This window comes from Humulus lupulus, chromosome 6, assembly GCF_963169125.1.
Source record: "Humulus lupulus chromosome 6, drHumLupu1.1, whole genome shotgun sequence".
Lineage (NCBI taxonomy): Eukaryota > Viridiplantae > Streptophyta > Magnoliopsida > Rosales > Cannabaceae > Humulus > Humulus lupulus.
This window is the reverse complement of record NC_084798.1, coordinates 44,527,729-44,599,817: the sequence shown is the minus strand read 5'-3', so window position 1 is coordinate 44,599,817 and position 72,089 is coordinate 44,527,729. Positions and strand designations below refer to the sequence as shown.

Genomic DNA, 72,089 nt, shown 5'->3' with positions numbered 1-72,089 from the left:
GCTCTAAATACCCCTTGACTCACTCCGAGTCAAGAATAAATCCCACTGTGACTTTCCCACTAGCTTACCTCCTAGGATCATCTCGTGCTGAGTAACCTTAGCATAACCAAATAATAATAAAGCACCACACACATATCACATATATGCCAAATATGCCCGAAATGGCAAAAATATGAAAATCACCCAATTAATCAGAAATAGGTTCACATGCATATTTAATACACCTAACACATGCATATTATCATTTAATAGCATAATATATCAATTATGGCCCTCCCGGCCTCCTAATCAAGGTCCTAAACCTTATTAGGAAATTTGGGGCATTACAGAAAGATTCTGCATCGAGCGTCATCTGACACCTTCTGGATATCCATTTGTATCTCGAATTTATTCACGTGAGATACTGAGTCTTCTAATCTAGTGAAGTTGGGGAAGACCGACATCTTAAATTTGCTTGGGGTCTCGGCCATTACTATTCTTTGTACAAACGAAGTGCCTCTTATCTGGTCGTATTCAATGTGGGATGTTCGGCTCCCCATTAGCTGCTAGACGGCCTGATTCAACGCATCGAGCTGGGCCTGTACAACGTCTGGTATTATTGGGGTGATCGGTGCTGGAGGGGCATACTCATCGTGTCTTTCTCGTCTGCCATTGAGAACATCCCTTAAATCCTCATCCCTTTGCATTTGTTTGCTCGCGCCTAGTCGATCAAAAATGTTAGGCTGCCTAGGCTGCTCCCCAGCACTCTGGCTCGTCAGTCGGTTCTCTCTTGGTGGGGGTTTCTGTTCTCCACCCCTCTCTCCTTGCCTTCGACCAACATTTCCTCTGCCGGAATCCGCCTCATTATAGTCATGGCCATCCCTAAAGTGTGACCGACTATGATGTGACCTGCTGATCACACTGTTTCCCCCTCCTCTAGTTGGTATGTCTCGACCGTCAGGTGGAGGCCTGCGTTGGTCGGTAGGTCCCTAAACATTATTATGTCGTGGGGGGCCCCTGACCGCAAAGCCTGATTCAACATGCCTTCTGCCAGTAGAAGGATGTTGTCCCCTACTCGGTGGGTTTGGCTCCTCAACAGTCTGGCATCTAGGGCTTCGAGGAGGCTGCCCAGCCCTATTTTGCCTTTATTGCTGGGGATTATCTTGACCAACGCAAGAAGGTGGTTGCTGCTCAGGCGCTTGAAATGACATATCCTGTTAAGCAGCAAGGGGTTGCTCCAGCCTCTGAGGGTTTGCCGGTTGAGGCGGAGTATGGTGATTTTGTGGATGATCTGAATGAGGACCTTGCTGTGGTGGCACACTAGGTGGTTGATCTGGTTGGGAGGCTGGTGCAGGTTGTCCCCGGGCCAACTGAATGGCTGCCTCCAGAGCGGCAATGGCCTCTCTTTGCCTGCGATCCATGTTATCCTGCTGCTCATTCAACTCTTGGCGTTGCCTATCAATCTCTCTCTACTGCAATGCCATCGTTTCAGTCACATTTTCCTGATTAGCCCTCAGATTGGCTAACTCCTCCTGCAACACAATCAGTGTCGTCCTCAAGGTCTAAGAATCCATTGCCTCCTCCTCCAAATCCACTTGTGGCTCATCTTCAGCCACATTTTGTGGAGGAGGCTGGGTTGGTGCGACACCAGAGGTTTGTCCAGTCTTTCTAGCTGTTTTCGCCATTTGATCTTCTTGGAGGTCTTGAGTTCAACTCTTAATGAAAGCACCAAAATGTTGACCCTCGAATTGGTCAACGACACGGAGTCAAGTAAAACGATAGAAATGAGATGAAATCAAGACAAAAAGATAAATGACACAAAAGATTTATAGTGGTTTGGCCCCAGCAAATGGTAATAACCTACATCCACTTAGTGTTCTTATTGATGTAGAATCCCAAGAATTGTGATCAATGAACTAGGGTTCACGAGTTTCACAAGCTTCAGGATGAATACAAGTATGGCGGATAAAAACACTCTATTTCTCTCTCAGAATTCTGAAGTTTAAAAAGTCCAAAAGAAAAATCCCCTCTCTTGAGCCCTTTGATTTTTATTTATAGGCTCAAGGAGTTCTACATGGGCTGATGGGCCTTAATTATATTTAATACAGGCATATCTAAATAATAACGGAAATCACAATTATTACATAAATGCAAAATTACATATCTGAACGAAATATATGAAATGTTGTGACCAGACTGGTCACCCATAATATATGATGTCTGATGAGTGAATTCTCTTCTGGTCGATGGTCAAACAGATCATACTCACTTAAACGGTCACGTGTATCGCACGTGTATGTTAATTTTGCCACGTCATTAGGTAGTCCTTTTTTGGGTAAACAATATAGCATAGAATACCCAATACAATAAAATATCACCTAATTTAATATTTTTTTATAACCTACTATTTAATCTTATTATAATAAAATATTAAACAACTATGAAACTTCTTTATGTCAAATTAACTTTTTTATTATCAAAATTAAACTAAATTAGCATATACATTAATCTATGAAAAAAAAGTCATCAACATAAACAATCAACATTTCCTTATAAAAAACATATACACATAAACACATTCACATTAATTTATATACACATACATATATATAAAAATAAACATATACATACATAACCCAAAAAAAAAAGTAAAGCTAAATAAATGAACAATACCCAATGAACAATCTAAGCAATACCCAATGATAAATTCCTCTGTTATCTGAAAAAAGAAATGAACAAAACAAACATAAAAAACTTATGTTTACCAAAAACTAAATAACCACAAAAACATACACATATACTAACAAAAAATACATTTTAAACCATAAAATACAAAGAAAATAGGATTAGATTACCAAAACAAGGCAAAAATGGCAGAAAAAGGCTCAGATGGACGAAGAACTCTCGGATTTTCCTAGTTTTTCCAAAAAAATTCGCAGAAAATGAAGAAGAAGGCTCTGCCTGGGGGGGTTATATTATTGATCCTACAACGACGACACTCGTTGCTATAGGTAATAAGAACATCGTCACTGATATCAAACGCACCATTTCACTCAAACGGTGAGAAGTCGTCGATGTAGGACAGTGAATAGTACATGAATACTCTCGTGTGCTATTTTGTACCCTACAGCAAGGCAGTGAAATTTGACTTAAATTTTTTGGCGGTTCACGTTCCCACGTTTTATTTTTGGTCCTATTGCAACGACATGTCGTTGCTGTAGAGTACATAATAACTGACCAGTGGATTAAATTGGACTCTATAGCGACGACATGTCGTCGCTATAGGAAGTGAAAAATAAGGAATCGACTCTTGGCGGTTAAGTTCCCTCCCTATCCTACTGCAACGACATGTCGTCGCTCTAGAATAACATATTTCCCTCCTTTTTTTTTTCCACGATGACTCTACAGCGACGACAAGCCGTCGCTATAGGGGGTGCAAATAGGCAACCAACTCTGGGCGATTGAGTACCCTGAGCATCCTACAGTGACGACACGTAGTCGCTATAGACAAACATATTTCCCTCTTTTTTTCGATGAAGACCCTATAGAGACGACATGTCGTCGTCACTTCCCGTCTCGTATTCCCTCCAAATTCCTGGTACCCTACAATGACGACGTGTCGTCGCTGTAGGGTATCAAGATTTTGGAGGGGTTGGCGTGTGTTGTTGACGACCCTACAACGACAACATGTCATCACTGTTGCTTGATTTTTTAATAAATTAAGAAAAATATAATTTTTTGTGGATTTCACCTACATACAGCGACGACTTTGAAGTCGTTGCAATAGACGTCGTCGATGTAGAATATTTTTCTTGTAGTAGTAACTGGTTACAGCTAGGTCTAAAAAAACAAAATAGCTATGAAAAAAATGAACCAGTTGCGATGGCAACCAGTTACTTAGTCAGACATGGAAACAAGTAGGATCACAAACAAAAAAGCTAAACCGGTCATAATCGTAACTGGTTACAGATTCATATCTAAAAAAAAAAAGAACCAATCATCATAGTGCCTAGTTACTGTTAGGGTTTTATGCTCTAATTAAAACCCAATTTCTTTGTAATCTCATTTATTATCAATAAAAGAATAGAAATCATTTTTTGACTTGGTCAATTACTTTGCTCACATGTTTTATTTTCATGATTATTTGTTTAATATAAACTTCTATTAAATCCCGAGCATATAGCTAATCGTATTTATAGTGACGTAATCACAGTGGAATATAAATATGATTATATGTTCAAAATAAGTTAGTCATAAGATTAGTCAGTGCACAAGATTTACACTGACTTGCCAATCTACGATATGATCTACTTACACATTATAGTGTTATGTTTTTTCCAAAACATTAGTAAAGTAGATAAGATCAGATGTATTTGTTATATCAGACTAGACCGATATTGACAGTTGATAGGATAAGTAAACATATTGTTATTATCTATTTTAGTCATATCATATAGTTGACCATAAGTCAATTCAATCTCAATTCTGAGTGGTTAGTATTCTAACTGATTGTATTATTTGAGTTCTTTGACTTGTTCGTTACCAGCTTACCCTACGGACTAGCCCATACTTACATCTTGGGAACTTGGTAGTATAATTGAGTGGGACACTACAAGAAAAAATACTTTCAATAAGACCGAAAAAAGTATTATCAAATATATACCATAACACTTTTTGATGTGTTAAGGAAAGTGGTGTTATAGTAGGTTAGAGCACTTTCCATAACACTTTTCCATTGTTATAGACATGTGTTATGGTATAGCCTACGATAACACTTTTGTTGTGTTATTTTAATAGTTAGATAAGTATTTCATTATGCTATTTATAAGTAGATTATATAACATTTTTTTGTACTTATAAAGTAGTGTTATGATACACTTTATAATAACACACTTTCTGCATTATAGAAAATAGTTTGCATAACATAATTTTATGCTTATAAACCAGTGTTATTGTAAAAGATACAATAACACATTTTTTTGTATTATTCTAATATTTTAATAAGCTTGAATTATTATTATATAAACATGTACATTATAATTATTTTTTATTTCTTTAATTCAAACTCGCTTCATTTAATATACTTAAGACACCCTTAACATTGTACAAATATATAATTGAGTACTAATTATATGGTTCATAACACATATAACCAAATAATTGTGTCAAAATACATTCAAGATTATATAAAAAAATAATACAAAGTCTTAAGATATTCAACACTGCCTAATTAACATAAACAAAACATTTTCACAATAGTCAACAAAATAGTCTTAAACTGTTGCATATTCAAAAGTAAAGGTAGGAATTCACGATCTTCCAAATGTCAGCACACCAAAGCCTTCCAAATTAGATTTTCTTTTGCACTTGACTTGTTGAATCTGGTAAATAAAACATAAACGAAAAACTAATGAGGTCATGAAATATCATATCATTCATCTAAAATAGTCAATAATGCTATCATAATCTTGGATTGCATATCAGTTAATATATTCCACACCTTCCAAATACAAAAACCTACCAACATCTTCGTCATAATCGTTGCATGAATATTCTTTACTATCGCTTTCCAAACCAAAATTAGCAGCAATACTATAACAACTAGTATAACTTCCAGGCGCCATTGTTGCACTCATTAATCTGTGAACCTATCTCAGCTACATATTACAACTTCCATTTAGAACACTCGTAGTAAATATTGAAGTTCTTTCTAAAGAAAAGTAGTTTTGTTAGCAACAAATACATCTACGTTCAACTTCAGCAACAATATTTGGTCTGATATAAAATTTACACTTAAAATAATTAAATCAAGTGGAATTCCATCAACTCCACAGTTCTCACGTTACTTTTACATAAAAAGCGGCATTCACCCACTACCTCACAATAATATCGTACTGGATATTATTGAAATTTTTATTTCTTAAAAAATAAAAAATAAAGAAAACTGAGTATAGATGAAGAGAAGATTTTTACAGAAAATTGATTGGCCATGACTGGAGAACCCTCACATAAACCAGGAACAATTTGAAATTGCCTGAATTCACCTCTAAAACCTCTAGATATGCTGCCACTTCTGTATGAGACATAAACAAACAAGCACATCAGTTTGATCAAATAAAAAAGAACAAAGTTGAAAAATTTGTAACAACAAGCTTGTACACCACAGACCCCATGCCTCCAAGTGGAACACCTTGAGATGCAGATGGCTTGCAACTTTCACGAGTGAAATGATCAATTGGAGCTTTCTGCAAAGATATACAATTAGGCAATTAACTTTCAAACTCGTATGCATAAAGATTATTTCATCCAAGTGTTATGTCTCCAAGGCATTTCACAAAACATATAGAGTGCAGTTTTTTTTAATTGTCTTAAACCACAAGCATTGTTGTATAAAACTTATTCTTAACTTCATAAAGTTTCAAACTAAAATGAGCAACTCAACTATGAATCCAATCTCATAATCAAGTTTTCAAGTAAGAACTTAAAGAAATTATTTTTTCAACATATTAGTTAAGTTTGGACATATGCATCAAGAAATTGAATGAAGTCATAACAAAATGGTGCTCACTTTTGTTGCACAACCCTGAAAATCTCAAATGGCAATTGAAAGTCATCAATTTGTTGTCTTTGTTTCCAAGTTGTAAGCCATCTAAGCTCTATATAATTTCCATCATTTGCAAGCCACATCTTAAAATGTACCACATCATTCCAATTACCAAAAGTAAAAAAAAAAACCAAGCATTCTCATCTACAGCAACAAAATTTTGATTGATATATTATCTTAAAATGTACCACATCATTCCAATTACCAAAAGTAAGAAAAAAAAAATCAAGCATTCTCATCTATAGCAACAAAATTCTGATTGATATATTTTAATTCAATTAAAATTTCTCTTATACATATATACACATTTGTATACCTAAGGCATTGAGCATTAATGATATTGATTTGGGTTAAAGAGGAATTTATGCTGTCATTTTATAGAGAAAAAAGCAATTCAAGAACCTGGACTAGTGGCCATCCAAAACAATAGTCGATGAAAAATAATTTTGAATTATAATAATCAACTACAAAAACCCAGTCAGCTCTTACCAAAATTGAAAGAATTCAATTCAGAATTGATCATATAGATCTTCGAACTAGCTTTTCAGTTGCAAATGAAGACAGGATAAGATAACATGAAAATAAAACTGGCAAGGAACATCCAGTAATAAATTAATATTGAATCTTGCATAATAATACACTGAACACCCAATAAGACAGCAATATTAAGGTTCATGAAATTGGTTATTGGACTAGAGAAATTATCAAATAAAAGATACTATGGGAACTGCAATAAAAAAGGAAACAAACAAATGTCCTCAACAGGGTGAAGAAAAAACCAGGAGGAACAAAAACATTCCTGTGATCTTTAAAAAAGAAACAATCACACTAATAACACAACAGAAGCAAAGCACAGAATACTACCCAAATCCAGTCAAAATAACTCTATAATCACAAATATCACAAGATTGAACAAAAAGCATCCTTCATGCATATTTACCAAAATTGTATCAATGTAAGCAATGCACAACTAAACTAATCATTAAATGTCAAGGCTGTGTTGCAATAATACACTAGGGAATCCTAAACATTCAAATTCATATCAATCACATTATACAAACTTGTTTGAACATATTCCACAATAAAACCTAAATTACTGTAGATCAAACAGGTGATACTAATTCCTAAATAAATGGGGACTCGTCCAGTGACATACTCACCAAAAAACTTGAATTACTGTTAAGAAATAATCGCATCATAGTAATCAATTCCTACGCCTATCACAACCACATTTTCAATTACCATCACAAATCACCGCACACTCTGTGGTTGGCACTAAAACTACAACATTAACAAATTCACTCAAGCATATCAAAGTTGAGTTTTGTACCATTTTCCATCAACTCATTCCAAACTTAGGTACGGAAAAATATATATAATTAACACCCATGAGAGATGCATAATATCCAATAACATCCTCTAATACTTAACTAAGCTATCCGGCTATAAAAATCTACCTAAAAATGGGAGTATAAACAGAATGAAATAGGAAAATATCACAACTTTATCATCTAGCAAATTGCCAATGAGAAAGTTGAGCATAGAAACTCTAATTCCCATAGTTTGGACAAGTGCAGCTATTAAACACGCACCCTCTACGAGCCAAAATGTTTAGACAAGAAGAGGAAGGTACCAATGTGCATTCGAATCCCAATTCTTGACATGTAAAAATGATCGAGGAATTGATGAATCTCATGAAGATCTTGGCTGGGAGTGGGAGTGGGAGAGAGTTGTTTCTTCAACTGTTGAACACCCAAAGCCATCATAGGAACCACATTATTGTGTCTCACTTTAATTGCTTTTATCATTTGGGTAAAATCTTTTTCATCATTTGCATCTTTTATCTCTGGAAACGATCTCAGATCATGGAATGAATCCATGTACCAATCTCGAACCTAATTTTTTATTATTTGAATTTAATTAATTAAAAAAACAAAAACAGAGAAAGTGGGTCAAACCAAAGTTGTCACAGTATTATTATTAAAAAAAATGAAAAAGGTTGAATCTTTCTTCACCTTCACGCAGGGAAGAAGAAGGCTAGATGGAGCTAGCTGGTCTCACGCAGGGAAGAAGAAGGCTTGGTGACACAGGGAAGAGCTGGCCTCCGGTGTCGTCGTTCGCCTTTGGTGTCGTGTGAGGGCTTGGGCCCGCGTGGGTCGAAGCTTTGACAGCCTCTGAAGATCAGGGGAAGGTAGCGGTCGAGCTCCACAAAAACACAGGCGAGAGAGAAAGAGTGAAGGAGAGAGGTCTGGTGGGAAAAATAGATCCGAGAGAGAGGAGAGAGAACGATGAGGAAAAAGGAGAAGAAAATAAAGAGAAAGAGAGATCTGAATTAAAAAAGTATTATTTGGTGCTTATAATTTTTTAAGGCCCGCCATTTGTTTTTCCAATTTTCACTTTACCGCTTTTTTATATTATCAATTATAATACTTTTTAAATAAGCTTATATTAATGTGCTGTAGAAAGTATTATTTGGTGTAGTGGGAGTGTTAATCATAGATATGAACGTCTATAACTTTTGATGAAGAAGTGAAATGATGGTTTCCTTTTAGTTTGGTTCAAGGTGCTAAATGATAGATATCTCATTTCAGTAATTAATATTAGTTTATTGAAATATCATTTACAAGAAACTAAGTGTTTTAAGGATAACATACAATGAGGGGTAAAACGGTATTTTAATCACATCTCATTGTAGACCGTCTATAGAGGATTGAGTGACAATTATGGTTGTAACAATGGATAATTAATAGCGTGTCTATATTTGTTATAGAACATTCTATGAATTCAAGAATGCAATTCCGAGTCTTTAGCAGAGTCATGAGGAATTAATAAGTTAGAAAATTTATTTGTTAGATTTATGATAACTTATTGGAGCTTGAATTCATAGGCCCATGATCCCTACTGTACCTTGGATAAAATCATCTAAATAGTCTCAATTAATTGATTTAATTATCAATTAGAATTATCAAAGTTGATCAGGCCAATTTTGGATTGTTTCACATAATTATGTAATTTAGAGAAGAAAAGAGAAATTATGGTAGATTTATTAATTAAGATAAATTAGTATCTAAATTAATAAATAAGTTTAAATCAAGGTTCAAATTATAAATAATTAATTTGATAAGGGATTTAAATAATTATTTAATTAATTAAATCAATAGAAAATAATACAAGCTTTGATTTTAAGTCCAATGGGCTTATAATCAAATGAGAAATTTCACGGGCCTAAATCCCATGATAATTTCGACCTAGGGCTGTTAATTGACTATTATTTTATTGATTTTTTTAATTAAATAAATGACCTAATTGAGTCTATAAAATGAATGTTAAGTGAGAGTTGAAATCAAATGACAGACACTGGTTTTCTGATAGGTTTTAGATTCTCTCTAAACATAAGTCATTTTCTAAGCCTTAATGTTCTTTTCTCTTATTCTCTCTATATCTATCTCATGTGTTGATAATTGTCCTGTAACGACCCAAATTCGCTAATAAGGCTTAAGGGCCTTGATTAGCATGCCTGGAGGGCATAATGGAGATTACGTGTGATTTTAGTGATTAAGATGTATAATTATGATTTAAAGCATGTTATATGATTACTTGAGTACTTGAGATGCATGACTATGTGTGTTAGTGTGCATATAGGCCCAGATTAGGTTAGAAGGGCATAATCGTAATTTTGGCCATTATGGGCATAACTGCTTTGATATACGTGATAATTGTTGAGACCACATTATTATGTGGATATATCTGTAATCTGTGACTCGAGACGATCCTAGTGAGCAAAATAGCGTAAAAGTCATAGCGGGGATTTATACCCGGCTCGGGGTGAGCTCAGGGGTGTAAATGGGAATTTAGTGGATAAGTTGGAGATTATTATGATATTGAGGAAGGCTATTGGTGATTAGTAAGGTATTGGGAACTAAGCGGGAAATAATAGGGACACTCGAGGAAGTAGCGGGAATTGGGCAAAATGACTAAAATACCCTTAAGAGGACTAAAGGATTAGAGTTAGCTGTGAGGGCATAAAGGTCATTTGACTTTTAAGGAAGGGTATTACTGAGGTTTTAAGATAGTGGGATTTATAGAATATCAAAAGGGTCTGAAAAAGAAGGGAAAAGAAGGAGGGAAAACAGAGAGAGTTTCTTGAGTCGGTTTACACTTTCCTTCACCTATTTCTGGAGAATTTCTGGAGTAAAGCTTAGAGGAGAGCTGGGATAACTAAACCTCAAGGACTTTGATCTAAGGCTAAGGAATTGACAGAGGTTTAACAGGGTTTCACCAATACTTGAGGTAAGATTCTAGAGTTCATCCATTTCTGTTTCTGGTTTTTAAGTTGTGGTACTTGTGTTGAATTGAATGGAATTGAATGGAACTTTAGGGAATTCTGGCTTAGGGCTGAGGAGCAGCAAGCCAAGGGAGCCTAGGGTTAGCTTGTGGGCGAAATTCTATCAAAGGTATGAATTCTAAACTCTAGGTCTGATGTTCAGCTGGTTTATGTTAGGTTCTGAAGTTTGGAGGTGGCTATGGTGAATTTTGAGTTTGTGATTGCATGTGCTTGGAGTTTAGAGGTTTAGGGTGTTTGGGATGAGTGGAGTGTGGTCATGAGGTTGTTTTTAGGTTTGGGTAAGAGTTGGAAGAGGTTTGGTTGAGTTTGGCTCGAGAAAATCGCATAAGGGAAATTCTGGGCGTTGGGCTGTCTGTGACTAGCGCTACAGCGCTAGCCTTTGGGCGCTGTAGCGCTAGGCCATTTTGCTGGAAGGGTTTTGGCTTCTGTCTGTAGCGCTATAGCGCCCTCCCAAGAGCGCTGTAGCGCTACCCTGCCTTCTGAAGGGGATTTTAGGGTAATTTGCAAGGGTTTTTGACCTAAGGTTTGGGGTTTGGTTCCACCACCTTGTTTGGTGAAACTAGGTCATCCCGGGGGCTCGGGATTGGCCCCGGGGCTAGGTTTTGAACTTGAGGGTTGATGTTGACTTTGGCCATGATTGTGTTTAGGTGAGCGCTAGGGCTCGAGTGGGATCGTGCTCAAGGTGTCGAAGGACTAAAGCTATTGAATTGAAAGGTAAGAACACTGCACCCGAATGTATGATTGTGATGGGACTAAGTGCTCCCGAGAATTGTTTTGTGTCATCGTTGGTATTATGCCAAGGGACACGTATAAGCGGTCTAAGGGTATCGTTCATAAATTTAGCGCATGGGACATGAATTGGCCACTGGGAGCCAGAAATGAAAGGATAACAGAGGGAGCAGCTTGTGAGCGCTAGCTCTGGTTATCATCTGTGCATTGTGTTATATGAGCTGATATGCTTTGTAAATGAAATACTTGATTACTGATATGCTTTGTATATGAAATACTTGATTGTTGCTATGCTTGAAGTTTATGAGATGTCATATGTGAGATTGACCTGACAGCTAAATGTGCATGCTCTATTATTGATGTATGTTCTTGCTGGGCCTTGGCTCACGGGTGCTACGTGGTGCAGGTAAAGGCAAGGGCAAGTTGGACCAGGCCTGAGGTGGAGAGCTCCGAGGTGAAATGTACATAGCCAGCCGTTTGATCACCATGATCGAGGAGTGTGTCAGGACAGAGATCACTTAACTGCTCATTTTGCCTTAGTATGGCTGTTAGTGTATTTAGACTTTGTAACTTTTGTAAATGGCTTTTAAACTGTCATTTTTGGGATCCCATGTACATAAACAATGTTTAGCAGTGAAAATATATCTTTTGAGACCAAAACGCTTTTAACCCTAGTTCCTCTACTATTTCAATAACACGTTTTTACTTTAATGACTTGACTAGCGAGTCTGGCACTTTATAAACACACAGTGTAGCGGTCCTGGCTATCCAGGGCGTTACATGTCCACTCTAGTCTAGGTGATTCTAAGGATACTTTGGAAGGTTGTGAAGAAAATTTAAGATCGGTTCAATTTCTTGGTAATACTCTGCGACAGAAAGGATACAAGGATTAGAGAAACTAGAGGAATAATTCTATTATTCTACTGCGTATAATGTAAGTATTCTTATCATTAGTTCTCTTTAAATTCAATTTTAGAAACATGTTTTAGGTTGTCTCATATTAATTTGTTTAATATTAGATCTACATGAAAATAAATAAAAGATCATGTATAAGTTTTTCTAACAATTACTTAGTCAGGTATGAAAACAAAATTGGATCTAAATAAACAAATCTAAATTTATCGTTATTGTAACTGGTTATAGCTAGATCTAAAAAAAATTAGATATAAATAAAAAAAAACCAGACACCTTGTACCCGGTTACTTAAAGAGATCTGAAAAAAACACATAAATCAAAACAAATCGTGATTGTAACCGGTTACAATTATGTTTAGAAGGAAAAAAAATTAAATATGAATTGCAAAATCAGATTTGAAATGACAAAACCATATGTGAAAAATAAGAAGAAAAACAAAGAGAATAAAAATAAAACTAGATCTGAAGAAGAAGAAGAAGAAGAAGAAGAAGAAGAAGAAGAAGAACAAGAACAAGAACAAGAAGAAGAAGAAGAAGAAGAAGAACCAGAGGGGTGAAGGTATGTCACCATCAAGGGTGGGTGTAACGCCCCAACTCCAGGGACCGTTATGGTGCACATTGCAAACAGTGCTAAACTCGCTAATCGAGTCATTTGGCCATAAACGTGTAACTAAGTAAGATTAGCGGTTTAGGGATTAAAAATTTCGGTTAAGATATAAGGTTTCACTAGAACGTTTACTGTATACATTGAGATCCCAAAAATATAATTTAAAGGTCCATTACAAGAAACTATTTACAACTAGCCGATCTAAGCGGCAAAATAGGGTTTAGCCCTGGTTCCTTTCCTTCAAACCTCGGCCGTGGCGGTCGAGCAGCTGCATATGTACACATCGTCACCTAAGCTCTCCAACTCAAGGATGATCCAGTTTTCTTTTGCCTTTACCTGCACCACATAGCACCCGTGAGCCGAAGCCCAGCAAGAAAACTCATATGCTCATGAACAGTCATATCATGATATCAAATCATATCTGGCATGCCTAGCAAACATAACTTTATTCAAGCATGCAAATGAATTCAAACAATGTTGGGGTATCTAGGATAATAAATCCTGCCCTTCTGATTGGAGTACTATCAAGTCAATCCTACTCAGATGAGTGAATATCACTTTGAGGTTCTACAAAACCATACTGGACGACTGACAAGCAAGTCACTAATTTAAACAGAAGAGTGACTGCTAGGTAAGCCACTAGCCTTAAACAGAAGAGTGGCTGCTAGGTAAGCCACTAGCCAACAGAAGAGTGGCTGCTAGGTAAGCCACTAGCCTTTCAGATGAGTGACTGATAGGTAAGTCGCACAAGCGCTTATAATATTCATCTAACTTGAGGTCGGTCCGGCATTAATTCTCTTTGAGTCACCTAATGCAGATTGTCGATTAGATCTAATCTTTGTTGGCTTGCGTTGAACACGCTAAGGCCGTCCTGACTTATAAGTCAGCACCGTGTGACCAGTGCCCAGTACCACTGCTGAACCTAACTAATGAGTCATAGCTTCACAGTTGATACTAACACCTTTGCCAATTCTGACTAATGAGTCAGCACCATGTACAAGTAAGCATTGCTACCAAACATATGTCATATGTCGAATATTCAAACGTAGGGGATTCAGCATGCTTACTTAACAGTTGCCAGCATAATTATGATCATGCACAAACACAAAGACTCAAGCTCTGATCAATCTCACAGTCAATACTCATGGCATGCCCTAATCACATGTTTCTCGTGCATCTCATGCATCACACTTAATCATCCAGCATGCCTCAATAATAACCATATGCAAATAAGCAAGATTGCTAAGCATTCACTATGCTATCAATGTTCACATTTAAACATCTAACATGCATCAAGAATAACCATGCATGTCACATATGGGGTGCAGTTTTCTTACCTCGGGTTCGAGCAAGAATTAGTAAAAGAACGACCCTTGAGAATGATCAATCCTTTGGTCCTTTAGCGGTCACCTAGTCATAACCAAATATGGAATCCCATCAATAAAATAAATCATAGAAAGGTTTATAATCTAAAACCACACTCCCGGGATCCATCCCGCACTCTCGGGACTCTTAATCTACCCAAACGGGGTAAAGGAACCAACCCCCGAGCCTTAAAAGTCATCCCGAGCCCTAAAAATAGGTTGTTGGAAAATCCACTAGCGCTGGGGTGCTGCCTAGTGGCGCTTGGGCGCTGCCCCAAAGTCAGAGAGGCCCAAAACCAGCCCTGCCTAGCGCTGGGGCGCCAGGATGGCGCTGGGCCGCCATCAGCAAACCATAGAGAATTCTAGTCTTCTCCCCTGCGATTTCCCTCTGAAACCAAGTCTCCAAACCAATCCCAAACATCATCAAAACATCAAATTCAACCCCAAAACCTCATCTACATCACACCCTCATCAAAACCCAAGCAATCTTACACAAGAACTTCCATGAATTATCATAATTAACACCTCAAATTCCCAACTGAAAACTAACTTGTAAAACAGGGTAAAGCTTAAGTTCTTGGATGAAACCTTACCTCAAGTTGGATTTGAGTCCTCTTCAATGATTGAACTAAGTTCCTAAGCTCCCACCTTTGATCTCCTAGCTTGTTACCTCAAGTTGGCTCTCAAAAATTGAAAGGAAGAAGGAAGGAAGAACATGTACGGGAGGGAGAGAAAGAGATGAGGGTGCTCTGTTTTCTCTAACATTTTCTACAGCTTTCTAACCACAAAGGCTGATATATATCTTAGGGGTGAAAAGACCATTTTGCCCCTAGGTCCAATAAAGGCTGCTAAAGACTCCCAAGGGTAAAATCGTCATTTCCCACCTATCTCGTTAATTATAATTAACACCCTCCAATTCCCGTTATTCTCAATATTCTCAAATACCAATAATTCACATCCCGTTACCCTTTAATTCCCGGCAACGTTCTAATCACAAAATTACCCTGAGACTCACTCCAAGCCCCGAAATTAATCTCGTTATGACAGGACCGAAAACTTGCATTCCATGATCGTCTCATGCCGAATGGCTCAAACCGATCCACATATAATGTGGTATTATTTATAATTCACCCACATGCACGAAAAATACACAATCACGCCCTCAACGGGCCAAATTACCAAAATGCCCTTGTAATTAAATGTGGACCCATATGCATGCATTTATCATCATATAATAATATAATTCACATAAACATGCATATAATTATTGAATATCATAATAAATCAATTATGGCCCTCTCGGCCTCCTAATCAAGGTCCTAAACCTTATTAGGAAATTTGGGGCATTACAGTGGGGGTGGAGGTGCGTCGTCATCGATGGGGGCGGGGGTAGCATCGCCGAAAGATGGCTGAGATGAGAGAACCAAATAGAGGAGGAGAGAGGAAGAAAGGAGAAAAGATGAAGATATATCGTGAGGGAGAGAAAGGAAAAAGTGAGAGAATTTTGTGTATTTATGATTATGGCAATCTATTTTTTATATTCTACGGAATTACCATTTTTTTTTCAAAACTTACTATATTTTGTATAATTTTTTCCCTATAAATATAGAAACAATATTTATTTTTCCCATATTTATGTAAACTTCTCATATTAAAATAGATGGGTAATTCATGGGTATACGCCCTAAAAATGCCACTACTAGAGTGTTATTTTTCTTTTTTCGGCACCAGGAGAAATTGTAAATCTATTTTTTTTTTATATGATGACGTACATTCTAGTTACAGTAGGCATCCTGCTAATTTGCAGAAAATCTTGAATAATTTACAATGTTAAAATCAAGGTTCAAACAATCAGTTGTGATTGTTTGAACTCTAATTTCAATACCGTAAATTGTTCAGAATTTTTGAAAAATTCACAAAATATGTACTATAATTATGGACAATTCTTTTATAGGAGCTTCACTTTAAGCCCTACCGGTGTGACTATTCAGTGTTATCGACTCGTGAACAATTTTTGGCGCTATTTTTTTTATACTCGTGTATATTGTAGTTGTTTAAAGCATCCTGCAAATTTTCAGAAAATTCCGAATAGTTTACAGTACCGAAAATTAGGTTCAACACATGTTGCTTTCCACGCGCATAAAAAAAATTAGTCATGCGTGCAACAACATGTTTGAACCTAGTTTTCGTTACTGTAAACTATTCAGAATTTTCTAAAAATCGCGTCGATGCTCTAAATAGCTACAATATACACGGTCATCAAAAAAATTGCGCCGAAAACTGTTCAAAGGTCGAGAACACTGAGAGCCCCACTGGGGCTTAAAGTGAAGCTCTATATAAAAAATTTCCCTATAATTATAATCAATGTTGCTATATAAAAAAAATTAGTTATAGTTTTTACAAATGTCAAACATAACAAAAGAAACTATACTATGGTAATGTCGTTTCTATTATGTACCTAAGAGTTGTCCAAAATAGATAAACATAATGAAAATTTCTATGGTAGGGGCATAAAAAAGAGCCCTAACGGTGATGCTCCTTTGTGCTTTTAACACGTGAATAGTTTTTAGCGCGATTTTTTTATGACCGTATGTATTGTATTTATTTAGAATTTTTTATAAATTTTTCAAAAATTTCAAATAATTTACGGTACCAAAAACTAATTTAAAAACAAATTATTACATGCCTAACTAATTTAGAATATATAATATCAAAAACTAATTTAAAAATAAATTGTTACACCCAACTAATTTTGCGGTACCTTAAATATAATGGGAAATTTCGCTTTTTATCTCTAATAATACCTAATATTACCAAAAAATCCCAACATTAATAATATTTTCAAATTAATGCTAAGCTTTTCCCTCCTACCGAAAATACCCTTCCCATTCAATCTCAGCCTTCTCTCTCTCAGTCTCGGTTTCTCTCTCTTTCAGTCTCACAAAAATCCCCCAAAAACCATCGAACCCCCACCTCCGTCGAGCCGCCATCTCCGTCGAGCCGTCGAGCCCGCATCTCCGTCGAGCTCCCACCTTCTCCGTCGAGCCCCCACCTTCTCCCATTTCTCCGACGATCTCGAGCCCACTGCAAACTCCCATTTTTCTGTCAAACCCGAGACCCACGGAGCATATTTCCTTCAAAGTTTAAAAAACTAAGGTAAAATCTTGAACCCAAGTCCATATTTGCTTTATATCGTTGTTGAATCTGTGATTTGTGGAATGGGTTGTCCGATTTTGTGGGAAATTTTTTCTGGGTTTGAACCAGTGGCTCGATAGGTTCGATTATGGTTCGATAGTAGGCTCGATAAGGTAGTTTGAACAGTTCGATGATGGATCGATTATGGCTCGATATGAGCTCGACATGAGCTCGATAGGAGCTCGATAAGAGCTCGGTAGGATATGTTGTATTATATTACAAGGGCTCGATAGGTTCGATAATGGTTCGATATGAGACTAGACTGTAGCTCGATGGTTATTTATCTAGACAGACAGATTTTTCATAGCTCGATAGGTTCGATAATGGTTCGATATGAGACTAGACTGTAGCTCGATGGTTATTTATCTAGACAGACAGATTTTTCTTAGCTCGATAGGCTCGATGCTGGCTCGATAGGCTCGATGCTGGCTCGATAGGCTCGATAAATTTAGGTTGTTGATATTTCTCGATGGAACTCGATAGTTTTTCGATAGTGCTCGATAGGGTATGTTTCAGCTCGATGATAGCTCGATAGAGATCGATAGAGCTCGATGACAACTTATTTCAGTGTTTTTTTGAAATTTTTTTTATTCTGTTTTCTTACAAATTTTTTTTCATGTGTTGTTACAGATGCCTAAGTTGCTTGTTCCGTTCAGTGATCACTTTCCTGGTCGAGTGACATATCGGGGTAGTAGTACTTTAAATCACATCAAGACCAGGTTTTTGGAGCTCGGGCTGCTTGAAAGGGCTAAGGAATCCCCTTTTAAGCAATTCTTTTTGGCTTCGGAGTTTAATTTCTCCGGAGTCTTGGTGCATCAACTGTTGCTGAGGAAAATCGCCAGCAACAACGAAGATGAGGTACATTTTTTCTTGGGGTCGAAGTCTTGTAGATTCGGCATGGGAGAGTTTGCCCTGGTGACGGGGTTGGATTTCAGTGCCTTCCCGTCACCAGAAGAGTTGGAAGGGCGTAATCTCAGCGATCGGTTGATAAAGGAGTATTTCAACGATGTTGAGAAAGTAAAGCTGTCACAGGTGGACCATGCTTTCAAGACTTGTACGGTTGTGGAAGATGTGTACAAACTTGGTCTATGTCTGTTTGTTGAGGGGGTTCTGAATGCCATTGAGGGAAAACTGCACATTTGGCGAGATATTCTAAAAATTGTTGAGAATGTAGAGTACTTCTTCAGCTATCCATGGGGGAAGTACTCTTATAGGAGGCTATTGCATTCTTGTAAGAAGGACATGGTGAAGCAAAAGGCCAACTATGATGCCAAGAAGGATGCCAAGGTGCAGCAAGAGTCCAAATACAGTATGTATGGTTATGCCCCCGCCTTACAGTACTGGGCATATGAGGCTATCCAACAGCTTGCGGTGGAGCTTGTTGTGAGCTCGGGAAACATGTTCCCGAGGATGCTTAGCTGGTCGCATCGGAAGAACAAGGATTTCACCAAGTCCGTCATCGCACCGATATTATTGAAGAAGAATGTAAGTTATGTTGTTTTTTTTTTATCTATATGCTTATATTTTATCATTATTTGAGTTAACCAAATATTTTATGTTGTTTGCAGTTAATTGTTCTTCCGATGTTGAAGCCTCGACCAGCAGAAAAAGACTATTACTTGTCTTTGACTGAGGGAGATCTTCCCCTTTATCCTGGGCTTGGCCAGGATCCCTCGGAGACTGATGAGGAGGAGGATGCGACTTTTGAGAAAATGGCAGAGAAAGTTTCTCAGGCTGCCGAGGCAGCCAAGATATTTGTTGATGCTGCCCCGGGGGAGGAGGTTGCAGGTCCCACCCCTCCTATTCCCCCAGCCTCAGCCCCAGCCTCAACCTGTGCCCCAACATCAGCCCCAGCCTCAGCCCCAGCATCAACCTGTGCCCCAACATCAGCCCCAGCCTCAGTGTCAGCCCCAACACCAACCCCACCACCAGCCTCAGCCTCAGCCCCTGAGCTGGCCGACTTGATTGAGCGGTTGGACAGAGTCGAGGGTCGACAGGAGACCCTCTTGAAGAACCAGTCAGTGATCTTGGACGTACTCAGTCAGATCCTGACATTTGTTAAGGAGAAACCGAGGGGGTCCAATGAAGATTCAGAGTCAGAGTCATTGGATCTTCCGCTAGACTATGTTGATGATCCAACGACGCCCCCTACCATCATTGTGACACCAGATGCTGAGACTCCGGGAGTCGTTATTGTCAACCCTGAGGATGTTGCTGGGGTTCAGTTTCAGAGGGCTACACGCCAAAGACGCAAGCCAGATTGGTTTAAGGACTATACGGATCCCACGAGGAAAAGACCTCGCACTGCTGCAGCTGCACCAGCAGACGAGGCTACACAAGAGGCTACACATGTGCTGGACCCTCTCAAGAAGCCAGATCCCAAACAGTATAGGACAATGTGCAAGTGGCTTCTTGGAGACATGCCCAACAAGACCCCGCGGGATGTAAAGACTGGGAGTCACGGTCCAGCATGGTTTCTGACGTTGAAGACACCCCAGTCGTGGCTCAATGATGGGGTAAGCAATTTATACCTAATTATGGACTGTTTTCAATTTTACATGTTTTATTTTTACTGACTCGATGTGAGCTCGATAGGAGTTCGATAGTAGTTCGACATGGATGTTAAAATAGGGGTTGTTCTTTACTATTTCAGAGTGGCTCGATGTGAGCTCGATGGAGCTCGATAGGTAGTTCGATAGGGATGTTAAAATAGATTGTTTTTTTACTGTTTTAGAGTGGCTCGATGTGAGCTCGATATTAGTTCGATAGGGATGTTAAAAGCTCGATGTGAGTTCGATATGAGTTCGATAGTGAAAATTCCCTTAACAAAGTAGCTCGATGTGAGCTCGATGGAGCTCGATAGGGAGTTCGATAGGGATGTTAAAATAGGTTGTCTTTACTATTTCATGATGGCTCGATGTGAGCTCGATAGGTAGTTCGATAGGGATGTTAAAGTAGGTTATTTTTACTGTTTCATACTGGCTCGATGTGAGCTCAATAGTAGTTCGACATGGATGTTAAAATAGAGGTTGTTCTTTACTGTTTCAGAGTGGCTCGATGTGAGCTCGATGGAGCTCGATAGGTAGTTCGATAGGGATGTTAAAATAGATTGTTTTTTTTACTGTTTTAGAGTGGCTCGATGTGAGCTCGATATTAGTTCGATAGTAGTTCGATAGGGATGTTAAAAGCTCGATGTGAGTTCGATATGAGTTCGATAGTGAAAATTCCCTTAACAAAGTGGCTCGATGTGAGCTCGATGGAGCTCGATAGGGAGTTCGATAGGGATGTTAAAATAGGTTGTCTTTACTATTTCATGATGGCTCGATAGGTAGTTCGATAGGGATGTTAAAGTAGGTTATTTTTACTGTTTCAGACTGGCTCGATGTGAGCTCGATAGTAGTTCGATGGTAGTTCGATAGGGATGTTAAAGTAGTTTGTTTTTTTACTGTTTCATACTGGCTCGATATGAGCTCGATATGAGTTCGATGTGAGCTCGATGGAGCTCGACATCAGCATTTTATGATGGTTTTTGCTAATTTTTTTATCGTACTCTCTTTTGCAGCATATTGATGCGGCAGAACACATGCTTCGTATGCGTCGCAAGTATTTTCCCAATATATATCGACAGAATGCAGTTGTGATGAACAGTTATTTCTCACAAGTGATACCTGCCCGATATGATCAGTTCAAGAAAACAGCCGACAAAACAAAGTATTATTGGGATGCTGACATTATGTCCATGTTGACCGGCATCGAGCAGCAGTTTCTGGCATCTTGGGGAGGAGTTGAGGATGTATATTGGTGCCAGAACTATGGACAACAACATTGGTTTGCCATTGAGGCTTCCATTTCTAGTTGGACTCTGACTGTTTACGATTCAGACAACTCGGTGATTAGTGACGCAAAGCTTGAGGATATTATGAGTCCATGGTGCTTTATGCTACCTTCTCTGTTAATGCAGAGTAAACTGTTTACTGATAGCTTGATGTTGAAGATTCCATCAGCAGGAAATAGGCCGCATCAGTTCACATTGCGTCGCAAACAGAAACACGAGCTCCCTCAGTCAAAGAGAAGGTAACAAACATCATCTTCATACTAATTTTGTTTCTAACTAAATTTATAGTAATGTGCACTTAATATATATATATTTTTTTACAGTGGGGATTGTGGTGTGTATGCTATCAAGTATATTGAGCATCTAATGGTCGGTCTTCCATTGGAAGCTATCTGCGATGAAAATATGGAGGTGTTCAGGAACAAGTGGACCACAGACTTGTGGTATCAAAATTTGTTACCTTGATGATTGTATATATACAGGGTCTTTACATGTACAGTTTGTTGTTCACATTTTTTTATAATTTTCATGGGCTATTATCGAGCTAATATCAAGCTATATCGAACTGTTATTGAATTATCAAAATTTGTTACCTTCATAAAAAGAGTTTATTAATACAACAAGTTCAAATGGGAAAAAAGAGTTTAAAGCCTAGCTTTGCCATAAACATAACTTTTCAGAAAAATCAAATAAAAAGAGTTTATTAATACAACAAGTTCAAATGGGAAAAAAAAGTTTAAAGCCTAGCTTTGCATGTAGCCCTGTTGTGGCCAAGACCACCACACATGCTACACTTGCGATGACTGGGAATGATTTCTCCATTCGATGGAGTGCGGTTTGTCTTCCTTCTTCCCACCTTATTCTTCTTCGGTCGACCAACTGGTTGTTTTTCAATGGGAACCCCAACTTGCATTTTCTCTATGTTCTCGGGAACTTCCCAATCATCCTCATTGCCAGTTGGGTAAATTGTTTCTTTGTAAGACTCCCTCCACATCTCAGTAGTGTAATATGGTGAACACAGTGAGTAAATGTTGACATTGCGCAACATGGCCGCAGCCACACCATGAACACAAGGGTAACCCATTATTTGAAACTGACCACAAGAGCATGATTTGGTCATCAAATTCACCTCACCATCACCTTCTGGGTCTACCACATGAAATTCAAACTGTCCAAGAGGATGGACTTTCAAGTACCTTGCATCATCCGCAATGCCTGAGACATCTTTCTCATATGTTGTTGCTAATTTCGATGTGCACTTCTCTACCTCCTCACGACGCGCGGCAAACCATGACTGAATTGTGAAACGAATGAATTCCACAAAAGTAGTGACTGGGAAGGTTCTTGCGTCTCTGGTTTTGTTGTTGAAACTTTCAGCGTAGTTGCTTGTCATTACATTGTATCGATTCCCAGGAAAGTATACACGAGTCCACTTATCGAAGCCAATACCCTCGAGATATTGAGCTATGGCAGGATCCATTTGCTTTATATTATTGAAGAACCTGTGAAATTTTGACTTCCGAAATGCATATGCCGCATTATACATCTCCTTGTGACAGTGATCGGTCTTGAACTTAGCGATTACATTCATACTTATGTGATGGTAGCATGCGCCGTGGTAGGCATCAGGGAAGACCAACTCAAGAGCATGAATAATGCTAGCATGCCTGTCTGAAACAAAAGACAGATTATCAACAACTCCAATGGCTTCCTTCAATTTCATCATGAAATACTTCCAAGAAGCATGATTCTCACTGTCAACAATCGCGAATGCAATTGGATAAATGTGGTTATTCGCATCCAATGCGACAGCACACAACATGTGGCCACCGTACCTTGACTTTAAGAAAGTGCCGTCCACACATATAACAGGACGACATGATGTAAATCCCCTTCTACAAACTCCGAGTGAGAAGAAACAGTAAAGAAAGCGACCGTCATCTGTGACAAAATCAGTAATTGTACCTGGATTCTTTTGCTGCAGCATGTACAGGTAAGAAGGTAACTTGGAGTACGATTCTTCAGGTGTCCCCCTAACATAACCGAGTGCCTTCTCTCTGCATCTCCAAGCCTTAATATAACTCATATCGATCCCAAAATTATTCTTCATATCCTCCTTTATGCTGTTTGGTGGATAGCTAGTGCCATCAGTAGCATATTTGTTCTTGATAAGGTGCCCAATGACAGAAGGTGCTGCTTGACGGTGGTCTTTTTGTTGCAATTCTAGTGAGCAAGTATGTACACTATTATAAACAGTGATCTCAAACATCTCTGATCGCGCTACTTTTTTCCCTCTTATTCTCCAACCACAATCAGGATCCTTGCAGGTGATATACAACACATCAGTACCAGACTTCTTAACCATAAACTCAAAATTATTCTTCATTGCAAAGAGAGCCGCTTTGGTTTTCAATTCCATCTTGTTCTCAAATGTCTTCCCAAGATGTAATTCCCCCAACGCTATACCGGATGAGGGTGATTCAGAACGACTACAAGCTATGATATCTTCTTTTGTAAACATGGGAGCACTCCATTTTCTGTGATCTTCTGTTGAACATATTGAAATGTTCCCTGTATAGTTATATTCTGTTCCACCATGACGACTAGAGCTGGTGCCAGGTGTTCGGCGTCCTTGACTTGGTGGGTTCGTCCGTGCAATATGACGTATTGGTTGTTCTTGTGCTTCTTCTACTTGCAAATGTTCAGCTAATAGATCATCATCCACCGAATTGTCTCCTAATTCCTCATTGTGTTCAGCTACCGGATCGTCATTCACATAGGGGTTGTACTCATACTGGTTGTCCCTCAGGTCACCAATAGGAAATCCTAAAGTACTGGCTGCTCCCTCAGGTCCGGGAGTGGAATATGGGTCTGCAATGACAATCTTTTTAACAGGAGTGACACACAAGGCCAACCTTTCTTTAGATGTTACTCCTATGAATGCACGGACACCAAGATCACTTTCAACATGAACGGGTGTAAACGGTTGGTCGCCACAAGTGTAAGGAACCTCCAATTTCAACTCATACATCTGTTTATCAACTTTAAGTTCCTTGTGCAATATGTCAAGAAGTTGCAAGTACGTTACAGTATCCTCCATCGGTATCACCGTGCATTGAGGGTCCTTGAAAATCCACTTATTCCCTTGTAATTCCCAAACACCATTGTAGGATACAAAAACGTAGACAATAGAGCCTGTGTTGGAAAAAAAAACATTAACATTGTCAGGAAAACTGTCATTTTTCCAGAAATGCAATAAAAAATAACATTATCGAGCTTTATCGAGCTATTATCGAGTTGGAATCGAGCTACTATTTCTCAAAACATAACATAAACCTAACCAAACCCTCCATCGAACCCCTATCGAGCTATTATCGAGTTATAATCGAGCTACCATTTCTCAAAACAGAACATAAACCTAACCAAACCCTCCATCGAACCCATATCGAGCTATTATCGAGTTAGCATCGAGCTATCATTTCTCAAAACCGACCATAAAACACAACCAAACCCTCAATCGAACCCTATCGAGCTCATATCGAGCTACTATCGAGCTCACATATTATAGATCCATTCGACCCCTTATCGAACCCTTATCGAGTTTCCATCGAGCACTAAACCGAACCTATCGAGCTATTATCGAGCTAACATCGAGCTACATCGAGCTCTTACAAAGACCTTCTTCTACATACCATCGAACCGTTATCGAACCGTTATCGAGCTTCTATCGAGCAAAAAAATTGCAGAAAACCCAGAAAAACACAAATCGCGGAATCTCTCAAAAAATCCCGAAAAATACACCAATATAGGCTCAGATCTGTTCAAAATAGCCAAAAAAAATGTAAACAAATAATACCCAACACAAAATGTAAAATCTCATTACCCATGGTTTTTCTCCTCCAAAAACTCTCAAAATAGATGTTGCCTTTGATATTAACGAATTCACAGAAACAATGGAGATAACTAACAATGATTTTGACAAGAAAATTATACAAAACTGTAGGTTTTATGGAGATTTCGTGAGAATTAGAGAGAGAGAGGGAGGAGAGTGGAAGAGAAGGTTTTGTGAATTTTTGATATAATGGGAGGGGTATTTTGGGTATGGGAGGAAAGTTTAGCATTAATTTAAAAATATTATTAATGTTGAGATTTTTTGGTAATATTAGGTATCATTGCGAGAAATTGAAAAACAATTCACCTCGGCAACACAAGATTAATAAAAAAAAAAGGTCATGTCACAATGTCGTCATAATTATGGTTTGAGTAATCGTAGTATTTGTATTGAACCGACGTCCACTTAAACAGTACTTTGTGCTCGAATTGTTATTAACACAAGCGTGATCAACTCAACTCAACCTTTTATTACAAAGAGAATTCAGCAGACAGGTCCACTCAGATTCCGACGGACGGACCCCAACCTCAAACCCCCCAACTCCCAAACCCAACCTGGAAAATGTAATCGGGATTTTCCGTCACTTTCTAGGGAAGATCTTCTTATCCCAACTCCCCTATACATTTAATCACACAACAACATGGATCCAGAGCAAACGTTTATTCGAGTGCAAGAGCGCTTCTCCCAGATACTCACGCCCAAAGTCAGAGCTGCTTTGGAGTATCTCTGCCTTTTCGTTGCCATCACCTTGTTTTGTATTCTTGTTGTTATGCACGCCAATTACGTTCAGCAAGTAAGCTTTTAGCCCCTCCATATATGTATATAATTGCTACTATATTTATTTATATTTTTCTAGTGAGGGGAATTTATGCTGTTGCTTTAGGGTTTTTGGGTAGCAAAATTCAATTATCAATTTCTAGAATTTGACTAAATTTGCATGATCAGATTTGGTTGTTGATGTTTCGTCCTTGTTCAATTTGGACCTAGGCGATTGATAGTTGACATGGCTGGATTTTCGATCAAATTTTTTCTAATACATGTCATGTTATCAATATAACTAATATCTGCACTCTGAACTAGAAATAGTGAATTTTGTTTACAATTAAAAAAAAGTTCTTTGTTCGTGTACTTGTAATGAGCTGAAGAGGATTTAATAAACAATTTTCAATTATGCACTGATTGTGAAAAGCACTCTTGAGAATTCAACATTTTGCTATTTTATTTTATATTTGTAGTCAAAGAGACAAAACTAATATTAATGCTAATAAAAATTTGTTACATAGTTTGGACTTGGGAATAATGAATCCCCAAAGACTGAGTAACAAAACAAGCCAACACTGATCTCTTAGTAAGTCTGAGAAAAGTGAACCTGTGAACTCTTTCACATTCATCAGCTATAAAACTACCGAAACTTAACTCTTATCCGAACATACACAAAATCCTCGTCATCGTTGTCAAGGCTTCTTCTATTTCTTTCTTACCTCAAGTACCACCAAACCTCTAAATTACCGAATTCCATAGTATCTTCCTCTCGTTTTGCTCTGCTCTATCTGCCTGGTTCATTAGACAAATTAAACCTTGCACTGTCTACTTAACTTCCACTGCAGAGTTAAATTCTAATTTCTATGAAAAGTTTGTCCCAGGATCTAGCTGGAAAAGATCATTGGATGAGAAAATGGTCCAATTTATGACATCTTTTTACGATTTGAGTAGAATTAGATTCAATACGTGTCCCTTTGAAGTAATCCTGTGAGGTAAATGCACTGATGTTGTTCCGCTCTGCTTCGGCTGGCAGCTAATGGTACTTGAGGATATGATTAAAGTTTTTCACAACTTCAATGGCTCTATATCACTGAAAAAAAGTCTATTGGTCTCGACCTTTTTTTAGTTTGTCTGATGATCATTTTCATGCATGTTACAATATATTGCTTACTTTTATTATCTGGAAATTTGTAATATATAATGTATATTCTTGGTCTCTGTGCCTGTCATCTAATTTAATTCTTTGGATTGGAAGCCTGGCTGTTCAAGTGAGCTATCTGGAGTTAAAACAACAGAAGCTCAACTGATCCAAATTAAGGTATCTCATGATGTTCACGTTTTAACTTATAGATTGTTTGTAATCATTTAAATTTGGATATATTTTCCTTATTGCATATTGATGGTTATGACCTCATTGATTCTATTCACGAAGGAACAAAATGTTGAAATGTTTCTTTGTTCTTAAGACTTTTTGAACCATGCTGTTTTGGTAATTACAGTTATTCATGAATAAGGAATTACTTTAATGTTTAAATGAGAAACAAAGAACATCACTGTTCTTCTAAAATGGGCTGTTTGAAAAACAAATTTAAAACACAATTTTGATAGAGCAATCCTCAATGTACTTTTTGTCTAGGATTAGGATTGTATTTTTTAAGAATGCATTTTGCTTGTACACTGAACTCTTTTTTTTTTTTTTTTTTTTTTATGATGGCGCTTTCTTATCTAAGGCATTAATTCTTATTTTTGGTGGTCTAGATAACTAGTGCTGGATTGTGGTCACAAGATGAGTCTGAATCTAGCAAGACAGATATTCCAGACATGAAATCTGAATCGAATAAATTAGATGATGCAAACATGGATGAAGATGGATTGACATATGCAGCTGCAAAATTTTGGTTGGGTTGGACTGGTTCCAGTGCTAGGAGGGGAAAATTGACACCAAAGGTTTTGAAAACTGATAGCGAACTTCTTGAACATCAAGCTGATAGCTCTGTCAATAGCCATAACTCTGACCCGATCATTGATGATGTAATTGTAAAATCTGATAAAGAGGAACCACGGAGTAGTTTTCCTTTATCAGCCAGGGAGACTTTAAAAGCAGCAGTTATTCACTTTGGCAAAAAGTGGTATAGACGGATATCATTTCTTTGGAAGCATCTGACTAAAATCCTTGGAAGTATCCTGAAGCTGTGGGTGAGTAGGTTGGGGCAGATTTTTCTCTCAAATATTTTTTTTTTTTACAAATATTTTCACTTCTATATTATAAATATTTATCTGTTTACTTACCATTCTTCTTGTTTTCTAATTGCTCAATTATTGACTTATATGGTGGATTTATATTGTTGTTTCCATGACTGTAGCTATTTTAATCTCACCTATTTATCAATGGCACTCTTATTTATGCTCTACCATAAGGTATACTGTTTACCTCAATATAGAATGGGATTTATTTTCTCAAGATTTTCTTCTTCTGAATAGTTACAAGTTCCACACTTACCAAAAATTGTAATGTTTTGATGAATTGGGTTATAGGATTTTTCAAACATGTAATTTCACTGTCTATGGTCCTTTGCTTATGCAGGTCTGCTGCAAGAATATTTTTCTTTCCTTTAGATTTTTAATCTCTCGTGACCATTTTTAATTTATATTTTCTTTGTCACACCATATGGATGATGTTTTGATGTCAAGTAGTCAAGGCTTCGGGAAATATAGTTTTGGTGTAAAAGTCTCTCTCTTAAAGGAAGTCCTGGTTCTTGTATTGAAATCTATTTGAGCTGCTGCTTTGTAGTATAAAACATTCTGAACAAAACTTGAGATTGGGACAAAAATGTGATATCTGGTTTACAGAAGTGGGAATTAAACTTGGGAAAGGGATCATGATTCTACTTTATGGACTTACTGTACTTGTCAAGAAACAAGAAACCGTGTTTTTAAATTTTGGAAGGGATAATATTTATTTTTTCCTGTGTTTTTTAGGATTTGTATTAGACTTCCATCTTATTTTGAATAATTAGATTTAGTTTGTGCATAATATTATTTCTAATCAACCATGTTCACACTTTCAATAGGTTATGTATGTTAACATGGTTGCTTATCTTGTTTGATACAAAACATAAACTCTTTATGTTGCTTTAAATATGTTCTTCACTGAGTTTTACATTCAAATGCAGAACATTGCAGGTATACATTTAGATCTTGATATTTCAAAGTGGCTGTGTTTACTTCATTTAGAGAAGGTGAAATTATATGCAGGTAAAATTGGTCACCCACCCCCACTCATCTACGTTCTTGCTAGGTTATTTATTTAAAGCAATATATATGTATATGTATATAAAGATAAATATAAATATAAATATAAATATATTATGTATTTAACAATGGCTCATTGAATATTCTGTAAGAAAAAACTTTAGCTAGATACTAGTATGTTTGCACTTGTCTATCACAGCCTTATCACAATGTAACTTTGTTGGTTCCCTTGATTTAGTTTGAAACTCTGATTGGGTAGCTAGCTACATTAGCTCCAGATTCCGTTCGATTTTTGTACAAAAAACACTTCAGACCCCCATTTTATATGATAGTTTTGAGCTGAACTGCATCAAATATGATCTGGCTAGTTTTAAAAGTGTTGGATAAATATGTTTATAAAATATAAGACTACCTAACTTATATCTAAATTACCAATTAGTTAATTACAAAAGGTACATATGTGGTTTAATTTCTTGGAAATAGCTTTGGTTGGTAGTCTGTACTAACTTCTGACTAGTAATAGTTTTCTTGTTTCTTATAAAATTAATAAAGTATAATAATCATCCAAATAGCCTAATGTGTGAGTCACGTCAACTTCTTAGTGTATATTATTTTCTATATGGTATCCTGATAAAGGGTCATTAGATGGTCTTTGTGTGTTGTGATCTTGTCAATTCAACTTAATAAGCAGAGTTTATTAGTTATGGTGGGTTCTAATAATTTAGTTATCTTAATATTTTTTTTATAATGTTTTTGTGTTTGGGTTGCATATATTGAGAGGCAACTAACAAATTGGTCAACCCACCCTCTACTCTACATGAAATACTGACCCTATTAGCATACACTGACTCTTAAGAGTTATATAGAACAATGCTTTATCTTAACATATATGGAATTGGTAAAAGATTGAAGGCTATGGACTAGATAAAGCTGAAGTGATCCCTACTAGTTGTGTAACAGGCACCAACATTTTAAATCTCTGCTGTTTAAGAATCATAAACTTTCTCTGAAATGTTATTGATAAAATCAATTTCTTGTTTGACTACTTTGAACTGAAAGTTCAGGCAATGGTTTCCCAAGTGGTCTAGCCTGCCTAATCATGTGTACCAATCACAGGACCAGAAGAGCCTGATATATCTAATTAAAATGCAAAAACATACCTACCTGAATTCACTGTGATGTTCCACTATCTTCTGTCTTATCTATGCTTTATTTATTATCATTGTTGATTGTATTTGTTATTGTCAATCTCAGTTCAGTTGCTTGAGAAGCAGAGCAAAACATTTGAACCGACATACTTATACACTATGGAAAAGGTAATTAACTTGAGAGATTTGCTGCTTCTGATTACCTTCTGTGTATCAAATTATTTTTTAATTTTTGGGCTCAAACTTGTTTTATGTTTTATGAGAGGGTAGTTTTTTGTAATTGCTTTTTTTTTTTCAAGTCTTAAAAAGAATTATTCTTGTGAGTTGTTCTGTAACTTGTATTTGGAATTTGGATGTGCTTATGGAGGTCTTCTTTTGTTTCCTTTCTGCTTTTTTGATTCAGTATCAATAGAAGTTCTGTCTCTTGTTAATACTTTTTCAACAGGGATATTTTTTGCTGCCTGATGATGCTAAGTCTCAACATAATATACACACTGTCAACATTAGCATATCAGCTCGGCATTCTTGCTTTGGAAATAGGTATATAATTGAGCATGACTTCATATTGATTTTGTTGTCAATATATTATCTTTGAATTTTCCTTGTAACTATAAAATAATTCCAAACATATGAAATCTTTGTAATTTGTAAATGAAGGACAGAAAAAGTTTCAATTGCAGTGAAAAAAAAAAAAAATTTCTTGTATTATGAACAATTTTAATAGTTCAAGTAGTGTTGATTTGTTTTTTTATTTATTTTTTTAAAAAAAAGGAGTTGCAGTTGCAGTGCTGTTGATATAAGTAAAAAAAGATAAACATTTAGGCTGTTTGATGGCCAAAAGATTATATAAAATTTCTGTTTATAAGCTTTGTCAAGGTAAATAATTGGTGTTTGAGGAATTTGATTAGTATCCTCAAGAAGAATCGAGAAGCACATGATAAATGAAGATTTGGTTTATAAGATCAAGAACTGGATTTTTTCTTGGAGTACAATGTTGAGATTGAATTAAGCTGACCTGGTGAGTAAGAATGTCAATTTGGCTATTTGGTTAAAACAAAGGACATTCTTCTTAGATTTTGCACAAATTGATTTTCTTTTCTTTTCTTTTCTTCCAGCATATAGCATTTTTGTTGGCATGTCTTTCAGAAGTTATATGCAAAATGTATTGAAAATAGATTGTTTATTCTTCTCCTAGGTGGCAACAACTCCTCATTAACAGATTTGTTGGATATGATACTATTTTGATGAATAGTTTGCTGAGTTCTCCTGGTCAAGGTAATGACTTCTTATCCTCGTGTACTAGTAATTTTTTTTACATAATACTGTACTGCTTGAATATAATGTAGTTTGTAATATGAAATAGAAATACAGTATATTTTTCTTTTTTTCCTGTTTCGTAATAGTTTATCTCATTGTTGTCTGGACTTTTAGATTTTTATTTTAATAGATTGAGGAGGACCATCTCTCACTTTTCTTAATAATTTGTCCATTTTGAGTTTGTTCATTTATTTGATATTTCTATATGCCTGAACATGTTTCGAAACTCCATGCAGGTTATCTTTATAACTTTCAAACCAAAGAGATCTATAATCTTAGCTATGCACAAGAACCACCAGAAGGTCCTGCAAGATTTGGTGGTAGGTCAACTTAAGTGCATTCATCTAGTGCTTTGCATTCCATGAGGTTACAACATGCAAGTTTTAGTTATTTATTTATTTATATGTTTTAGTAAATATTATAAAAAAATATTATTGGTGTAAGTCGATATCACTGGTTGTTTGTCTCAGCATCTCTGCATACTCTTATATCTATAATTAACAAATTTTGCAATTGCCCATAAAATACATATTGATGGACTCAACTCAGAGATGTACTGTACATGAACTCTTTTGTCAAAAAAAAGATTGCTGAAGTTCTTGAAGTACTGCTCAAACAGTTCCTTAGGGCTTACCAAGTAGATGGAGTTATAGGTGGTTGATAAAATAACTATCAGTCTGGCACACTGGCGAAATGTTTTGTTGTCTTTCTTTTGTTTCAAATTGTGTGATGGTCACTTTTCTGCATGAGCTTTTTACCTGTTCATTTTTCTTAGGAACACGAGTATATTTGTATCAAAAAGCAGAAATTTTTTCTTTCAAGTTGGGTGGATATCCATCACCATATACAGAGACAAGATTAAAGAGAACTTGCTTGTAGGCCAAGCAGGTTTCTTTCTCACTCCTTGATCTGTATATGGTGCCATTGTTATGTTAGCTCAAAGACATTTTTTAAGTATTTAGTTGCAAATGTGTTGAAAATATGTATGATGTGGCACATCAAGAACCAATTTGTTTTGTTTTTTTGTTTTTTAAAGTATCAAGGAAAAGACCTCGTTCAAACTTGTCTTGTTAAAATGAAAAGGATTTAGCTAAGGCTTATTTTTCAAATGAAAATCATGAAATGATGTGGTGCCTAATTCGTCCCTTTACAAATAGTTTTTGACCTCACAAAGTGTGCCTAAAATCCTCTTTGTTGTCGTCTTCCATGAACCCATAATAGCACTTGGTCATATTGTATGCTGACAATTGATTTTAAATGATATTCAATTGTTCTGGACTAAAGGAGTAGTTTTGCACACTGCTGCTTCATTTTTGGATGACTGACCTCACAAATCTTTCTTTTTTCTGCTGCAGATTATCTTGTGACTAAGTGTGGTGTGCTTATGATGTCCCTATTTGTGTTTTTTACGACTACAATGTCAGTATCATTCACTTTGAGAGAGACACAAACTCGAATGCTGAAGTTTACAGGTCTGGTCATTATTATTTTTTTCCTGGTTGTACTGTCTCACATCCTTTCAGACAAATAGAATTGAGGTTTAATTTTTTTAGTTAATTTTCATTTTATCCAGATAAGAATTCTTTAATGAGTGTTTTGATGCTTTGATATAGAGTTCCAAAAAATTATCCATTGGATTGACTTGACCAATAGATTTATCAGTTAATTACTAAAACATTGATGGCAGCATATTTAGGAATGCTGTTTTGTGACATTTTTCTTCCTCCCGTGCTTCAAATGATAATTTACTCCCTTATTAATGCGTTGAAGGAAGCAGTATCGCTTGCTTCTCCTGAAAGATTGAGAAAACAATTTTCTTTTAGTAAATTTAATCTGGCAGCTGTAAAGTGGAATTGTGTGGTGATAGCAACCATTTGGGTTATATGGTTGGAAAGAAAGTCAGATTTTTGAAGGAAAAGAACTGGATGTGGCTTCTCTGTGGGTAAAAAGTTCATTTTTTTAGCATCCCTTTGGCCTTCTGTGGAGGACTATGTGGCTTCTCCATGGGAAAAAGTTAAAAAAAAATTTAGCATCCCTTTGGCCTTCTCTGGTGAAGCAATTCAAGGATTTACCTCTTTCCTTGATCATTCATAAATGGAAAATTACTTACTTCGGCTAGAGTTTCTTTTTGGTTTTGTTCTTAATGTTTTGTTTTGTTTTGATGTTTTATTTATTTTTACTTTATGAGGATGCCTTATCCTCTTTCGTTAATACCTAAATCAATATCGGTTTTGTTTCTAATCGAAAGATTAAATTATTGCAGTGCAGCTTCAACACCATGCTCGACATAGGCTTCCAACTTTCCAGTTGATTTTTGTGCATGTAATTGAATCGCTAGTCTTTGTGCCAGTAAGTATACATTGCTGTCATTGTACTCATTTCGTCTAAATAATATCAGTCCGTGTTTCGTATCACTATCATATCTATCTCATGCCATTCTTCTTTGGATTCTTGGATCTTTTTTCCCTTGCACATTTCTGGCGTTCCTTCAGCTGGGATGTTTTAAGGTTTTTATTTAGCCTACTGTTGTATGCCAGACTGATAAACTTTTGTGTTGCTTCTGCAGATAATGATTGGTATCTTGTTTTTTCTGTTTGAGTTCTACGATGACCAACTATTGGCTTTTGTTGTACTAATTTTAGTGTGGTTGAGTGAACTATTTACATTAATCAGGTTTGTTTCTCTCTCTCTCTCTCTCTCTAAATATATTTATTTTATTATATATAAATAAACTATTTGACATGAAAAAAAAAATGTAAAAAAAATCCTCAATGCCTATTATCTTTTGTCAATAAAATACAAGTTGACTTTTTCTGAGGAAACAAAAGCTGAATGTAAAGAAGTATTTCCTTTTCCCATGCTACTTAGGATTTGTTTGAAACTCATATTTTACTAAAGAACAATATTTGTGAGAGAAAAGATAGAAGAAAATATTTTTAAAAATATTTAATTAGACTTTGTTGAATATTTTTCTTTTTGAGTTTATAAACAAGTATCCTAAATTTTATAGTTACATTGAATTTAACTCTTACACTTTCTAAAAAAAAATTATTATTTATTGTTTGAATCGAAACAAAAGAAAATGATATTCCTTGGAATTTATTTACTTTTTTCTCTAAAATTCAAGTTCTGAACAGAGGGTTAATTATTGGTCATCTTGGATGTAGTTGGATACTAAGCTATTCTTTTCTGTATTAGGTCATGAATAGCTAAGTTGTAATTTTGATGATATCTTATCATCGTTTATTAATACACGTGTTTCTTATAGAAATGAAAGAGTAAAAAAGACAACGTCAAAAGCATTGGAGATTACAGAAGTAATTCAAAGATCATAGATACCCCATTTGACATTTTGTCCTTGGAATTGTTAGTAATGCAAGCTAGTATCAGGTATCCAGATTAGATGTTATGTGAATCTCATGATTTGCTGACTTACTGGTCTAAGTAATAATGTGGGGTGATGTAAGATTGGTCTATTGTCTAAAAACCAAATAAAAAAAATAAAAATGTAGGATGATGTCAGAAATTTTTGCTGGACTTAAATTATTTGTCGTCCTAATTATGGTTGTGCTTGTTGCAGCGTCCGGACACCTATATCAATGAAGTTCTTTCCACGCTTCTTTTTGCTGTACTTTCTGGTTTTCCACATATATTTCTTTTCATACGCCTATGGTACAACTTTACATGTTTATTTTTTCCATCTTATCTTCTTTTTATCTGGAAAAAATTTCTTATATCGCACATAAATTTCAGGATTTTCCTATTTGGCACTTTCTACAACTGCGGCATTTATGCATCATCTCATTCTATACTTCTGGAATCGTTTTGAGGTGACCATTATCAAAATGCATATGATATTTAACTGTAAACCTTTTCACTGTATATACTTTCCTGGAAAGGGATTTCATTGGGTTGAAGTGTACTTGTTTATTTTTTCATTTGATGATTGGATTACATGTTAAAGTTAGCTTAAGATCCTACATTGCAGGTTATTCTGAAATTGTTTATAGACAGTGCTACTTTTTTCAATATATTATGAACATGTTCTCATCTGCATAGTATGAACTATGGAATCACAAAAGCCATTTCTGATTTATTGATTATTGGATAGATAATAGAGAGCTACTTAGAAAATGCTATAAACTGTGCATCTTGGTGTGCTGGAGCCTATTAGGGGGCCATTGGTTATGCAGGGAAGGAAAGTATGTGTTGAAAATGGAAAATATTTTATGTATTAATAGTTTAGTTTATTTGGAGAAAATTCATATTTACTTGTATATTCCTTGCTCCCAAGAATTCCTGAAAAGTGTCATTGCAATTTTGTGCCAGGGTGCAGTTTATTTTTACATCTGATGACTCATTTTTTGATTTTCAACCACAGGTGCCAGCTTTGCAGAGGTTTATGCAAAATCGTCGATCACAGCTTCAGCAACACCCAGACTTCCAGATTACCTCCTCGACTATCCTTGCTTCAACTCTCCACATCACAAGATTAAACACAAGAAACCCTGGAACAGCTAATACAGACATGGCCACAGGACCTGGGTTGAGAGCTGTGTCGGATCAAGCAACACCAGCAAATGGTGCAGAACCTCGATTCCAAGGACGAACAGAAAATGACACCCCACTCCAGATGCCTGGTCAAGGTGACCCCAGACAAGCAGATAATGGTGCTAACCCTGGGACTATGAGTTCATTCAGTTCTCTATTACTGTGGATCTTGGGAGGGGCTTCTTCTGAAAGCCTCAACTCTTTTCTTTCAATTTTCAGAGACGTGAGAGACCAGGGACAAGTATACGCTGAATCGCCACCGGCTGAAGATCGAACAAATCAGGATGTAAGATAGTATTGTAACATTGAGCATTTGAAAGTTAATAGTTAGTATTGAAAACTTTTTGATGCGAAATACATGTTTGTATAGGAAATGTTCATGTGCAATGTATCACATGTAATATTTGCTCACAAAAGAATATGAATACGTGGAGAAAGGTCCAATTATAGTCTTGAGAATGATGTGTACGATAGGTTTTTTTGTCTAAAGAAAAGGTTCATTCCTTCTAAATTCATTTCACTTGTTTTGATTAACATTGCACTATACATCCTCTTTTAATTGGCCGTTGCTTTTAGTTTCTGCCGTTACACATTCAATGTCACATGTATTAGCAGACTTGATTTACATAGTTTAATCTAGGTATATTGGAGGTAATAACACTAAATTTTTTTCAATAGTTTAATCTTTTTTTCAGCGGTAATAATATTTAAATTTACAATTTTGGTACAATAATCCGCTCAAACTGAATAACCTGTCCAAACTAACCCGAAAAAACCGATAAAAAATACAATTTGAAAAACCGGACTTGTATTTCAAACCGTCCAATTATTATATTGGGCGGGTTTAAATTTTTGGCAACTCACTCACTTAATTAAGGATTTACCTATTTTTTTATTTTATATTTATTTAATTATTAGTTTTATACATAAAACTAAATTCAATTTTTTTTTTTATAAAAGATCCTATATTTTAAAGTAACAATTATTTTAGTTACAAATACAAACTAAAAATAGAGAAAATAATAAAAAAATAATATTTTTAGAAAAAAAAATAAAAATAAAAGTTTGGGCGGGTTAACCCGCTCGCCCAAACCGATGGTCGGGTTGAACTTCAATTTTTTTTATTGGGTGGATTATAGGTTGAAAAATATTAATCCAATTATAAGTTTGAGTTTGTCAAAAATCCACCAAACCCGCTCAAACGGACCAATGAACACCCCTAGTACCCACTGTTAACCATCTGTTAAGTATCCACGTGACACATTTTTAAACTCATAAATTTAGGTATTAAAGTGTAACTTTTGAAACGATTTGGGTATTATCACTACTAATATCCCTAAATTCTTTAAATACGATAAAAATTATTTCAAAATTTTAAAAATTTAAAAGATTATTAAAAACTAAAATTTGCAAATTCGAACACAACCAAAATTAAAATTGAAACTCAAAATCATCCCAAAAATCCATATTATTAACTTGTTTTTAATAATATTTTAGATTTTTTAAAATTTAAAATGATTTTTTAATATTTATAGAATTTAAATAATTTCGTCTAAAATGATCCAAAAATCCATATGTACCACGTGAATACTTAACAAGCAATTAACAGTAAGTACTTATGGTTGCACCAAAATTTTAGATTTAGGTATTACCACAAAAAAATGGGTATTAAAGTGTAACTTTTGAAAAGATTTGAGTATTATTGTCGCCAATTAGACTAATAAAAATGTGTCACGTGCATACTTAGGCAGTTAACAACGAGTACTAACGATTGCATCAAAATTTTAGATTTAGGTATTATTACCGCTAAAAAAAGATTTTGGTATTAAAGTGTAATTTATTTTTAAAATTGAGTATTATTGCCTCCAATATCCCTTTAATCTATTTGGGAATGGGTGGATGATTTTTACACCCCAATAATATTTATGTAGACACCTAATTTATCAAAAAGAATTAAATTAAATTAATTTTTTATTTTATTCGTATTTTTTTTCTCTTTTTTTTTATATATATTCTTTAATTTCTTTTGAGCGTTGATTTAATCATTTTTTTTTAAACTTTTAATTCATATATTTTTTGTTTTAAATTTTTATGTGTAAATATTTAAATAATATTTTAATCATATGTATTTTTTGGATTATGAAAAAGAAGAATTTTTTTTTAAAACAAATGAGCATAAGTTAATAAAAAAGATATTTTATATCAATTTTAAAAAATAGTGTTATTCAAATTTTAGAGTGTTAATATAATGTCCCGGATATGTCTAATAAAACCAATTATATCCCCAAATTAATGTTTCCCACAAAAATACTCCTATTTATATTAGGATACTCTCCTTCCCCAAAAATGTAGGTTGAATTCAATACTAATTTTTGGTTGATTAAACGAGTTACTTGCTAACCTGAACAGATAAAAATTTCAATAAACAGGACTCGTTATTGGACTTGGTTCGTCTTTTAATTATTTATTTTCAACATTATATTTGTGAATTGTTCTTGACAATAGACTAAAATTATATTGTTTTTATTTAATTATTTCATTTTCCCTTATTTATTAGGAAACGCAATCTAGTAACCACCCCGGAATTAAGGTAATAATAGAAAGATAAAGCTCCAGCTTACATAGTACCTGTGATGCCGTATCTGGTATTTGAGAAAAGAATGAGACAGAAATCACAATGAATAAGCATATTTACAGGTTAACAAAAGAACATTTCTATACATTTTCATGCAGATGTAATGCCCATTTTCACTTGCGTGTGCTACTGAATCTTCAACCTTGGTACTTTCAAGCAGACACAAATGTGAAGAAAATAATCAGGATTCATCAAGCTGTTGGCGACCCAAGAGAAGGGTATCTCCGGTTTCGGTTCAATACCTTGGATTCGAATGAGCCTAATTTCGACATTATCATCAGATTTGTTGCAAGATTTTGTAGGTTGGCATAAAATCTCATCTACAGCTTTAGCCATGCTTGCATCTTCTACCAAAGTTTGTGTCTCACCCTCTTCACCTTTTTCTCTCGACGATTCTTCATCAACCAAAGAATTTTCCGGGAAATACTCTGGCAGAAGGCTTCTCACAGCATCATGTAAAGTAGAGCATTTACCTGCTTTGTAGCAATTACGACCAAATGACTTTCATGGATGATTGACACCTCATTAGTTAATTAAAAAAAGAGCAATTAATTTCCTGTTTATTGCTTAAGATTTTGCTTCTGTGATCTTTTCATTCTAATTTCAATGAAATGTTAAATTCACTAAGCCATGTGAAAAGAATATCAGGCCATTCATTCCTAGTCACAAATTAAAATACACCAAAATATAAGATGTCGCATGTAAGCTTTTCCCTAATAAAAAAAAATGATTATAACTTCTCCATACTTGGGGTGGGTGGTGTGCATCTACTTTTTTTAGTGACCCTACTTTTTAACCAAGTAAAACAATTAAATTATTACTCAAATCATAAATATGGATACATTACAAGTAAAATATGAATCTTAAATTCTATCTTTTTCTTGTTTTTGTCATTTTGGGGTAGTACGTTTCTTACTCCAACCTACTCCTATTATTTTCTTTATAGTTATAATACAAGTAGAGTTGTTTTGTTTTAACCAAATTTAAAAGTAAAATATGTATCTTATTAAAAGTATGTAATTATGCATATAGGAAGAAAACTAGCATTAATAAATGCCACAAGTCATTCAAATTCATCACGAAAGACCAAGCAAAAAGGTGTCTTTCCCTTTTCACTTGCCATAAATTAGGCCATTGAGGATAAAAGAGATCGTCACTACTACAATTAATGCATTGAAAGCAAACAGGTAAGAACACAACATTCACATATTCTTGTATGAGGATCTTTCCAAGAAGATAGGTTTTGTTCTTACCTTCTTGACAGTCGACAGGTTGATTTATGTAAGCGACCTTGTCCCAACTATCAATAGGTGGTGCATCTTCTAAATCCTCAACATCTTCACTAACACTCCAAACATACAAACGAATTGGAACTCGGCCTACCAAAATCTCAAATAAATAAGAAACCTATTCAAAAGAAGAGCTACAAAGTTGATATGCAAGTTTTCCAAATAGGAACAATAAAAAAGAGGGATTCTTATTTCACAATAATAAATGATAAAAAAATAAAAACCAAAGAATGATGAACTCTCTTATTTCATAAAATTTTCAAAATCTACCATGGAGAAGGTTAAATCTTGATAAGATAGCAACGTATCCAGATATGATGAACTAGTAGCAATAAAAGGTTGTATAAAGGTTGATAAACTAGTAGCAATAAAAGGTTGTATAAAGAACTGACTCTGCAGATCAGAAGACCCAAGAGGCTGAATCCTTGATTCAATATAATAACACGGTGTTTTTTTTTTTTTGAAAAAAGAGACAGAGGTCAAAGGAGACCTGTACTCAATACCATTAAGAACCCTCACTTATGGCGGAGAAATACCGTGATAACAACAGAAAAAATTTACTACCACAAAAACGCCCACTCCCTACACAAATCTAAAAAATAAACTCCCTCAAAACCTTTCGATCTATACACCCATATTGCAACCCAGAACCTAATTTTAACCCAAAGAAAGTCCACTGAACAGGAAGACTCTTCAAAAATCCTACTATTTCTCTCCAACCAAATTGCCCAAAAAGTGCCCAACACGGTACTTTGCCATAAATGGGTCTTCCTTTTTCCTCCCTCTAACTTAAAAACAATTGAGAACAATATGGTGTTACGTCCAACTTCTAACAAAAAACAACCATTGCCTAACGTCACTTTTTCTCTCATCATTTTCTCTCACATTACTCTCTCCTCACTTTTTTATTCTCCCACAATACACTTTCTTAATTTTTTTCTCTCCTCATTTTCTGTCTCATCGCTATCTTCTATCATTCTTTAATCTCACTTTTACTACCTTCTCACTTTCAATCTCATCACTTTTTCTGTCGTTATTTTTTCATCATTTTATCTTTCATATTACTTTATCTTACTATTTATTACAGACTTTCACAATATTTTATTTTTGTAGATATATTTATTAATTTTTCTATTCAATTAAAATATTATTTTTAGAAAGCATTAGCCAAACACCCCTTGTTTCTTGTAAATAATAAAAACCTTTTTCCATTCTCATTTTCTGAAAACACAGCTTAAAAAAAATGCCAAACAAGCTCATTACTCTATGATTTCCAGAATATTTATCTATTGTTCTATTGTCTGCATTCCACGAACCTGTCACAAAAATTTACAAACTACACATGCATCAATAAACTTGGCTCACCTGCCTTATCCTGTCCAGCATGATCAGTTTCCTCCACACTTTGTCCTGGTCCTAGTGAGAGTAAATTTGATGTTGCAGTGTATTCATCTGAAACAATGCCAAGCTTAAGTTTGGATGACACACGTACAAAGACTTCCAAATTACCTAACAAAAACAAGAAATATTAGTTCAGACACAGCCAAGCTCGATGAGCCAATGAAAATTTCTGAATTCATAGCATACGTAAAATTTAAGAACTAGAACTTTTGATAGCAGGATGAGACTGATATAACCTGTAAGGCTATATAACCAACAACAAAAAATCTCAGAGTGCCACCTTAGCATGTAGAATGAAAGCAATCCGCAAAATACTAGAATGCTAGGCAATACAGTAATTTCACAAACCAATTGTACCAATCAACGAAAAAAATCGACAATTCACAATTCTTGGAATATTTACAAGTCACTCCAATGGAATATTTTTTGAACAGTAACTAGTCGCTTAACTACAAAGAATAAAATACTATTAATAAGTACAGAACATATTGATAATGATTCCAAATTTTGATTGTGATTTGGGTTAACCTACCATAGTGATTATATTAGTTGGGATCAATATATCATTCATATGATTTGAGAAAGGTATTTACATAGATATTTTACATAGATATTAGTGGAATGTTAGATTACTCCATTCATAGTTCTCTCGCACACCCTCTATGTTGTTTATTTCCCTACTCAATTCTGTTTTTCATGGTACTATGTCACATAGAATACTACCAAGCAAAATAAGTTAATTAATCTTATATAAACTGTATGTGGTAGTATTTTGCATTATTCATTGTATAAATGGCGTTTCATAAATTCACTTTAAAGATTCCCAACACTCCACTCAATACCATGACATACATTACTGATTCCATTCTCTTTAGGAAAAAGGTCAAGACCTTAGCAGTTTTTATGTTGAAGAAAGGGAGTACGGTGTATTAGGCAAAATGTGATCAATTTGAAGACATACCATTCAAAACAGAACGCCAAAGTTCCACTTGATCAGCTTGAGACATGTTCATTACATTCTTGCAGTTTCCATTAATTATATAGGCTGCCTGTGTTATTCCAGAGACCATTAAAAACAATGAAATTATCTTCTACATACATACATACATAATAAATAGTTATATTATAATAACAGGGAAGTATCCAAAGATAAAAACTTCAAATAACATAATGAAAGACATGAGCTTCTGTATTCAGCATAGAAGTTTGTTGGACATTCTATAATGCATAGCCAAAAAGGAGAAAAGAGACAGAAGAAGGAATGGACGGGAATTTAGAGAGAGGATAATTTGATCTTTTGTATACTTGTACATAGCCAATCCCAATGCAAAAATAAAATTAAAACGAAGACAATAAAGCAAAACTAATTCAAAATAACAATCATAAACCATAATTATGATTACAATTACAAAGTCCTAATTAGCATGGCAATTACAAATCTCATGTTTCTATTTCAGCAAACTTTTAAGTAGACTTGCAACAAATCTAGTGAGCTCTAGAAATATTATAACCTTTTAGAATTCACATTGTCCTACCTTATAACCTTCTAAACTTTTAATATATTTTCAGAACACGTGGCCTGGATAGCAAAAGACAAGATCCAATTGTATTATTCTTTTGCAAAGCTTCCTTTTTTTCTTTATACTTTTTCTTATCAGATCTTGTTTCCAATTCTCATTAATCCTAACAGTATCGAAAACTGAGAATCCAGTCCCACGGATTTCAGATTTCGAAGACTTGATATTTGTAATTTTTTTAAACACAAGAAACAAATAAACTTTATTCAAGGCCCAAGAGAGAAAATCACAAAAGCAGAGAGGACAGGAGATCTTTTAAAGTCTTTCCATAACCTAAAAAGAAGAAGCAGTTGTTACAGTATTTCCAATTTTAACAATAATAATAAAATGCTATCCATAATTCTTTATCAGTTCCCTGCCAAGAAACTCTAATGATTTCGATTACTTGATATTCCTGTTGTCCTTCGCAAGGGGGTTAAATTAAATTACGTCAGGATTCAGGAACATGTTATATCAAATAATGCATGATCTCTATCTTCATAAAGGATTTTCACAAACAAATTAATTTTCCTTCTAAGAAAATAAAACTTGAACCAATACCACTCACTCACCCACCCAGCCACTTAAACTATATTCTGTATATACTTATATGCAGTTCTTAGTAAGCCTATGTGGAAATATGTTCAATGTAAAGAGATGAAAGTCATGAAAAATAATCACACCAAGTATCCACTTGAGCAGGAAAAAAGAAAAGAAAAAGCTCAATGCAAAAGATACTTCCAAACACAGCAAAGTATAAACCAGGTAATTGGCACATCAATTTGGTCAACAACTGACTATTACAAGTATATTGGAGAAATTTTAGCAAACTATTCAAGAAAGAAAGAAAGAAATGACTGTTGTAAGATCAAATGCAGAGACAGAATTTAAAATGTGGATCAAAGCTTATGAGTTGCTTTGGCTAAAGATACTAAAAGAACTTAAAATGAAGTAATACAGGATGCATAAAACCATATTGAAAATCATGCTGCAATTATAATTGTGTATAATTTACAATGAAAAACTCTTTGTTTCCACAGATAATGACTTCCTCACATCTTTGTTTCCCTTTTGAATAGTCAACTATTACTACAAGGAATTATGAGAAATAAAGTGAAATTCAACGGAAAGATAATTGCTAGTTTATCAAATAGACAGACAAAATCATATACCTACCTCCTTCAGTGAATTAATAAAGTTCCACTTTATACTATCTTCACCTTCACAGGGTAATAAGATACTTCCTGGATACCCTCTAAAATGCACCTGCACATAGGAAGTCCAAAACTTGATATAAGAGTTTGCCGATTTGTTGCATAGATGCAGGTAAGTTATGGACAGATAAATTTCACATCATTCAAAGCCCAAAAATTATCTAATTATTAGAGGGAGGAAAAAGGAAGGCCCGTTTATGGCAAAGTACTGTGTTGGGCACTTTTTGGGCAGTTTGGTTGGAGAGAAATAGTAGGATTTTTGAAGAGTTTTCCTGTTCTGTGGACTCTCTGTGGCATAAAATTAGGTTCTGGGTTGCAACGTGGGTGTATAGATCGAAAGGTTTTGAGGGAGTTTATTTTTTGGATTTGTGTAGGGAGTGGGCATTTTTGTGGCAGTAAATTAATTCTGTTTTTACCACGGTATTCCTCTGCCATAATGTTATTAAGTAGAGGTCTCCTTTGACCTCTGTCTCTTTTTTAAAAAAAAATAATTAAAAAGGTACAGTGTCTATCTTTACATACAATAGTTCCTTTACAATTTTTAAATAAAAAAGAAAAAGAAAATAAACCTAATGAATATTGTCAGCTATAAAATAGCAGATAAAATTGACAAAATTTGTACCGTCAGATTCCAAGGTCTCTCTGGTTCAGCACATAGAAGATCAAATAGAACCCCTGTTGGTATATACCTGAACAAATCAAAACAACCTCAAGCAACAGAGATGACAAGCATGTAATTTGGTAATAGAGTTGCAGCTAGCATGGGACAGCAGGCAAGAGAATAAAACTTCAAGAGACTATGAGAGTATATAATAAACCAAATGGTTTTCTGCTATTCCCAAATCTTTCTTGACTCCCTTCATAATAAATTCATGAACGTATTAACCATTCAAGAGGGTTAAGAAACTAGCTATGCAGTAATGGACCCTGTTCAATAAATAATAGTAAAGCCAATTCCCACACAGAAATCTTCACCACATCACAATAGCAAAAACCTTTCTAAAAAATAAATGGCATATCATCACAAAATTTTCTTATTGAATTTTTCCGAATGAAACTGTGTTTTAGCATGCTAAAGTAGGGTTTCATCAGATGTCCCTGGGAAGAAAATTGATAGTGATTGCCTCTGTATAGATTAATCAAAGTCAAAACTGTGTGAGGGATTATTGAGATTAATTATTGCTTTTTCACTTTCTAATTCTTTGTCCGTCATTACCCTATTCTTTCCTCTAAATACTTCTTGTATTCCTCCTTCTATCATTCTGTTCCCGCACCTACTGCAATCTCTTTCTCCAATTGTAATAATTATCTACAATGATTCATCTCTGTGATGTGATGTATTGCATTATTGACATTCTGAAGTGGTAAATGAACTAACATTTATATATGCATATATATAAATATATACATGCAATAAATTAGATATACCATTTCAGCGGCAATCCTCTGTATTCAAACCAAATGGTGTCAACACCAGGAGGAAGTGTACTACTGAAGTGGGGTTTAATTTGAGAAGCCAACAAAGGAAGGTATCCTAGCCGAGGAGCTAAAATCTGAAACAAGAAAAGAAGCTGATATAGTTCAAAAAGAAAAAGTTTTGCATGACACCATTGATATTCTACTTAGTTTTGTACATGCAAGAACATGAAATTCATTGATTTAGAATAACTATACCACGAAAGTTAAAGTCCACCAAACCAGGGATAAAGATCAAAGTTACACCAAGATAATTACAAAGCAAAGCATTTGCATAGTACGTTAAAAATAAAAGAAAAAAGTTCACAAGAAAACCCCAAAAATCAATGACATTATGTGTTAAAACCACATGAAAATGTTTCTACTTTCAGCAAAACCTACAAATGGTATACTTTCACGATTACATGAAAAAACAGCTATCGCACATTGAAATATTCTTCTCAATGGTATAACCCAGTAAGAGGAAAATGCAATAAAACCATTATGGGTCTTCCAAATACAATTAGTTGATCAGCTACAAAAACATCCAAACCTCGAATTATAAAGAACACATAATGCTTATATAGATACTCTGTTTGCGAAAGTCCTACTGATTATATCCTACAAACCCATTTTATCTCAACGAATCACGAGAGCCAAGATTGCATCGTTTTATAAAAATGGTGGACATAATAGAAAACATACTAGGGCTGGTGGAGGAGAAGGAACAGTGGTCACTTCGGATTCGTGGAGATGAATCTGAAGAGGGATCGCCCCTTGCCAAACAAACTTTCTTGCTTCCCAATTAGTCATTCTCCGTCTTTCTCCCAGATCATTCACACACTTTTCTTCTCTCTCTCTCTCTCTGGATTGGAGCCAAAGGTTAGATAGAGTGCAGCCACTTCCCGGAAAATAGACCGCAGGAGCGAGAGGAGGTGATTAGGCACAGTTGAATTGGGTTTTGGAGCGAGAGGAGGTGCTGAGCAATGAAGGAGCAGACCAAAACGTTAATTATAAAAATATTAAATGTACATAAATTTTATACTTTTCCTAAGCTTTTCCACATTTTAAATTAATTATATGGATTAAATTCCAATATTTTTGTAAATTTTTTAAATTATGCTTTGCATTAGGCTTGTTCAAAATAATTTGCAAACCACCAAAGACTCACTCAAGCCAATCCAAATAAACCAACGAAAAAAAACACAACTTAAATGATCCAACGAAAATTTAAACAACCAAATCTCTAACATGATAAATGTAACTTGAATAACCAAAGTAAACCAAATAAGATTTTTTTTTTATTATTTATATATATGTAATATTATATAAATAATATTTCAAATAATATTTTAGAAATAAAAATAAAAAGAATGTGTTGTCCGTATTTTTACCAAGTGACATGTCACACAAATTAAGAGTAATTATGACTCCACAAAAGTTTGTTAAGTTTCTCTAGAGTTTGTTTAAGGTTCCATGGGAGGTTTCCAATCCATTCTCACGGTTCACCGCCACCAGAGGAGTACATCATCTGAAGAGCATTACCTCTCGAGGACCTTGTCAAAGGATAATGTTCCAAGTCTCACAACGAGATTTCTTCCTCCATAATCACTTCCTCCAAGCATGTGAGAACCCTTCTCTGGGCCAGGAAGACTATCGCTAGGTGTCAAGCAAAGAGACCCTGGACCACAGACAATCTTCTGACACCAACTGTCACATGGATCGTGGTGTTGATTTCGTACAAACGACAAAAATGATGTCTCACGATGCCACTTGACATGGGAAAAACGTGCAACTACCACCCTGACTATAACGACTCGACTTAAAACCCATCAATATACTAAATACTCCATATTTAAGTAAATTAATGTTTACATGAATCTCTTAAAGAAAAACAAAACTTTCACTAAAACAAACATGAATTAACACCTTTTACAAACACATGCAACTCGAGATCTCGATATTTAAAATAAATCATGTTTTACATGCACGACGTAAGTAAAATACATGTTTAAGACACGACATAAAACCAAAGGTTAAAGACCTTTATAACAATAATACATAGGTAGCAACCCCTTGACCGCCAGATCAACTATTCACGGCATGCACACATCAGATCGAGCCTGTTCCAACTCATCACCTCATCTACTACGCTTTTGCCCTTACCTGCAACACAGAGTACATGTTTTGTAAAAGGTGTTAATTCTACCCTAAAACTTAGCACGAGTTTAATTAGCCAAGTAGAACATCTGGTTAATAATGATGTGAGCAGCTCGAGACTCAATACAGTTCGTACACGACGTACAGGTTGCTATCAGACCGCCTCTTAGGATAACAATCCAGTTCGAGACTTATAATGGTCAGATTCAGTTCGAGACTTATAATGGCCAGGTTGCTAGCAGAATTATATTATATTCTGTTATCAAATCATATCTCAATGTAAATAGGAATAGTCTGTATTAAATGTATACCTTATTTATTCACGCGGTTACCCAAACCTGTCTAGGAAATTCCCCTATAAATATCAGGGATAATGGACAGGGAAGGGGATGACATTTTTGTATTACTAAAATCTGCATAAATTGTGAGAGAAAAGCAATAATACTGTCTCATGGACTAGGGGAATTTTAACCATTGAACCACGTAAAAGTTGTGTGTGTACGAAATGATTCTTATTATTTCATTACGGTTTACAATTTAGCACTAATATCCCCGTTGACACCGTTTTTCGTCAACTTAGAGAAGAAGAGGAATTAAAAAAAATATACTAGAGGAAGCAGAAAGACAAGATCTTTTACATGATTCAGTAGTTAAAATCTGCCTAGTCCACGAGTCTATGTTATTAACTTCTTGGAATTCTATGATAGCTTTCTGGAAGCAATTGTACAGAGTTTTTCCCAATATCATTTTTTTGGTCCATACAAATGAATTATCCCACTCTATTTATAGAGGGGTTTTCTGAATCTCTTCCCACAGATTTCGGGAAGTTATTCTACAAACGAAATAAAATAATACCATTAAATGCACACAGTTATCACGTACGCGGTAATATCCCATGATATTTGGGATTTAATAACAAATTACATCAGATCCCTTAAACATAGGGATTTTGTAACAATAAATATGTTCACACACAGCTGACGAGCTTGGGAACTAGATTCATGTGCCTTCGAGACCATGTGCCTATTGCGAGCTTGTCATCTTGGTTTGCCTATGCTCCTAATAAGTAATTATTGACGAAACCATCCTCTTTGAGCTTACACCTCTCGAGCTCGGACCGTCTTGTCTGAGGGTAGGAAATAAAGAAAGAAGTTTTTACAAGTGTTGAACCATTGATACTGTGAGTTGTGAGCCTAACTTACAACCTCGGAGCACCTCCGAGACTACGTAATTTCCGAGCTCACCAATCCGAGGTTGTCACTTACTATTTTAGCGAGACTGTCTCTAACTTGCGGGTCACATGACGACTGTGCTAATCTCGAGCATACGCCTTACGAGCCTGAATTTTGAGATAAAAAATTCCCATTCTCGAAATCTGGGTGTATCATTTTGCCCCCTCAAAAGTATCAGTTCGAATCCTATGAGAAGGAAACTTTTGAACTGCTTCTATCAAAAATTGAGCCACTTAATATACTCGAGTGTGGACACGCGTCAACCACGAGTTGCTCAATCAGAGTACTCAAGTACCTTTTCACCATACCCACGTCTATTCGCTTGCCAACTTTTTGCCGCCATTGCCACTTTTGCACCCGATCGTTCGATCAGATATCGAATTCGACCAATGGTCCAGATCAATTCGACCCTTGACATTCCCTGGGGCCTATAAATACGCCCATATCGTCTTCTTCATATCACTTTCACGTTTTGAGTTTTCAAAGAGAAAGAAAGAAAAACCAGAGCTTAAAAAGTTGGTTTCATCTTTGCATGTTTTCCAAACCGAAAAGGCAAAACATTCCTGACATTTTCGACTCTGTGAAAGCTTTCTTGACACCACTTATTCAGTCGTCGATCTCACTGTACCCGCAAGCTGCTTCTGTGTGTAAGTTCCATTTCTTGATTTCTCATTCTTTACTTTTTCATGCATTTTTACGTAATTCCTTTCCTTATGAACGTATTCACTAGTTTTTAGCTGTAGCAATATAGTTTAGCTGATACTACATAAACTTTGGATTCATTTTTTTTTTTGAAATCATGGGTTTCAAACCCAGATTTAGTGCAAAAAATGAAAATGTAGGTTTTATTTTTATTTTTTAGAATATGGGTAATGTATCATGTAGACCAAGAAATGGGGTTCTGAATTAGAGTTTTAAATTGCACAAATCCCAAAATTATCACCTTTTTGAGTAACCGTCAACTTTTCCCCTGAAGATCCAGGATTCTTAAAATGAACCCACACTTTCCCACTCTCGCGTCAGATACACGCTCGAAGCCCGAACTTTACAATAGTTCAGGGTTCTTCCTTGAACTCATCCTGTCCTTTCGATACCTCGGTCTCGATCAAGCCTACTCATGATTTTGAGCTTTCAAGCTCAAACCACCAAAAATCATACCCTGATTTCTTGTATGCTTGGCCCTCACCCTTTTCTTTCTTGCTAGATGTCGCATAATTCTGAGAATCGGTGGTGGTCAGTGCTCGCAATCCCTTATTCTCCATCAACTCCCAGTCCAGAATCTCCCTTCACTCGTAACCAATGACTGATACATGAGCACAAAGTGAGGTGCGAGCAAGAAGATATCCGAGCCCATTTCCGAGGTCAGATCGACGAGGTCGAAGAAAGAAAAAGGAGGAAACTTTGGGTTACTATTTACCTAGATCCAGACCCCGAGCTCAGACCTATCCCCCTTGATCCCAAGATCAAAGTCACCATTGCTTTTGAGCCTGGTGTACTTTCCTTTTCTCTGATGGAGGACTCTTCAAATCGTCCCTCTACCTTGCAAGCTGCTACCGTTCCTACCTCCAGGGAGGAATTGTTTGAAGCCGAGCATTATTGGAGCTCGGTGACTTCAACGGCACAGATTTATGATATCCTAGCTCGCCATGGCTTGAGACTATCCGACACGCTGATGTGTCGAGCTGCTACTCCAAATGATCGAAGCTGCTACGCCCCGGGTGATGGTCGACCTGATAATAAAATTAAGCTCGCGGCCTGGAGTCGCGAGCATATGAAGGCAGGGGCTTTGCTGCCCTTGAAATCCTTTTTAAGGATTTTTTGGATTTTGTCGGGCTCGCGCCCTTCCAACTTCAGACCAATTCATACAAGGTTTTGTCTACCCTAAGGTCGCTATACCATGAGCTAAAGTGGGAATGACTCTCACCAAAAGAGATCCTCTATCTCTTTTGTTTGAAAAGCAACCCCTCTCGAGCTCGGGGAGGAAATGGCTTCTACTATCTGTCGAGCTACCCAAAGGAGAAGAAGATCTTCGGGGACATGCCCAACCATCCTCCAAACTTCAAGCTAGCCTTCTTCTGGAAGGATAACCTTGCTCCCTCAAAATTTTATTCGTTCTAACGAATTCGTAAGCACACACACACTTATTTTATTTTTTGCTCGATTAGGCTCAAACTAATGGCACGTATCCGTTTCTTCAGCCAATTATCAACGTCCCACACCCTCGGACTCAATGGTGGAGCACAAGAAGGCTCTGCTCCAGGTGCCTTACAGTAGGCGCTCCCTGTCTTATCTTCTACATGAAGATAAACTTCGAGATCAAGGAGAGGGACTCGAGAATCAAGGAGCTTGAAGTGATGAACGCCAAGCTTGAGGAGGATAAGAAAGCCACCTGTGACATAATCGAGGGTGAAAAGGCTCGCCTTCTCGAGGAGTTCAAGAAAAAGAAGGATCATACAGTTGATATGGCCATGTACCGAATCTGGGCCACAACACTGACCTCACACAAGCTTCTTGGAAACTCTCGAAGATGAGTTCCTGGCGAGGTGGCAAGCTCGACTTGAAGTAGAGGACACCGAGGAGGAGGCAGAAGAGGTGGCGAAGAAGCCCGATGCTGCTGAAGGGGATGCACCTTCTTCATAGAAGCGAGGTCATGGGCTGCGTCCCATTAATATTTTTGTAATAGTATTTATTTATTTATTTATTTTTATTCATGCCCTTGGGGCAAAGGCAATTGATAGCTCGCTTTAAGGGCCTTTTTATTTATATTTGTTTAAACTATCACTTTAATGTATGATTTTCTTTGCTCGAAAACCTTTGCACACTTAATGTTACATTCAGCTTTTACTTTAACATTTTTGCTTTATATTCTGGGTCGAAATATTTCGAGCATATGATATTAAAGGTTTGATTTTATGTTTGTTTATTCGTACAAACACATTTGTTGGATTTAAGCTTGAGTTTCAATGCATTTATGCACAATTTACACGATGTATTCATGTCCGATCTCATTATTTGTCAAGGTTGGGCCTTACTTTTACCATGCACTTGAAAGTACTTATATAGCACGTAAGATAGGTAGTTTAGTTATATCTTGCTTTTCTAGTCACTTTTCCTCTTCCTCGAGTAGCTCCCCAAGGTTGTGAGGTCGAAACTATCTTTTTGCAAAATATTCCAGCCTTGATCTCGACTTAGCTCGAAGTAGGTTTATTTATATTCCAACTTTCTGTCGATTAATTTTAGCTGGTTTGTTCCAAACTTATTTAGCTCATATCTGGTTTGTAATCAACACACTTATAACTTTGGTAATCTGGTTGTCCATATTATTTTAGCTCGCGTATCTGGTCAGATCCGGACTTATAATTTTGATGATCTGGTTATGTCCAGATCATCTTAGCTCGCGCATCTGGTTATATCCAGATAGCTTTAGCTCACGTATACACTTCTAACTTTAATGTCGAGTTAATAATCCAGACATTTTTATTCTGGTTATATCCAGATAACTTTAGCTCGCGTATACACTTCTAACTTTAATGTTGGGTTAATAATCCAGACATTTTTATTTTGTGTTATTTATTTTTTCAAACTTATGGTATTATTGTATACCACTGATGCCCCCTTAATATCCTATGAGTGTGACTATAGGTTATTAAATTAAGAGAGTTTGCAAAAAATACAACACGTAGTAAAGAAAATAAGTTTTGAACAAAGTTGAACACTTTATTAACAAAAAGTCTGAAAAATAAACAAGCTTGGTTATAATAACACATCATTCCTACATTACTGATAGTAAGGTCGTAGATGTTCACCATTCCAAGCTCGCGGAACTAATTCTCCGTTCAACCTCGCCAATTTATATACCCCAGGTCGAATAATAGACTCAATCTAGTAAGGTCCTTCCCAGTTAGGTCCGAGTACTCCAGCAGACGGGTCCCTTGTAGCCAGGAACACACGTCTTAGTACCAAGTCTCCCAATCTGAATTTTCTATTTTGAACCTTTTTATTGAAGTACCAGGTAGCTCGTTGCTGATATGCGAAATTTTTTAGTTGAGCTTCATCTTGTCTTTCTTCAATAAGGTCGAGACTTTCTTCGAGCTGAGATTGGTTTGAGACCTGATCGTAGGCATGGGTCCGAATTGTGGGTATTTCGACTTCAATTGGCAACATGGCCTCGCATCCATATGCTAGGGAGAAGGGAGTATGTCCTGTTGAAGTTTGAGCTGTGGTTCGATAAGCCCATAGAACTTGGGGTAACTCCTCGGGCCATTTTCCTTTAGCTTCCTCGAACCTTTTCTTCATGGAGCTTTTAAGGGTTTTGTTGAATGCTTTGACTTGGCCGTTTGATTGGGGATGGGTGATGGAGGAGAAGGTTTTTATTATCCCATTTTTTGTAAAATGGGTAAATAAATCACTGTCGAACTGGGTGCCATTGTCCAACACTATCTTTTTGGGCATTCCATATCGGCAGATGATGTTTTTTACCACAAAGTCTAAAACTTTTTTCGAGGTAATTATTGCTAGGGGTTCGGCCTAGGTCCATTTTGTGAAATAATCGACCACGACCATAACATACTTTACTCCACCTTTACTTGTTGGTAGTGAACCTATAAGATCGATTCCCCACACTGCAAATGGCCATGGGGAGGTCAGCATGGTTAGCTCGGTAGGTGGAACTTGTGGAATCGAAGAAAAACACTGGCACTTATCACATCTCTTGACATACTCGAATACGTCTGCCTTGACAGTTGGCCAGAAGTATCCTTGTCTTATCACCTTTTTAGACAGACTGTGCCCCCCAGTGTGATCTCCACAAAATCCTTCATGAATTTCTTCTAGAATTTTCTTTGCCTCGGGTGGAGTTATACATCGGAGTAGTGGCATAGAATATCCTCTTCGGTACAACCTTCCTTCCACAATAGTGTATCTTAGGATCTGATACATCAATCTCCGAGCCTCTTTCCGTTCTGCTGGGAGAATGCCGGTTTCGAGGTAATCGACTATTGGGTCATCCAGGTCGGTTGGGAGTCGATCATGCATACATCTTCTTCACCAGGCTCACTGATACTCGAGGTCGGTAGAAACTCTATTGGGACCATGTTCAGTGTGTCGACCTCGTTGGTCATGGTGAGCCTAACCAAGGCGTCCGCATTAGAATTTTGTTCTCGGGGAACTTGCTCTATAGCGTAGTTATTGAATTGTCCGAGTGCAGCCTTGGCTTTCTCTAAATACACAGCCATATTTACGCCACGAGCTTGATATTCCCCTAAAATTTGGTTGACCACTAACTGTGAATCACTATAGCAGTGTATAGCCTGTGCTTTGAGTTCCTTTACTATTCGATGTCCTGCCAATAATGCTTCATACTCAACTTCGTTATTAGACGCCTTGAAGTTAAACCTTAAGGAAGAATGAAAATGAATTCTTGCTGGAGTGATCGATATGATTCCTACCCCTGATCCATTCTTGTTGGATGATCCGTCGACATAAAGTTTCCACAGCTCGCGGGCTGAGGTTATAACTTCGTCGTTAGACACTCCAGTACATTCTATGATGAAATCTGCCAGGGCTTGTTTCTTTATGGTTGTTCTTGGGTGATATGTGATCTCGAACTGTCTGAGTTTGACTGCCCACTTTAACAATCTTCCAGAGGCTTCTGGTTTAGATAAAACTTGTCGCAGTGGTTGATCAGTTAACACATGAATAAGATGTGCTTGGAAATAAGGTCGGAGCTTTTGAGATGAGTGGATCAGGCTGAGAGCCAGTTTTTCCATTAAAGGGTATCTCGATTCTACCACCAGTAACCTTTTGCTGACATAGTACACTGGTTTTTTTTACCTTCTTGTCTTCTTGGACGAGCACAACACTAATGGCGTGCTCGGTGGTAGCAAGGTACAAGTATAAGACCTCTCCTGTGATAGGCTTCGACAAGATCGGAGGTTCGACGAGATGTTTCTTTAAATCCTGGAATGCAAGCTCGCATTCCTCTATCCACTCGAACTTTTTGCTCCCTCTCAAAAGGTTGAGGGAATGAAGACAACGATCTGTAGATTTTGAAACAAACCTACTTAGCGCCGCCATTTGTCCAGTTAAACTTTGGACATCCTTATGCTTTCGAGGTGAGGGCATATCAATCAATGCCTTGATCTTGCCAGGATTAACCTTTATCCCTCGCGCATTCACTATAAACCCTAGAAACTTTCCCGAAGATACTCCGAAAGAGCATTTTTGTGGGTTGAATTTCATGTTATATTTCTATAATACGGTGAAGCAATCTGCGAGATCATCCACATGGTTATCATTATGTTTGGACTTGACTAGCATGTCATCGACGTAAACGTCCATGTTATTGTTGATATTTATAGATCAAATCAGAGATTATACGCAGCGGAACAACAATCAAAATTGTTAATTTAATCCCACAAGATTTCTAGATCTACTTCTTCACATGCATATATATATTGAATCAAAGACATGAATAGAAAATTACCTCAGGTCCTTCCTTGCTGCTATCTTTTTGTATGGCAAAAATCCTTGAGATCTCACACCAAGATCTTCCAAAATGTTCTCAGCACACAAAGAACGAGTGTGGGCTCACTATACAAAATAATAGGCAAAATCTATTTATCAGATGTTCTCAACACATGAGATCTGATAAAGTTTGGACGTAAGTTTGTGAAGAACAGTGACCTATGCTTGTATCACTGTTCTCTTTTTCTTAGAGTGATTTCACGATATTTTTCTATCCTTGAAAAGTTACGTTCTGAAAAACTGATATACTATATTTAATATATCCATTATATTAAAAATAAAATATTAGTTATTTTAAACAATTTGAAAATAACTAATCAGTTATCAGATTATGTTTAAATAATAATATTTTAATCATATTACAATATCTCATTATTTATTTAATATTTAAATAACTAAAATTGTGGAACCAAGAAACTACTCAGAGTCTCTTATGCGTGTAGCACAGTGACTGTGCACTGTGCTACACGTGTACCACATGCCAAGGATGGCATGTGATTTTTCCCAATTTTTTTATTATTTAAATACCAAAAATCCCAAAAGTAAATTAATTCAAAATTAATTATATTTTGTTAAATCAAATAATTAATTAATTAATTATACATAATTATACAATAATTATGTTTGATGCATAGAAAAATATTTTACTTATCAAATAAGTCATTTTGCCCATTTTTGTATTTACTTTTGTTAGTGTTTGTTTGAGCCATTTCGGGGACCATGAACCTATAACATTAAGCTCCAATAAATTGAAACTAAATAATTAAACTCTTTAATTATAATAGTTAATTTATTAATTATGATATTTCTCCACTATAAATTCAGAATTGCACTCTTTATGTTATAGATATACTTTTACAGAAATCTTATCTTAAGTCGTCCATTGATATAACCATCTTACAATAGTTCAACCCTCTAATTAATTAGTTCATAAATTAGAATGGAACAATTACCATTTTACCTTTCTAATTTACTTCTTATTCCTTAAGTACCATTATTTCACTAGTGAATAATTAATCTATAATATAATTATAGATTTTAGCTCAAAATCATTCAGTTCCAGAATTAACCCTTAAGGGAACTAATATACGATCCGTTAGGAAAGATTAGATTCTGTATTGTTGATACATGTTCCTAGCCATCCATGATATTAAATCTCCAAAACAAAAGTCATTAGCCTCATTCTATGAAGAGACCTTAACGAATGAATCAAAAGATTTAATAAACATGAACAGGAGTTCATGAACACTCAGGATTTAGGTTGATTTATAAATGATATGAATTACAAGTCCTTATTGTTAAATGGTTTTTGGATAAAGGCTTTTATTCATATCGGTCCATGTCATATATAATCATATTATATAAAACACCTTTACCGAGATGTCTTACCACATCAATAATCCGAATTTAGATTATTTGTATCATCATGATACTCAGCAAACCGTACTTACAACCCAATTAAAGAATTCCATAACTTTAATTTGTTGTTGTTGACAATTTTTATTCATTCATGTGATCTTAATTCTCTCGTACTAATACAAGATCACATCCTCAATAATGAATATGGAATTTTTCTGATATTTACAAAATTATTCAAACAATAATTTAACAATCTAAATATAACAATAATAATAAACCATTGTATTTATTTATTCACAAAAATAACAAATGTCTTTACATGCTTTTAGGACACACCCCTAACAGTTATTACCTATATGCTCAGAGAACATTCTGTTCACAAGTCTTTGGTATGTTGCTCTAGCATTTTTGAGCCCGAAAGGCATGACATTGTAGCAGATAGTCCTTTATCGGTTACGAAGCTCATATGCTCTTGGTCTGGTGCGTGCATGGCGATCTGGTTATATCCAGAATAGGCATCCATGAACGACATGAGGCCATGACCTGCCGTGGCATCTACGAGCTGATCAATCCGAGGTAAAGGAAAACAATCTTTAGGGCACGCCTTATTAAGGTCGAAATAGTCGATACAGGTTTGCCACGTGCCGTTGGGCTTCGAAACCAACACTGGATTGGGCAATCCAATCAGGATAGAAGGCATCTCGTATGAATCGATTTGCCTTTAACTTGTCGAATTCTTCCTTGATGGCCTTCTTTCTATTGTCGTCCAGGAGTCTTCGCTTTTGCTGCTTCGGGGGGAAGCTCTTGTCGATGTTAAGTGCATGACTCATAATATCTAGATTGATTCCCACCATGTCCGAATGCGACCATGCGAATACATCCTGGTTTTCTTTTAAGAAGCAAATTAGTTGCTATTTCACTTTTTCAGAAAGATTCTTACCCACCTTTACCATCTTTGTGGGGTCTTCGAGCTTGACCTACTCGAGCTCTTCTAGAGGTTCGAGGTCAGTCATTTCTTCTATTCTCGGGTCGATCTCTTCATCTATCTCGAAGACCTTCCCATCCTTGTTTTGAATAATTACAAGTGCCTGTGCATTTTTTTGCTTCTTTCCCCTAACGGAGATGCTATAGCATTCCCTTCCCGCGAGTTGGTCCCCTTTCAGCGTCCCGATGCCACTAGAAGTCGGGAACTTGATTGCCAAGTGCCTAACAGATGATACTGCCCCTAGCCTAACTAGGGCGGGTCTCCCGAGCAGTACATTGTAGGTCGATGGGAGGTCCACCACGACATACTCCATCATCTTGGTTATAGAGACTAGATAGTCTCCCAAGGTCACAGGGAGTTCAATGGATCCCATACATGCAATCCCTTCTCCTGAAAAACCGTACATTGTGGTTATACATGCTTTTAGGTCGCAAAGTATGAGTCCCATCTTTTCTAGGGTGGCTTTATAGAGGATATTCACTGAGCTCCCGTTATCAATCAGGATTCAGCGTACTCTCTTGTTCGCGAGCTGGAGGGTTATGACCAGGGGGTTGTTATGGGGAAACTGGTTGTGTGGTGCGTCCTATTCAGTAAAGGTTATGGGTTGAGTTTCAACCCTTTGTTGTTTCAGAGCTCGTGGTTCGAGTTTGTAGAGAGAACTGTCACCTGTCCTGAGCTCATTTACATTTCTCTTTTGGGCATTCCTGCTCGATCCTACGATATGAGGTCCCCCCGAGATGGTTATTACATCTTCTCCATCAATCAGAGGGGGTCGCTCATCCTCCCGAGCTCGGGAGTTACTGTTTTGGGCAAGTGGTGTAGCCACTGCCCTTTGGTTGGTGGAAGCTTGATTGGGGTTTTAGTTTCTGACGTATTGTCCGAAATAACCCCTCGAGATCAAACCTTCGATCTCGTCTTTCAACTGTCGACACTCATTGGTTGTATGTCCGATATCTTAGTGAAATATACAGTATTTATTAGAATCTCTTTTTGCTTTTTGGTTCCTCATGGGGTCAGGCCGTCTAAATGGAACTTGATTTTCATTAGCGAGGTAGATATTCTCCCGAGACTCGTTGAGCTCGGTATACACTTTGTATACGAAGAAGTATCTTTCCCCTTTCTTCTTCTTTCCTCCATCTACCTTGGGGTTATTCTCGTCATTTTTCTTCCTTTTAGAAGGGTTATCCCCAGGGAGTTTCGAAGTTGAGGGGTCTGCCGAGGTTGAACCAGAGTTCACATTTGTCGTTGTAATTACGGGCTGAGAGGTCATGTTCAGCGTTGACCTCGCCTTTTCTACATTGACAAACCTCTGAGCCCTTCGATTGAACTCGGTTAAAGACCTGACAGGTTTCCTTTGTAAGTCTTCCCAGAGGGGACTTCCCAGAATTACGCCTGCTCTAACCGCCATCAGGTGACCACTATCGTTGATATCTCAAGCTCGGGCCACTTCTAAGTTAAACCTCGTGAGGTAACTTTTTAGCGACTCATTTTGTTGTTGTTGGATGTTGGTTAAGGTCGAGGCCTCGGATTTGATGCCAACCATAGCCTTAAATTATTTTTTTAAAGTCTCTAGACAATTGATCCCAAGATGCGATCAAATGCCTTTTGAACTTATCAAACTAGTTTTTCGCTGGTCCTGTAAGTGTGGTTGGGAACAACATGCACCTGAGCTGGTAACCAACATTACTAGCTCGCATAATAGTGTTGAACATGCTCAGATGGCTAAAGGGATCTGAGTTTTCATCAAATGGAGGGACATGAGGTATTCTGAATCCCTGAGGGAATGGGGTGTTGGAGATATGTGGGGCAAAAGGCTCGAGCTCTTCATCAAAATCTTCATCCTTGTCCCTGCTAAGCTCGTTCTGTAAGAGTTTGAATGCTTTCTCCAGTTGTTCATCCTTTCTTCGACTAAATCCACTAGAGGTCTAGCTTGGACCTGAGGGATCTGGTTATTGTTAATAAAAACTCCAGTTCCTTGTCTCGGTACAGGATTATCCACTGCCTGTTTGCAGCCATTCATATGGTCTCACAGATCTGGGTTTAGGGGATTGTCTCGACCTCGATTGTGATTTAAGTGTTCCCACAGATCAGGGTGGTTCGCTTGATTCCCCGCATGCCTTGGTTCCATGTTGTAAATGCTCACTTACATAGCTCCTAGCTCGGTTATTACGAGGTAGGTCCCCTGCTGGCCTCCTTGTCCCAGCAGTTTGTGATCGTGACATTTGGCTTCCCGTAGGCTGAGGAGCTCTGCGATCTCGGGTAGCTTCTCTTTCATTTCCCTGTCCATGCCTAGCCCGTTGATTTCCATCTCGATGTGCAAGTCATGGAACTTCTTGGATTGGCGAGGGGTGCCTTATTGGCGATGGTGGGTGTCTTATGGGAGATGGTGGCTGTCTCCCATTTCCGGGCCTAGATGGTCCCGAATTTTCCTGGTCAGGCTCTGGGTTGTTTGGGGAAAGATCAGGATTTGGGTTCCGAGCCATTGAGGGGGCTCGATTATTTCCCGTTCCTGTTTGTGCTTCTGCAGTCGGGTTGGCAGCCCCTTAGCTAAGTTACTCCTCCGGGGCCTTGGCTGAATTGGCTGGGATGCTGGTGGCAGCACCTGCTCCGCCATTATGGCGGCCGTGCTCCCACGAGGACGTCCCCTAGGCCTCCGAGGAGGTGCTTGGGCGCCAGCAGCCTGTCTGGCTAACTCTTCATTACGTTTTGTTGCTTCTGCCAACTGTTTGCGTAGTTGGCGATTTTCAAGCTCCACAATTGGAACATACCTTTCAGGATTGTAATACATATCCTCGTCAAGCCTGGGGGCAGGCGGCCCTCGAGAGTTGGATGAATCACTCCTTTCTCCAGGATCTGGATCCACCATGGGCTGCTTTCCAGGCCGTCGTGGGTACTCCTCAGCATGAGGGATCTCCTCCTCAGGTATATTAGGCATTGGTCGCTCACTTGTATTGGGGTTACTTGCAGCGGCCATTGATGATTCGAAAGGCTTTTTGACTAAACTCTTGTTTAATAGCTCTCAATGAAAGCACCAAACTGTTGATGTCATTTTTCGTCAACTTAGAGAAGAAGAGAAATTAAACAAAATATACCAGAGGAAACAAAAAGATAGGATCTTTTACGTGGTTCAGTAGTTAAAATCTGCCTAGTCCACGAGTCTATGTTATTAACTTCTTGGAATTCTCTGATAGCTTTCTGGAAGCAATTGTACAGAGTTTTTCCCAATATCAGTTTTTCGGTCCATACAAATGAATTATCCCACTCTATTTATAGAGGGGTTTTCTAAATCTCTTCCCACAAATTTCGGGAAGTTATTCTACAAATCGAATAAAATAATACCATTAAATGCATACATTTATCACGTACGCGGTAATATCCCATGATATTTGGGATTTAATAACAAATTACATCAGATCCCTTAAACATAGGGATTTTGTAACAATAAATACGTTCACACACAGCTGACGAGCTTGGATGCTAGATTCACGTGCCTTCGAGACCGTGTGCCTATTGCGAGCTTGTCATCTTGATTTGCCTATGCTCCTAATAAGTAATTATTGACGAAACCATCCTCTTCGAGCTTACACCTCTCGAGCTCGGACCGTCTTGTCTGAGGGTAGGAAATAAATCAAGAAGTTTTTACAAGTGTTTAACCATTGCTACTGTGAGTTGCGAGCCTAACTTACAACCTCGGAGCACCTCCGAGACTATGTAATTTCTGAGCTCACCAATCTGAGGTTGTCACTTACTGTTTTAGCGAGACTGTCTCTGACTTGCAGGTCACATGACGATTGTGCTAATCTCGAGTATACGCCTTACGAGCCTGAATTTCGAGATCGATAATTCCCATTCTCAAAATCTGGGTGTAAGAATCCCCATTAGATTTCTTAATCTACTGTTGGCGAAAAACTGTGTCAACAGTTTAGTGCTTTCATTGAGAGGAAATTAGTGCTTCACAAGTTTCAGTCGACATTCATCATGGTGCTCACTCAATCGATGCATGACAATGATATGGAGTAGGCTGGTGGGCAGGAGGCCCATTATACCGTTGTTCCCACTGAAAGGGGCCCAAATGTTCAACAACATCCTAGGAAGCAACCGGTGGGTTAGGACGATGCTAGGAGTTCAGTGTCACTCCCACAAAATCCTAATCCAAGATATTTGACTGCCGTTGAGATGGAAACACCCAGTTAAAGAGCCATCTCGCTAGGGTAAACAAACAGATCAAGGATGTCTTGGCTCAGTTACCCCCTCTTGCAACCGACGTTAATGTCGGAAAAAGGTAAAATAGGTCTCATAAGTCCCACAAGAATAACTGGTCTAAACCTAGTCATTCTGTCAGGATCGCCACTCTGAGCTCTGTACCTTCAGAGAAAAATCACCGAAGTGCTCAACCCACTGGTCATCACAGGGGTCATCATTAGTATGTCAGTCTGTTGGTCAGAATTGCGACCCCCAGGTCCGTACCTTCTTCACAAGTTCCTAGGAGTGCCCACAACAACCCACCAGGGTGGACTGGGATAAGTTCACGGAGTGGGCTTCTCAAAGTCCCATACTTAAGAAAAGAGTGGGCTGGGATAAGTTCACGGAGTGGGCTTCTCAAAGTCCCATACTTAAAAAAAGAGTGGGCTTCTCAAAGTCTCACACCAATGAGAGAAAGAGAAAGGGATTTACCTTCCCTTATACTTGTGTGAGCATATAAAATTATCTTGTGAGCTGGTACATCTAAAAGAGTTGCGAGACAAGAGGTCCTTGCGTTGTAGGCCCTTGGAAAAATGTGCCTGCATCGTGAGGACGCAATAAAAGTCAATTTATGGATATCTTGATGCTCCCGCAATTCGAGGCCGCAATGCGATGCCCTTGTGTATTCACCTCTTAACTTAGATGCGCCCGCATCGCGAGGTTGCAATGAAAGTCAACTAATGGATATCTCTTTAGTAATATCCATCTCACAAAACGAGAGGCATCTCGACTCATACTTTACCAAGTGTGAACAATGGAAATCCTCCCTCGAACTTGGCTCCCAATTGAGTTTTCTTCCTACCTTAGACACTCCTTATAGCATCACCAAGTAAAGATGTCCAAAATGAATAACTTAAGTCGATAAAGGGACGAGACACCTCACACCTTGCAAGAGGATCTCGAATAGCAAGGGCACCCTCCCTCGGCAAGGTTGCCCTCAACCTTCTAACTCAATCGGGCTCCACTCCTTCATTGGACATCTATCTAAATGCCACCTTGCAGACATAAATGAAGAATTAAGTCACGAAGACACAAAACGAGGCTAAGAGACCTCGCACAGGCATAGCAAGACCAACTATAGCCTAGTGCTTCCAAACATTCTTGTCTAAGTGTTTAACATGCCCCTATGCCTCATATAAGCCTTATCCTTGAAAGGAAGGTCGATGAAGGTCCTGGGACGTCAACAGATGAAGCACGAAGAGAAGGAGGCAAGCCTCACCATGAGAGAGGGTCTCGCTGTGCGAGACCATCTTGCATAGTGAGGTCTTCATCACCCAATAGTGTTGAATGAAATCTTTCGCTGCCTTATATGCCTCTAAGTATAATGCAAGTATCGCATTCATGAAAAAGGTGACAAGCAAAGGCCTTCACGTGTTGACAGATGGAGGTTGAAGACTCAGAGGCACGAAGGAAGGTCACCCTCGACTCGATGCTCCCGAATGAATTTGTTTGTGGCCTCGCATGTTCATGCTTAGTTCTTTTCATCCAACACTTGATCATGCCCTCCAAAGTATGTTCTTGAGTGCCACACATTTCATCTATGCCTAGTCATCCCATGAGATCTCACGACACAATAATACCATGCCATGATGCTCGACAACTCCCTCGTGGAGGTAATGCATGCTTGAATATAGATTAGTTCTCTTTCCACTCACGCAACCATGACAGCCCAAAGTATGCCACCATTGCCACTAGCATCACAAACTTTGTTGACAAGTTTTCACTATCAACAACTTGGTTTACAAGAAATCACATAGCAGTACCACTAGAGCATAGTAAGTGTAGCATCATAATAAGTCCACAAGGATGCCTAAAGACCTCCTCATAGACTGGGGGGCAAGTGTGGATGCCAAAAATTCGCCAAGGAAAAAGGTCCAGTCCCTTATTGAAATAAATGGCTAAGGGTCAACGAAGGCATCAAGTACATGTTGGAAGCAAAAGTCTACTATGTACTACCAAGAGGCTGTTGATGCACAAGTCCCACACCAAGTGTGAATATAGGAAAATTTCCAAAAGCGCATAGCTTATAGTCCCAAGGTGACACACTCCAAAGGTGGTCCTGAACATGCCCGCATCTCACACCTAGTGAGACCCTCATCTCACGCCATGGGTAGCACCTTGAGTCTTGATGATGCCTCACATCCATCCGAAAGGCCTCATACTTAGTAGGCGCCTTGCGCCCATCACGGCTTCGCACCAGGAACGCACCTCACGCTTGGAGGGTGTCTCGCACCTAGAGGGTGTCTCGTGCCTAGAGGGGGCCTCATACTTAGTAGGCGCCTTGCGCCCATCACGGCCTCGCACCAGGAACGCACCTCGCGCTTGGAGGGTGTCTCGCACCTAGAGGGTGTCTCGCGCCTAGAGGGTGTCTCGCGCCTAGAGGGGGCCTCGCGCCAAGAGGGACTCGCGTCAAGAGGGTCTCGCGCCAGGAGGATGCCTCGCGCCTGGAGGGTGCCTCACACCAAGAAGGTGCCTCACACCTGGAAGGGTGTCTAGTGCCTGGAAGGCGCCTCGCACCAGGAAGGCGCCTCATGCTTGGAAGGGTGTCTCGCTCCAGGAGGACGCCTCACGCTTGGAGGGTGCCTTGCACCAAGAAGGTGCCTCGCGCCTGGAAGGGTGTCTCGTGCCTGGAAGGTGCCTCGTACCAGGAAGGCGCCTCATGCCTGGAAGAGTGTCTCGCTCCAGGAGGACGCCTCACGCTTGGAGGGTGCCTTGCACCAAGAAGGTGCCTCGCGCCTGGAAGGGTGTCTCGTGCCTGGAAGGGTGTCTCGCGCTAGGAGCATCTCACGCATGTAGATCACGGGGCAATGGTCATGCGAAGTGAGACCCTTGTCTCACACATGGGCATCATGTCTCATCGCATGCGTAGTAGGCCTCGTTGAAGAGGCCTTATCTCTCTCCGTAAGATAAGCGTCACTAACGAGGCACCTTTTTCCCTATGGGTCTCATGAGATGTAGAGTCAAGGACCTCTTGAACATGCGTTCAAGGAAGGTTATGGAAGACCTCACAACAATTCGATATGAAGTCAGAAGAGGTAAGAAAAGCACTTACAAACCAAGAAGAGTTAGAGTATGGACACAATGTCCATGCCAGACGAGTAGTGGCAGTACTAGAATGGTACATAGTAAAGACTCCCCAAGCACGCCTATGACATTTGTACCCGACAAGTAGTGAGGTACGATATGATACCAAGGCAGGAGTACTTTTGCAGACCCCTGACATATACTGGAGCCGACCACCACTCCTCCAACGCCACTACCACCTATAACCTGGATATGTAGCTCCTTGTCTCTTCGGGACCACAATGTACCAAGATCCATTAGAGCTCACCTATAAATAGGGCCTTACTTCATCAGAAGGGGGTTGGAAAATTTATTGTATACTTAAGCTATTAAGCAATGTACGAGTTTTGACTCCATTGCTAATTTGAATTTATCTTTCCTCAAGTCTATTCTAAATCTCACTTAGTTATTATCTTACTAAACTTTGAGTTTTCTGACCTAACATAGTTGACAAGTTCTCACCGTCAACAATATACATAATTAAATCACATATACATAACATTTGTGCCTTCAATGCACACCCTGTGTTACAGTGACCACTCTTCTTACCACAGGTCCAACAATGCTCCAAAACATGTTCATTGTTCCATTCAAGTATCCTTTAGCAAGTATAAGCCAACCAACATACAAGCTTGAACTTAGAGACCATACATCATATTAGAATTTATGCAAACTCCCTTAGACTTTCTAGGACTCCTAACAACCTTAAGAAAGTCTTAAAACCCTAGTGCATAAAAAATCAAACCAAAAGGAACCAATTCTTAATAAAAAGGGGGGATCAAATCCAAAAATCCCAATTCTTGGCAATTGGCGTGGTCGCGCCAGTGCCTGGGCGCGGTCGCGCACATAGAGAATTTGCACTTTCCAAGCAAGTAGCGCGGTCGTTCCAGGGCATGGGCGCGGTCACGTTCGATATGATTTCTGGAATCACAAGTGCGATTCTAACCTCAATTTCCAACCCTGAATTGCATGGTTTTGACCCAAATCACCCAATAAATCAACCTAGCATGTTTCTAACACTTAAAACCCAAGTAAAATCAATCCTAAACATCTAATAAGCATCTATTAATCAATAACACAAATATTTAACCATATTCACCATCAAACCCTAGATCTACCATCAAACTTGAATAGCACAGTTCAAAGAGTTTACTTATTAATATCTCTACCACAATCCTCAACTCATTGTTCACTTTCGGTAAATCATAACCTGACAAAACAGATAAATTGACGTCCTTCTCCAATTCCTTAAGTCTCTAAGGTTTAGATCAAGAACTAGAGAATTGTTCTTGCTCCTTTACTCTATTGTGTATTATGAATGAAATGTCTGACAATCCTGAAAAGTCTAACCTTGATTTCTCTTTTTATTATTATAATAAATAATTGTGTACTACATGGTTACCGTCTTACTCCCAACTATATATTTCCACAAGCATTAACTTAAGCCCTCTTTTATAATTTCCCCTTAAACTAATAGTTTTGACTTATGAAAATTACAATCCCTCCCACAAGATTCATAATTATACTTAAACCCATAATTCCCAATATCTTTGTCACTTAAGCCCATGATACTTGAAGGAAACTAGTTTTGCTGCTACCATACATATACATATCATAACCATGAAATAAAATCACTTATTATCATGAAATTCTTAAAGAAAACAATTTCACATATGCATCAACATAAATTACCATATTGCCCTCACAGGCAAAATTACCAAGATACCCATGAAATGCAAAGGCAGTTATTACATTGACAGTGTCATGGGCGTTTTCCCCAATAAAGTAGTGGGCTCAACTTCCTCATATTGGGCCCACTGAGAAACAATGGAGCCCACCAGCTAATTTAATATAGAGTGTTCATTTATGTTGTAACAAATCTCCATTAAGGGAGAATAATTGTAATCAGCTCCAATTAATGAGCTTAATTGTCCCAGCTACCTATAAATAGGGGTAAGGAACACATTGTAAATGATTTGATTCCTAGTTTTCAGAGTGAGCACAAACGCTGCCTGAAAACTGTAAGAGAACTTGAGTTGTGCAAGTTCTACATCATCGTAATATAAGTAAGTTGTGGACTAGGGTTAGTTAATAACCTGAACCACGTAAAATCTGTGTTCCATTTTCGTTCTCTTTAAGATTTTTTATTATTTTAGTTGTTGGCAAAAAAGCCAGTCAACATTTCGGTGTTTTCATTGAGAGCTTGAAGAAAGCAAAGTTTCAACAATGGTGAATACTTATAAAACATTCTTGGATGAAGACCTCCCTGTTGTCGTGGGAGGAGAACAGGTTTGTCCATCTCCTATAGGCATTCCAGAGGTGGAAGACATTGATGGTTATGACGGAGATAGTGGAGACAGTGAGTCTTCATGCTCATCTCAGCTTGAACAACCACCAGATGTGATGGTTTTGAAGAACTAAATCGTTTCCCAACAAAGAAAAATGGAGGCGTAGAAAAGTAACATCACCACTTTGCAGTAGGTGGTGAATGCCATGAGGGCCACGTTGGCAGCTCAAGGGCTGCAAGTGGACCCCCAAGTCAAAGTGCCACTTGTGCAACCAGCTAGTGTGCCACTTGCACGACCTTCTGACATGGCATAAGAACAGCCCGCTGGAGTGCCAGCTGTGCACCTAGCTGGAGTACCACCAATACACCTAACTCTCGTGGGGGGAGAAAGAGCTAAGGCTTTACAAAAAACACAAGAGAGCTCGATGAGCTTCCGAGCCTTTTGACATTCCGAGAAGGGCGCGTGATCTGGAAGAAGTCCACGGAGTCTGAGGGGACCCCCAGGTCCACAATGTTTGAGGAGCACAGGGCATTCCGCATAGGTGTGCCGTGGCAGACTGTGTAAGGCCTTAGGAAAGAAAGCCCTTCGTGCCTCAGCAGCCTTGGGGAAACCTAGGTCTGGGAGCCAACAGAAGAGAGGTCTCTATGGACTGAGGATGTCACATCAGTATCTCGATAAACAATGATTATGTTGAGTCTGATGGGGAAAAAAGTAAGATTCTTCGAGGATGGTTGTTGCGAGCGCACGCAGCTTGTCCTGCAAGATAATCTTATTGCTCGTAAGAATAGGGCCAGGCCCGAGGACCTCCATGGGAGATACCCTCAACCAGATCTCTGAGATAACTTGAATGCTCAGAGAAAAGAAGCAATGCCCAACTAGGGGGCATACCCAGGACACAATGCCAAAAACAATCTTCTCTGGGCGGAGATCAAAAGTTTGAAAAAGATAATGCTTAAGATGGCTAAAAAGCAAGGCCATGACTCAAACTCCGATGATGAAGATAAAGAGCCATGTGGCCAGTACATAGTTGAAGCCTCATTGCTTAGAGGCGTAAAATTACCCTGTATAGAAGGATGATAGACCTAATCGACCATCTATCCAAGTTCAATCGGTTGATGTATGTGCACCGCATCTCTGATGACGCGAGATGTCATTGCTTCCCATTAACCTTGATGGGAGCAGCAGACGAATGGTTCAAGAAACATAGACCAGACTCCATTCATTCCTAGTCCCAACTGTCTTCTGAGTTCTGGAGTCAATTTATAGCAGCTTGGAAGGTTAACTTCGAGGTCAATGCCTTAGCTAACATCAAGCAAGGGCTGTTTGAGACCCTTAAAGTGTACATTAAGCACTTTAAAGGTGAAGCTGCGAGGACCAAGAAGGTTGATGATGATCAGTAGCTTATGGCCTTACAAGCTGATATCTGATCATATTCTCCGCTATGGGACGATCTGCAAAGATGCGGATGCCACAGGCTCGATGACTTTATTCGTCGGGCCCAAGAACACATACAATGGGAAGATGCCCAAATTGGGACTTTTGGAGGACCAATCTTTGTTCTAGCTCCTACTATCCCAGCGACTACAATGCCCAACTCCGCTTTTCGCTATACGCTCCCGCACATACGAGTGTGATGAGAGCTCCACAATACAATCCTAATGCTCCATAAGCTAGCTACAACACCATGCCCACTGGGTACGGAGAAGCTTCCACTGGATTCAGTGCTTATCAGTCTGCTTTCAGTACTGGAGTAGTTGCTCTCCCTCACAATCAATAGTGTGTTTAGTGAAGGCCTGAGTGGGAGTAAGTGCAGGGGAAAAAGCAAGGGGAACAAGAAAGCGAAGAAGGCTCCCGAGGAAAAATACCCAGCCTAGTATTCTGAGTACTTGATCTAGTTGATACTCTAGTAAACATATACTTGGCCATAGAACAACAAGTCCACTACCGAAGGCCTCAACCCATCCAGAGAGAAAGGGAGAAGAGAGATGCATGCAAGTTCTGCAAGTACCACAATGACATTGGTCATAATACCAATGAGTGTAGACAGTTGCGTGATGAGATAGACAATCTCATCAAGTTGGGGCATCTTCACCAATACACTAGGGGCTTAGCAGGCCCTGTACAAGTTCCTGTAAAAGCACCACCCCCGAATCAGTTGGGGGCACCTCCCCAAAACCAAGGCCAAGTACTCGCTGCTCCGCAACCTATGGCCCAAGGTCCTCCTTCGGTGAATGGAAGAGTGGGGACCATCTTAGGAGGAACTCATCTAGGGGGAACATTGAGGAGCTCGCAAAATAGATATGTGCGAGCCCTCAACCACAATGACGAAGTTTGTGCACTGGTCCAACTTTCACAAATGCCTCGGATGACGGACCAAGTCACCACCTTCACTGAGGAAGATGCTCGAAGAGTGCACTTCCACCACCATGATAATTTGGTAATAGATACCCAGATTGCCAAAAAAATGGTTTCTCGGATCCTGGTGGACAATGGGAGCTCGATGAACATCCTATACAAACAAGCCTTCATGAGTATAGGGCTAACAACAAGCGATCTCACCCTATACACTTCGACCCTCTATGGTTTATCGGATGAAGGATTAATCCCAATGGGGCAGATCAAGATGCCAGTGACACTTGGAGAAGTTCCTAGACAAGCCTTCAAGTATTGCACGTTCGTGGTAGTGGACTGCTCCTTCGCTTACAATGCCATCATGGGCTGACCAACCTTGGTGGAGTTTGGAACATCCACTTCAATCAGAAACTTATGCATGAAGTTGCCCACAGAGGCAGGGATTAGTGCAGTTCATGGGGACTAGAAAGAGGCCCGCCAGTGTTGTAATGTATCCCTTAAGCATCTGATAATGGTGATTGAGACAGCAACTCCCGAGTAGTACCATCCAGAGGAGATGGAAGTCCAAGTAGTCCTCAAAGAGCGAGAGGAGCCCAATAAATTAGACCCCTCGAGTTGGAGATGAAGGGGCGATAGCACCCCTAGAGGAGGTAGAAGAAGTTTTCCTTGATGAAGAACCAAGAAAAGAAAATGAAAGTTTGGAGAAACCTCAAGGCATAAGTCGGAGAAGCAGTGGTGAGATTTATCTATGAGAACTAGGACATGTTTGCCTGTTCCCATGCAGACATGACGGGTATTGACCCAAACATCATCTGCCATGCCTTGAACAAAGATCCCAATGTTTCCCCAGAGCAACAAAAAAAGAAGACTACTTGACCCGACTAGAGCAAAAGTGCTAAAGGCAGAAGTAGACAAGTTTTTCAAGAACTAGTTCATACGGGAGTCCCATTATCCCAAGTGATTAGCAAATGCGGCGCTGGTCCCGAAGCCTGTCAGGACTTGGAGGACATGCATCGATTTCACTGACCTCACTAAGCCCTGCCCCAAGGACTGATTCCCCTTGTAGAGGATTGACTAGATGGTGGATGCTACCTCCGATTATGAACTTCTGACATTCATGGATCCGTACTCGAGGTACAATCATATTTCAATGCATATAGCAGACCAAGAACACATCAGTTTCTGAACAGACAAAGGTGTCTATTGCTACAAGGTGATGCCATTTGCCTTGAAGAATGCAAAGGCCACTTATCAAAGACAGGTGAACAAGATGTTCAAAAACCAGCTTGGTCGAAATATGTAAGTGTACTTGGATGATAACATCCCCGGAGCATGTAAAGACTTGGCAGAAGCTTTCTTAGTCCTCCGTAGGTTCGAGATGAAGTTTAATCCAAAAAATGCATGTTTGGAGTAGCCTCTGGGAAGTTCTTGGGATTTATTGTAAGCGCTCGAGGAATAGAAGCAAACCCCAAGAAGATCAAATCACTAATTGAGTGCCATCCCCTAGGAAGCACAAAGATGCATAAAGTTTGAATGGTCAGATAGCGGCTCTCAGCTGCTTTGTATTAAAGGAAACTGACAAGTGCATTTCCTTCTTCAACACCCTCCGAGGAGGTCAAAGATTTGAATGGATGGAGGAATGCAAGCAAGTTTTCCAATAGCTTAAGGTGCACATGGAAAATCCTTTGATACTGTCAAAGCCTATAGACGGAGAACCATTACTCCTCTACATTCCATCACGGAGCATGCCATCAGTGTAGCACTAGTACGCGAGGAGGGTCGCTCCATATATCTAGTCTACTATGTCGTGACTCCTTAGAGTGGAATCCAGGTATCTGC

At 37.8% G+C, this 72,089-nt stretch overlaps 2 protein-coding genes and 1 long non-coding RNA gene across 4 annotated transcripts; 1 reads left to right on the top strand and 2 right to left on the bottom strand.

Moving 5' to 3' along the window:
• Positions 1-5,155: 5,155 nt before the first annotated feature.
• Positions 5,156-7,877, bottom strand: LOC133783995 (uncharacterized). Its single transcript, XR_009871064.1, has 3 exons — positions 6,148-7,877; positions 5,501-6,052; positions 5,156-5,360 (listed from the first exon to the last, which is right to left on the bottom strand). It is a non-coding gene; the product is annotated as an uncharacterized LOC133783995 (long non-coding RNA).
• An 18,004-nt stretch (positions 7,878-25,881) lies between these two features.
• LOC133782119 (membralin-like protein At1g60995) lies at positions 25,882-37,009 on the top strand. 2 transcript variants are annotated; one of them, XM_062221319.1, is made up of 15 exons: positions 25,882-26,257; positions 27,482-27,544; positions 27,985-28,422; positions 29,400-29,481; positions 30,733-30,794; positions 31,072-31,166; positions 31,822-31,901; positions 32,180-32,263; positions 33,299-33,415; positions 34,207-34,292; positions 34,510-34,616; positions 35,524-35,615; positions 35,697-35,773; positions 36,325-36,613; positions 36,714-37,009. In XM_062221319.1, the coding sequence occupies exons 1-15, from the start codon at positions 26,105-26,107 to the stop codon at positions 36,719-36,721; spliced, it is 1,833 nt and encodes a 610-aa protein (XP_062077303.1). In that variant the 5' UTR covers positions 25,882-26,104; the 3' UTR covers positions 36,722-37,009. The 2 variants fall into 2 exon arrangements, with proteins under 2 accessions (XP_062077303.1, XP_062077302.1); XM_062221318.1 differs by having other exon boundaries at positions 25,884-26,257; positions 36,325-37,009.
• A 2,053-nt stretch (positions 37,010-39,062) lies between these two features.
• On the bottom strand, positions 39,063-47,054 carry LOC133782118 (autophagy protein 5). The gene is made up of 8 exons (XM_062221317.1): positions 46,750-47,054; positions 46,018-46,142; positions 45,212-45,278; positions 44,552-44,641; positions 42,781-42,868; positions 41,784-41,927; positions 40,383-40,508; positions 39,063-39,602 (listed from the first exon to the last, which is right to left on the bottom strand). Exons 1-8 carry the CDS (start codon positions 46,855-46,857, stop codon positions 39,256-39,258), a joined length of 1,095 nt encoding a protein of 364 aa, XP_062077301.1. The 5' UTR covers positions 46,858-47,054; the 3' UTR covers positions 39,063-39,255.
• Between the last annotated feature and the right edge of the window lie 25,035 nt (positions 47,055-72,089).

Excerpts from the sequence above, each read along its gene's own strand:
- LOC133782119 (XM_062221318.1), top strand. The coding sequence starts at position 26,105 with ATGGATCCAGAGCAAACGTTTATTCGAGTGCAAGAGCGCTTCTCCCAG. Across the intron at positions 31,902-32,179 it reads GCTGAGTTCTCCTGGTCAAG|GTTATCTTTATAACTTTCAA; the intron begins GTAATGACTTCT and ends AACTCCATGCAG. Across the intron at positions 34,293-34,509 it reads AATCGCTAGTCTTTGTGCCA|ATAATGATTGGTATCTTGTT; the intron begins GTAAGTATACAT and ends TTGCTTCTGCAG.
- LOC133782118 (XM_062221317.1), bottom strand. The coding sequence starts at position 46,857 with ATGACTAATTGGGAAGCAAGAAAGTTTGTTTGGCAAGGGGCGATCCCT. Across the intron at positions 45,279-46,017 it reads AGAGGATTGCCGCTGAAATG|GTATATACCAACAGGGGTTC; the intron begins GTATATCTAATT and ends TGATTTGTTCAG. Across the intron at positions 44,642-45,211 it reads AGAGACCTTGGAATCTGACG|GTGCATTTTAGAGGGTATCC; the intron begins GTACAAATTTTG and ends TCCTATGTGCAG.